This window comes from Schistocerca gregaria, chromosome 10 (genome assembly GCF_023897955.1).
Source record: "Schistocerca gregaria isolate iqSchGreg1 chromosome 10, iqSchGreg1.2, whole genome shotgun sequence".
NCBI lineage: Eukaryota > Metazoa > Arthropoda > Insecta > Orthoptera > Acrididae > Schistocerca > Schistocerca gregaria.
Genome location: NC_064929.1, coordinates 160,739,049 through 160,811,137, shown reverse-complemented (window position 1 = coordinate 160,811,137; position 72,089 = coordinate 160,739,049).

Sequence of the window (72,089 nt, the reverse complement as noted above, 5' to 3'; positions counted from 1 at the left end):
AGGGACATTGGAAGACTTATTAAAGAGAAAAGATATTATTCAGTTAGCGAAGGGAGACAAAAATTTAACAGTTATGGATGACTGGAATTCCACAGTAGGAAAAGGAAGAGAAGGAAACGTTGAAGGTGAATATGGAATGGAGATAAGGAATGAAAGAGGAAGCTGTTTGGTAGAATTTTGCACACAGCATAACTTAATCATAGCTACCACTGGGTTCAAGAATCATGAAAGAAGGTTGTATACATGGAAAAGGCCTGGAGAGACTGGAAGATTTCAGATAGATTATATAATAGTAAGACAGAGATTTAGTAACCAGATTGTAGATTGTAAGACATTTCCACGGGTAGATGTAGACTCTGATCACTGTCTATTGGTTATGAACTGTACATTAAAACTAAACAAACTGCAAAAAGGTGGGAATTTAAGGAGATGGGACCTGGATAAACTGACAGAACCAGAGGTTGTAGAGAGTTTCAGGGAGAGCATTAGGGAACGACTGACAAGAAAGAAATACGCAATTGACAAGAATGGGGGAAAGAAATAATGCAGATGAAGAATGGGTAGCTTTGAGAAATAAAATAGTAAAGCCAGCAAAGGATCGATTAGTTAAAAAGACGAGGACTAGTAGAAATCCTTGGGTGACAGAAGAAATATTGAATTTAATTGATGAATTGATGATGGGAGAAAATAAAAAAATGTAGTAAATGAAGCAGGCAAAAAGGAATACAAACGTCTCAAAAATGAAAACGACAGGAAGTGCAAAATGGTTAAGCAGGGATGGCAAGAAGACAAATGTAAGGATGTAGAGGTATATATCACCGCCTACAGGAAAATTAAAGAGACGTTTGAAGAAAAGAGAACCACTTCTATGAATATCAAGAGCTCAGATGGAAACCCAGTTCTAAGCGAAGAAGGGAAAGCAGAAAGGTGGAAGGTGTATATCGAGGGTCTATACAAGGGCGATGGAGTTGAGGACAATATTATGGAAATGGATGAGCATGTAGATGAAGATGAAATGGGAGATGTGATACTGCGTGAAAAGTTTGAAAGAGCTCTGAAAGATCTAAGTCGAAACAAATCCCTTGGAGTAGATAACAATCCATTAGAACTACTGATAGCCTTGGGAGATCCAACACTGACAAAACTCTATCATTTGATGAGCAAGATGTATGAGACAGGCGAAATGTTCTTAGACTTTAAGAAGAATATAATAATTCCAATCCCAAAGAAATGTTGACATATGCGACAATTTCCGAAATATCAGTTTAATAACCGACGGCTGCAAGATTATAACGCAAATTCTTTACAGACGAATGGAAGAACTGGTAGAAGCGGACCTCGGGGAAGATCAGTTTGGATTTCGCAGAAATTTTAGAGCACGTGAGGCAATACTGACCCTACGAGTTATCTCAGAAGACAGATTAAGCAAACCTGCGTTTCTAGCGTTTGTAGACATTGAGAAAGCTTTTGACAGTGTTGACTGGAATATTCTCTTTCAAATACTGAACGTGGCAGGAGTAAAATACAGGGAGTGAAAGGCTATTTACAATTTGTACAGAAACCAGATGGCAGTTATAAGAGTCGAGGGGCATGAAAGGGAAGCAGCGGTTGGGAAGGGAGTGAGACACGGTTGTAGCCTAACCCGATGTTATTCAACCGTATGTTGAGCAAGCAGTAGATGAAACAAAAGAAAAATCTATGGAGGAGAAATAAAAACTTCGAGGCTCCCCGATGACATTGTAATTCTGTCAGAGACAGCAAAGGACCTGGAAGAACAACTCAGTCGAATGGACAGTGTCTTGAAAGGAGGATATAAGATGAGCATCAACCAAAGCATAACAAGGATAATAGGTTGGGGTAGTTTGGTGGAAGAGACCAAACAGCGAGGTCATTGTCTCATCGCCCGTTTAAAGGAACCAATGCAGCATTTGCCAGGAGCGATTTATGGAAATCACGGAAAACCTAAATCAGGGGACTTCAGTGTGCTAACCACTGCGCCACCTCGCTCGGTGAGTATAATGGAATGTAGTCGAATTAAATCGGGTGATTCTGAGGAAATTAGATTAGGAAATAAGATACTTAAAGTAGTAAATGTGTTTCGCTGTTTGGGGAGCAAAATAACTATTAATGGTCGAAGTAGAGAGAATATAAAATGTAGACTGGCAATGGAAAGGAAAGCGTTTCTGGAGGAGAGAAATTTGATAACATCGAGTATAGATTTAAATGTAAGGAAGTCGTTTCTGAAAGTATTTGTGTGGAGTGTAGCCATGTATGCAAGTGAAACATGGACGATAAATAATTTAGACAAGAAGAGAATAGAAGCTTTCGAAATGTGGTGCTAGAGAAGAATGCTGAAGATTATATGGGTAGATTACATAACTAATGAGGAGGTATTGAATAGAATTCAGGAGAAGAGAAATTTGTGGCACAACTTGACTAGAAGAATGGATCGTTTGGCAGGACATGTTCTGAGACACCAACGGATCACCAATTTAGCACTGGAGGGCAGCGTGGAGGGTAAGAATCGTAGAGGGAGACCAAGAGATGAATACATTAAGCAGATTCAGAAGAATGTAGGTTGCAGTAGGTACTGGGAGATGAAGAAGCTTGCACAGGATAGAGTAGCATGGAGAGGTGCATCAAACCAGTCTCTGAACTGAAGACTACAACAACAACACCAGTTAAAGAGAAATAACTTCACCTTGCTTTTCAAGTTATGGTTAGGCACGCCCGAAGACAAGCAGTAGAAACTCGTCGTGTGCGGATGGGCATTATCTTGCTGAAATGCAGACGGAGGATAACTTGCCGTGAAGGGCGACAAAATGGCCCGTAGAACGTCGTCGACATTCTGCTTTCATGCAAGGGAGCCACGGATGACAACCAAAGGGGTCCTATTATGGGTTTAAATGGCCCTGAGCACTATGGGACTCAACTTCTAAGGCCATCAGTCTCTTAGAACTTAGAACTATATAAACCTAACTTACCTAAGGACATCACACACATAAATGCCCGAGGCAGGATACGTACCTGCGACCGTAGTGGTGGCGCGGTTACAGACTGTAGCGCATAGGAACCACTCGACCACCCCTGCCGGCGGTCCTATTATGAAAGGAAACAATATCGCTGATCATCGGAGGTCAGTTCGAAGCAGAGCTCATCCCTGAAGACAATTCTTCTCAGTGAAATTCCAGGCCGAAAACATGCCCAGAGACTCCCCGGACAGCGTTGGGACACCAAAATGATTATCGCCCGACAACCAGGTATCGTGTACTGAGGCGTCATTTAATTACGTTGTAGGACACCTTCGGTTGTCATCCGCGTCACCCTTGCAGCACGATCGTACGTCGTCGATATTCTACGCTCCGTTTAGTTGCCGTTCCTTTGAAAGGCCACGGCAGATTACCTTCCCCGTCCTTCCCTAATCCGCTCAGACCGATGACCTCACTGTCTGGTCTCCTCCCACAAACAACACTACCCAACCAACACATTCGGATAATTACTTCATGGTGTTCTTTTTATTTTCGTTTTTTTGTTTCCTTTTCGTTTCTTCTTTTGTCTTAGAGTGTATTACAGTCCTCTTCCCCTTTATAATTATTAGGTTTGTTTCTACAACGATTCATACCCTACTTTGGCAGAGTTCCATCTCCAATACGTTCGTGCCTAGAGAATGTTAAATAAAATATAAATCCCTGTACCAAGTTCCACTCAGAAGTGGATGTCCCCTTTTTCCAAAGGTGTTTCACAGAGGAAGACTGCACTGTAGTTCCTTCTCTAGATTGTCGCACAGATGACAAAATGGTAGATATCGAAATAGATGGCAGAGAGATAGAAAAGCAATTAAAATCGCTCTAAAGAGGAAAGGCCGCTGGACCTGATGGGATACCAGTCCGATTTTACACAGAGTACGCAAAGGAACTTGCCCCCCTTCTTGCAGTGGTGTACAATAGGTCTCTAGAAGAGCGTAGCGTTCCAAAACACTGGAAAAGGGCACAGGTCATCCCCGTTTTCAAGAAGGGACGTTGAACAGATGTGCAGAACTATTTACCTATATCTCTAACGTCGATCAGTTGTAGAATTTTGGAACACGTATTATGTTCGAGTATTATGACTTTTCTGGAGACTAGAAATCTACTCTGTAGGAATGAGCATGGGTTTCGAAAAAGACGGTCGTGCGAAACCCAGCTCGCTCTATTCGTCCACGAGATTCAGAGAGCCATAGACATGGGTTCCCAGGTAACTGCCGTAGGCCTTTGATACAGTTCCCCACAGTCGTTTAATGAACAAAGTAAGAGCATAGGGACTATCAGACCAATTGTGTGATTGGATTGAAGAGTTCCTAGATAAGAGAAAGCAGCATGTTATTCTCAATGGATAGAAGTCTTACGAAGTAACAGTGATTTCAGGTGTGCTGCAGGGCAGTGTCGCAGGACCGTTGCCATTAACCATATATATATATATATGACCATGTGGATAACGTCAAAAGTTCACTGAGGCTTTTTGCGGATGATGCTGTAGTACGTCGAGGGCTGTAACAATGGATAATTGTACTGAAATGCAGGATGATCTGCAACGAATTGACGCATGGTGCAGGGAGTGTCAATGTATACATGTGTAACGTGCTGCGAATACATAGAAAGAAAGATCCTTGATCATTTAGCTAAAATATAGCAGGTCAGCAACTGGAAGCAGTTAATTCCATAAATTATCTGGGAGTAGGCATTAGGAGTGATTTAAAATGTAATGATCATATAACATTAATCGTCGGTAAAGCAGATGCCAGACAGATTAATTGGAAGAATCCTAAAGAAATGCTATCCGGAAACAGAGGAAGTAGGTTACAGTACGCTTGAATACTGCTCAGCAGTGTGGGATCCGTACCAGATAAGGTTGATAGAAGAGAGAGAGAAGATCCAACGGAGAGAAGCGCGCTCCGTTACAGGATCATTTAGTAATCGCGAAAGCGTTACGGAGATGATAGATAAACTCCACTGGAAGACTCTGCAAGAGAGACGCTCAGTAGCTCGGTACGGGCTTTTCTTGTAGTTTCGAGAACATACCTTCACCGAGGAGTCAAGCAGTATATTGCTCCCTTCTATGTCTCGCGAAGAGGCCATGAGAAAATCAGAGAGATTAGAGCCCACACAGAGACATGCCGACAATCTTTCTTTCCACGAGACTGGAATAGAAGGAAGAACCGATAGAGGTACTCAAGGTACCCTCCGCCACACACCGTCAGGTGGCTTTCGGAATATGGATGTAGACGTAGATGAATGAATTGCTTCTGATCTCACAACCTGAATTACACATGCCTCGTTCTGTTACATTTTCTCCACAGTTATGACATGCAACATTATACCGGCTCTGAACCGTCCGGCACACCCTCGTAACAAGAAACTCATTTGAGCTGCAGTAGAGACAATATTAAGTGGTTTGGAGTATACGTGAACTAGTACGGGAAACAAATGACGACGACAACTACGGTAAATCGGACCATCTCTCGCTTCTGTAACTAGGCGATTTCTTAATCAAACCAACAGAAAACGTTCTTAAATGAGGGTGCCGGTGGGTTGTGCAGAAATAACTGGTGTGAAGGTCTTGAGCAATTGGCGTGCGCCGGCCGCTGGGACGTCTTCCAATATCTCATGCGGCCGCGCCGTGCTATAATTTAAGCCGATGAGAAACCAGGCACCGGAGAGGAGGAAGCGATAACTCGGGAGCCCGCAATCTGTCTGACGGCAGCTGCACCGGAGTCTGACACACTACACTGCGAACTTCTTAATTTTATCTTTTAGCTAAACACACAGACAAGAAAAGTACTTGCTGGGATTACAGGGACCGGTGTAGCTTTAAGACGAGTATGTTCTGTTTCGTTCCCAGCGCACGATAAATGGGCTTTTCAAGACTGTGCAGCTGCTCCGTTTCTGTAATACTCAAACCACGAAAATTGCCACGACTTAATGAAAGACAATCAGATTACCCTTGCAACCATAAAAAAATGGTTCAAACGGCTCTGAGCACTATGGGACTTAACATACGAGATCATCAGTCCCCTAGAACTTAGAACTACTTAAACCTAACTAACCAAAGAACATCACAAACATCCATGCCCGAGGCAGGATTCGAACCTGCGACTGTAGTGGTTGCGAGGTTCCAGCCTGAAGCGCCTAGAACCGCTCGGCCACTGTGACCGGCTCCCATGCGAACGACATTGCTGCACTACTGGCCAATAAAATTCCTACACCAAGAAGAAATGCAGATGATAAACTGGTATTCGCTGGAAAAATATATTATACTAGAACTGACATGTGATTATGTTTTCACGCAATTTGAGTGTTAGTTGCTGAGATAGCAGTACTCAGAACGACCACCTCTGGCCGTAATAACGGCATTGATACGCCTGGACATTCAGGCAAACACAGCTTGGATGGCGTGTACAGGTACAGCTTCCCATACAGCTTCAACACGATACCACAGTTCATCAAGAGTAGTGAATGGCGTATTGCGACGAGCCAGTTGCTCGGCCGCCATTGACCAGACGTTTTCAATTGTTGAGAGATCCGGAGAATCTGCTGGCCAGAGCAGCAGTCGAACATTTTCTATATCCAGAAAGGCCCGTACAGGACCTGCACATTGCGGTCGTGCATTATCCTGCTGAAATGTAGCGTTTCTCAGCGACCGAATGAAGGGTAGAGCCACGGGTCGTAACATGTGAAATGTAACGTTCACTGTTCAAAGGCCCGTCAATGTAAACAAGAGGTGACAGAGACGTGTAAACATTGGCACCCCATACAATCACGCCGGATGATACGCCAGTATGGCGATGACGAATAAACACTTCCAATGTGCGTTTAACGCGATGTCTCCAAACACGGATGCGACCATCATGATCCTGTAAACGGAACCTGGATTCATCCGAAAAATGACGTTTTGTCGGTAGTGCACCCAGGTTCGTCGTTGAGTACACCATCGCAGGTGCTCCTGTCTGTGATGCAGCGTCAAGGGTAACCGCAGCCATGGTCTCCGAGCTGATAGTCCGTGCTGCTGCAAACGTCGTCCAACTGTTCGTGCAGATGGTTGTTGTCTTGCAAACGTCCCCATCTGTTGACTCAGGGATCGAGACGTGTCTGCACGAACCGTTACAGCTAAGCGGATAAGATGCCTGTCATGTTGAAAGCTAGTGATACGAGGCTTTTGGGATCCAACACGGCGTTCCTTATCACCCTCCTGAACCCACCGATTCCATATTCTGCTAACAGTCACTGGATCTCGACGAACGCGAGCAGCAATGTCGCGATACGATAAACCGAAATCGCGATAGGCTACAATCCGACCTTTATCAAAGTCTGAAACGTGCAGGTACGCATATCTCCTCCTTACACGAGGCATCACAACAACGTTCCACCAGGCAACGCCGGTCAACTGCTCTTTGTGTATGAGAAATCGTTTGGAAACTTTCCTCGTGTCAGCACGTTGTAGGTATCGCCACCGGCGCCAACCTTGTGAGAGTGTTCTGTAAAGCTCATCATTTGAATATCACAGCATCTTCTTCCTGTCGGTTAAATTTCGCGTCTGCAGCACGTCATCTTCGTGGTGTAGCAATTTTAATGGCCAGTAGTGTATGTTTTCCCCAACGCATGATCGCACTTTCACTGCCCGCGGTTATTTCTGGAAAAACCATGATTGGCATAGTGGCTGTACGCCGTTTTGAAATTAATCTGCTGACTGCGAATTCCTTCACATCAGCAGTATTAAATACACACGAGCTGAGAAACGGGCGTTCCCCGGGTCATACAAGTTGAAAATTATTTAAATATATAAAAAACATAAATTATTTACAAACTAAGGGCAGAACACACTATATTCAACATGAAAAGGCCGAGCCGTTCTAGCCGCTTCAGTTCGGAACCGCGAATTCTGCCTTGGGCATGGATGTGTGTGATGTTCTTAGGTTAGTTAGTTTCAAGTAGTTCTAAGTTCTAGGGGACTGATGACCTCAGACGGTAAGTCCCAAGTGCTTAGAGCCATTTGAACCTACATGAAAACTTCACTACGGATATTCGGATTTAGGCTGTGACATGTTCGATATGCCTGCCATCACTGGCAATGATGTGGCGCAGACGAATAGCAAAATTCTGCATGACCCGCTGATGTGTCGGAAGAGCAATGCTGTCGATGACCTCCTGAATGGCTGCTTAGGGCTCTTTTCAGCCCAGCAATGGTTTTGGGGTTTTTGCTGTACATCTCGTCTCTAATATAGCCCCACTAAAAGGAGTCCTATGCGTTCCGATTTGGATCATATGGTGGCCAATCGAATCCCACGCGCCGGCCGTGGTGGCCGAGGGGTTCTAGGCGCTACAGTCTGGAGCCGCACGACCGCTACGGTCGCAGGTTTAAATCCTGCCTCGGGCATGGATGTGTGTGATGTCCTTAGGTTAGTTAGGTTTAAGTAGTTCTAATTTCTAGGGGACTGATGACCTCAGAAGTTGAGTCCGATAGTGCTCAGAGCCATTTGAACCATTTTTGAATCCCACGCCAGTGGCCTCTGGTTACCACAGAGCCATAATTCGGTCCCCAAAGTGTTCGCTCTGTATTGCATGAAGCATATCTTGTTGAAATCAGGATGACTTTGGATAATGTGGATGGAATCGTCTTCAAAAAACACTTACCGTTCGGAAGTTAACCGTTCCATCAAGGACTATCGCAGCAATTACTCCGTGACTGGATACTGCACACCACACAGGTACCCGTTGAGGGTGAAGAGACTTCTCGATCGTGAAATGAGGATTCTCAGTCCAATAAATGCGCTAAATTTGCTTATTGGCCAGCCCATCTAAATGAAAGTGGGCTAAACCAAACCACACAGCGCGTACCAATTCCCATCATACAACGCGGGGAACCATCCAGTTTGAACGAACTAACGCACACCGTTCAGAAGTTGTAACGATTTTATTTCACATAGTTCAATAACAGTCACCGTGTACATCGCATGGGAGAAAGTATGAGTGCTATTCTAAACAGGCATAGAGACACATACCTCATTAAGTATATTGTGAATGCAGTTATCCTGTTAGTTTGGTCGCGATACGTGGCAGCGGGTGTCTTTCATGGGCAAAAGTCTGCGGAATATGGAGCAATAAATACTCTTAGGTTAAGCGAAATTATATATGTTTTACGAACTTTACCGTATATGTGAGAATGTTTTCTTTCGTTTCATTCACGATGCACAGTTCTCAACGTGTCATCCACACTGTGTTAGGTGCTCAACTTACGATAGATTATGCAAAAGAAGAGTAAGGGAACTGATTGACGAAGACTCGATAAATGATGAACACGATTATACTCACAAAGAATAAGTGAAAGATTTATCCAAAATCACTGCAATGCAGCGTTCGATTATTCATTTGTGACTTACGAGTATTTTTATGTTGGAATCTGTGTTTTCTTTCTTTGTGTCTCCGTTCATCGTCCGTAAAGTGCAATTGACAAAAACACGCTGAGTGATTAAATAATAATCTATTTTATATTACACGTTGTTATTAAAGTCTGAGTGAGGAAACCGCGTAAGCATCGTATTATACCGGACAAACGAAACAATAAACGCATGTTGTTTGTTGTTGTTGTGGTCTTCAGTCCTGAGACTGGTTTTATGCAGCTCTCCATGCTACTCTATCCTGTGCAAGCTTCTTCATCTCCCAGTACTTGCTGTAACCTACATCCTTCTGAATCTGCTTAGTGTTTTCATCTCTTGGTCTCCCTCTACGATTTTTATCCTCCACGCTGCCCTCCAATGCTAAATTTGTGATCCCTTGATGCCTCAAAACATGTCCTACCAACCGGTCCCTTCTTTTTGTCAAGTTGTGCCACAAACTCCTCTTCTCCCCAATTCTATGCAATACCTCCTCATTAGTTATGTGATCTACCCATCTTATCTTCATCATTCTTCTGTAGCACCACATTTCGAAAGCTTCTATTCTCTTCTTGTCCAAACTAGTTATTGTCCATGTTTCACTTCCATACACGGCTACACTCCATACAAATACTTTCACAAACGACTTCCTGACACATCTATACTCGATGTTAACAAATTTCTCTTCTTCAGAAACGCTTTCCTTGCCATTGCCAGTCTACATTCTATGTCCTCTCTACTTCGACCATCATCAGTTATTTTACTCCCTAAATAGCAAAACTCCTTTACTACTTTAAGTGTCTCATTTCCTAATCTAATTCCCTCAGCATCACCCGATTTAATTTGACTACATTCCATTATCCTCGTTTTACTTTTGTTGATGTTCATCTTATATCCTCCTTTCAAGACACTGTCCATTCCGTTCAACTGCTCTTCCAAGTCCTTTGCTGTCTCTGACAGAATTACAGTGTCATCGGCGAACCTCAAAGTTTTTATTTATTCTCCGTGAATTTTAATACCTACTCCAAATTTTTCTTTTGTTTCCTTTACTGCTTGCTCAATATACAGATTGAATAACATCTGGGAGAGGCTACAACCCTGTCTCACTCCCTTCCAAACCACTGCTTCCCTTTCATGTCCCTCGACTCTTATAACTGCTATCTGGTTTCTGTACAAATTGTAAATAGCCTTACGCTCCCTGTATTTTACCCCTGCCACCTTTAGAATTTGAAAGAGAGTATTCCAGTCAACATTGTCAAAAGCTTTCTCAAAGTCTACAAATGCTAGAAACGTAGGTTTGCCTTTTCTTAATCTTTCTTGTAAGATAAGTCGTAAGGTTAGTATTGTCTCACGTGTTCCAACATTTCTGCGGAATCCAAACTGATCTTCCGCAAGGTCCGCTTCTACCAGTTTTTCCATTCGTCTGTAAAGAATTCGTGTTAGTATTTTGCAGCTGTGACTTATATATATATGAAAAATGCTTGACCGATTTACATCCAATTTGTAAGCAAAAATGTAAAACATTTGGACACACATACGCTACACATTTTTCAGTATACATAATGTATAAACACATATAATATATAATAAGGTAAAGTTATTAACGAGTATATCAGAATGTTATTGACCGACTTACTTGAAATTTTTGCACGACAATCTAACGAACATCCAAACGGACATGAGCTTTATTTTTTAAAATAAAAATGTACAGGTGCTCTGGTAAAACCGACTGTTAAGGAGAAAATTCTGTGCTGTGTTGTAGTATAAAAACGTGAGGTTTCCTTTTTCAGATGGGTGTACCCTGTTGCGTCATAATGCCGACCTCCCCCCCCCCCCCCCCTCCCTCCACACACACACACACACACACACCCACACCCACACACACACACACACACAGCAGTTAGTTTTACCTATGATAGCAGGGCATTTACACAATTAAACGAACTGTTTCTCCCGCGTATATTCCTTCTCCTTACATATAATTCTAAACGAATGGTGTATACACAACTGTGTGCTGTTTTGTTTTCTTCCTCGCAGGCTGTCTTAACAGGAAACAGAAAAATAGCACACTGAGGTGAGAAGTTATGTCGGATCTCCAGCCCGGCGTAGTGCGGTAAATAGACTTGAAACGAACTAAACAAGACATTGGAATTCCTCTCCAGAAATACTGAGCCGTGATGCATCTGTTGCCGTCCATAATTGCGAAAGTGTTGCCGGTGTAGGAGTTTGTGCACGAACTGATATCTTGATTGTATCTCAGAAAAGTTCGGTGGGATTCATGTCGGACGATCTGGGTGGCCAAATAATTCACTCTAACTGTTCAGAATGTTCTTCAAAACAATTGGGAACAACTGTGTCCCAGTGACACGAAACATGGTCATCCATAAAAATCCCATCCTTGAATGGTTGCAAATGGTCTCCAAGTGGACGAATATAACGTTTTCGCGTCAGTGATCGGTTCAGTTGGACCAGAGGACCCACCCCATTCCATGCAAACACAGTCCACACTATTACGGAGCCACCAACAGCTTGCACAGTACCTTGTTGAAAACCTTTGTCTGTGTCTTTGTAGGGTCTGCGTCACGCTCGAATCCTACCATCAGCTCTTACCAACTCCAAATCGGGACTCGTCCGACCAGGCCACGGTTTTACAGTAGCCCGGGGTCTGACCGATACAGTCACGAGCCCAGGAGAGGCGCTGCAGGCGATGTCGTGCTGTTAGAAAAGGCACTCGGATCGGTGGTTTATTGCCACAGCCTATTAACGCCAAATTTCGCCGCAGTGTCCTAACGGAGACTACCGCGTACGTCCCACACTGCTTTCTGCGGTTAAAATGGTTAAAATGGCTCTGAGCACAATGGGACTCAACATCTGAGGTCATCAGTCCCCTAGATCTCAGAACTACTTAAAGCTAACTAACCTAAGGACATCACACACATCCAAGCCCGAGTCAGGATTCGAACCTGCGACCGTAGCGGTCGCGCTGTTCCAAACTGAAGCGCCTAGAACCGTTCGTCCACTCTGGCCTGCTTCTGTGGTTATTTCTCGCGGTGTTGCGTGTCTGTAAGCACTGACAACTCTACGCCGCTGCTCTCGGTGGTTAAGTGACGGCCCTCGGCCGCTGCGTTGTCTGTGGCTCAAATTTGTTATCCTCGCCTCACTTTTGGCACTGTGGATGTCGGGATTTGAATACTCTTACGACTTCTGAAATGGAGTGTCCCATGTGTCTAGCATCAACTACCACTCCACGATCAAAGTCTGTTAAATCCCGCTGTGCGGTCATAATCACCTCGCAAACCTTTTTAATGAATCACCTGAGTACATACAACAGCTCCTCTAGTGCACTGCCTTTTACACCTCGTGTATTTGTGGCTGTGTGCTTACGATTAGAATACTACCACGGAAACTGAATCGTGTGAAACGATTATGAGCCATACTGTCATTGATGTTAATAACTCGCTAGGTTAGCCGAGAGCGCTAATTCACTGCTTCCTGGACTCGTGTAGGCGCGCCGGCCCTGAATTGAATCCGCCCGTCGCATTACCGACGTCGGGCAGTGTGTCGGCCAGCCTGTATGTGGTTTTTAGGTGGTTCTCCACATCCCGCTAGGTGAATACCGGGCTGGTCCCCGCGTTCCGCCTCAGTTACACGACTCGCAGACATCTGAACATGTTCGCACTATTCCATGGATCCAAATAGACAGATGGGGTACACTAATTCCGTCCCTGGGGATGGGGGGGGGGGGGGTACAGGGTGGCGGCAGAAAGGGTATCCGGCCACCCCTTATAACTAACCGAGCCCACCCTGTGAAACCGCGGGACAAGGCACCAGCAAAAGAAAGAAAGACTGTCATTGAAATTAATATCCTCATAGAGCCAGCAGCAGGAGAGGTCACACATATGCCCTATACCAGTGATCCCAACCGATTTACACAACTACTTTAACTCGTAATCAAGATTTCTTTGGCTATAGTAATAAATATGGCTTAAGGTCGACGAGAGGGGGGAAAGAGGAAATTGAGAGAGAGGAGCAGGGGACAAGGGGGGGGGGGGGGGCAGGGAGGTTGGTAAATGGACACAGAGAAAGGGAAGGGGTAGATGGGTGGAGACATGTAGGAGGAGATGGTCAGAGAGTGGGGGGGGAGGAGGAGGTTATGGCCAAAGAGAGGGGGGAGGGGGAGAAGGAGGTTATGGCCAAAGAGAGGGGGGAGGGGGAGAAGGAGGTTATGGCCAAAGGGAGGGGAGGAGGAGTAAAGAATCAAAGAGAAGGAGAGGAGGAGATACATACGATGGTTGCATTTGCTACTCGTTCTGGTGGTTCGGTTCTAATGTCAGCAGTGGATTATCAGAATGAAACTCTTGAGACTGTCCTTTTCAACAGTGGGTGCCTCTTCGTTGACAATTATAGACGCGATGAGGTACGTTTGTTTCATAAAATCCTGCTGCGGTCTGTGACGACTCGCATCTCCTGTTCTCGTAGCTACAACTGCATTTCACGGAAGTTTGACAACCAGCACCTTCTTGAGAGTGCAGTACGTTACTACGCGGCGCAGAAACTCAGCCCATGTCCTCGGGACCCAAAAGAAACATCTCGTCCCGGTGTTAAGAGGTCCTAGAGCTCGCCACGTTACAGTCACGAACAAGATAAATGTCCCTCTGCTCGGTATAGCCCGCGCGGGGGTGCAGTGCGGAAAGGCTATTTCCAGCGGGCATCTCCTATGCTGCAAAGAGCTCTGTGTGTGTGTGTGTGTGTGTGTGTGTGTGTGTGTGTGTGTGTGTCACTATCTCCTGGAGGGAGTGGGTGGTAGTGGGCGGAGGGGAGGGGGTGGGAGGTGGCAGACATGAAGAGCCTGGGTCCCGAGGAACACGACTCTTAGCGCGGCTCGCCCATAAATCAGGAGGCTAGCACTTTAATAACAAGTGTGAGGTGGTTCTTGTCAGAGAGCTCTCGCTGGAGGAACGTCGGACTGGGCGCGAGACAGCCAGGAAGGCAAGAGACGGCCTCACAGAGCAGAGGTAGGAAATAAGAGAAGAGTTCGCTGGCACAGTAATTATTATGTATCCGGAGAAAGCAATGCTGGATACGCGAGAAGGTTATCGTTCGCGCACGTATATCTGCAGCGCTGGACTGTTTAGTTACATCTGTGTCGGAGGTTAGCACAGGTTAAAGTTTTTGGTGTGACACTGCAGCCTGAAAAGTCACAGTAAATCAGAGAGGGCAAGACGGGGATAAATACATGTAAAAGACCCAGAGACACGGGAAGACTGTTGCTGACTTACATCGTTGCCAGACATGGATTCCACAATCAGATACATATCTGACTGTAAGGCATACTGAGGAGCATATATATAAGGGGTGGTAAAATGAAAACGTAGCACGCGTTACAACCTAACAAGGGACTGGTTCCATTCAAAAGTAATCACAGTAAGCTTTTGTAAAGCCTCGTCGCCAGTTTTGTAAAGGCCTCTGAAATCCTGGTTTCGCACGACAGAGCGGATCAGGTTGTGGAAAGGCGCCAAGGTTAATTACCGTTAGTTATACAAGGACACACACAACTTTATTCCTCAAACCAATGCACAATTTTCTCTTTAAAACAAAAAAAAGATCAATTCACGGCCGAGGGCCCAAGTAACTTCTCCAGAACAAGTTTGAATGATTTCTTTTAAAACACCAGGATTTAGAGTAACGGCTGAAGGCCTTACTTAAGTTACATTATCTATCGGCTAAAGGCTGAAATAATATTTCACGTCAGCTAAGAAAATTCTTTAAAAGCCAAAAACAACAGAAAAACATCTTAGAAAACTTGAAGTATCTTGTCGGCTGAAGGCTCAAACAATTACTCAAGAATAATTAAAGACAACCTTAAGGTAAACATTTACAGAACACGGCTGAAGACCGTTTCAAGAAAAATGAAAAAGAAACCTTACAGACAAGGATTTACGTATTAAAGCCACAGATTCTGAAACAAACGCGGCTGAAGGCCTATATACAGAGCAACAAGAATTTTAAATGAAACACAGCTGAAGGCTTAATCTAAGTTGTTATGAAGTTCGGCTGAAGGCCATATATTAACATAAACAAACAAAAGTGTTCCAAGGGTCGGCCTGTGGAGGAAACTCTAATACAGTTTTAAAAATGCTTCAAATGACTTTGAGCACTATGGTACTTAACATCTGGAGGCACGAGTCTCCTTGAAATTAAAACTACTTAAACCTAACTAACCTAAGGGCATCACACATATCCATACCAGAGGCAGGATTCGAACCTACGACCTTAGCGGTTGCGCGATTCCAGACTGAAGCGCCTAGAACCGCTCGGTCACACAGGGCAGCAACATCAGTTTAGATGAGACAGGTAGCCTAGCGTAACACTTAAAAAAAAACGGGTTCCAGTACGATCTAGGGACGGCTGAAGAACCAAACGACAACCTAATCCTTTCCCTCTGTCGCAACCGACCAACTACCTACTCCAGTATGCAGACAGCATCCATCTGCTCATTGGAAATCACAGAAGCTACACACAGTTCCATGTAAACACACTTGCACAGCAACTCGAACAATCGTAAAAACAATCACTGTGTTGCAATAAGGACGAATCAATTCGACACACAGAGAGTCTCCACAAGCGGTCGGCCACCAGATACAGGTATCCCGATGAGACTACCGATCGAACGACCAAACCAGGTCGTTCCCACTCAAGTTACGTGTGTCGGCAACGCTCGGGCGAGTCTCGACTGCCCGAAGCTGACTGCAGCTCAAACCCGACTCAACTCCATGTCCACTCGGAACTCGGAGACACGACGACCCGGACACACTGGCTCGGACCCAACCATACGGAGGTAACTCTTGCCCATTGGCCACGACATCTCTGCACAACGAAGGAACCGACCCACGTCCGGCCAGATGACCAACTGACGAGGCCCAGAAACTGTCAAAGGACTAAATACACGTCGTCCGATTGGACGATTAACCAACGGACGTCCCGCTCCAGTCTTCTTCAGTCGGACAGTACATGAGCGTCGCCAGCGGTCGGCGAGCACTGGCTGTCCGCACCTCACTGGTGCTCCGTCCCCGACTGAACTCCAGACACCCGACGACCCGGAAATACTAGCTGTCGCTCCAGAGATGGTACGACAGTGCACCTATCGATAAGCGCTGCTGCTACCACTCACGGGCAAGCAAACCTGAAGCCTAGTGACGCTAGTAAATCGAATTAAAAGAAAAAAACTAGGCGACCTAACCACGAAAATAAGATGACCAATAAACGGGATGACCGCTAGCCTCATCGCTACTGCTGTTGACGCCAAGTTGCCACTGTTGTTACGGCAGGTCGATTTGTGACTTCGTGAAACGGTTTCTGGCGCAGTACACTACTAAGACAATTGCTCCCTGCCATTTTTCCACAGCTATGCCCCAAGCGTCAGGTAACAGTATAGGGGAACGAAGGTTCTACAACACTCCAATAAATTAGTAACAAACTCACACAAAAGAGTGACTTGTAGAATAATGAAGTCTCGAACACTGCATGCAATACGACACAAATAAGGTCTCAATGGCTGAGTGCAAATAATCGTAGGCAAATTTCACAGTACATGGCGAATGCTATTCACAACAACTGTCTATTCTAAGAGTTCACTAAACGACGTTCCCTGCCTGAGTCAGCCCTGGACGATGACTTATAACCAAGTCCGCCCCAACAGCTGAATGGTCAGCGTGACGGACTGCCGTCGTAAGCGGCCCGGGTTAGATTCCTGGCTGGGTCGTGTATTTTCTCCGCTGATTGACTGGGTGTTGTGTTGTCTTCATCATTTCATGCCCATCCGGCGCGCAGGTCGCCCAATGTGGCGTCGAATGTAATAAGACCTCCACCAAGGGGTCCGGACCTGCCCCGTAAGGGGCCTATCGACCAATGACGCCAAACGCTCATTTCCATTACCTATAACCAAGTGGCGAGCACCGCTATTATGTCTTCCGAGTAGGTTTCCGTCCGATCATTGAGGGATTGTAAGCTGGCGGCAATTGGCCGAGGCGAAGTCGATATCTACTACCTCAGCGCCGCCCGTGGCGCTAAGTGGCGAGTCCCGATGGCAATGGCGCCAGCTCGCACCTTCACGGCTGTCGTGCTTTTTCCCTGGCTGTGTCATGTTTGGACGACACAGCACAAGCGTCAAGACGTTTATCACACTGGGAGACAGGACGACCAAATACTGATTTGTAGAAAGAGGTCGATCACTTACACATCCTGAAGACGATGTCCACAAACGTTGTTATCGCCAAATATGTGAAAATCATAGAGTGAAAGATCCAGGCTGAGAGGATGATGTTGCAGTGTTTCCCAGTCAAATGACTGCAGCATTTCCTCTGTCCTATTGGCAGTGTAGGGGTGGGTGCTGTCCTGCAACAGGATGATTTCTCGGAGAGCATTCCGACAGCGCAAGGTCGAACGGCAATGCCAACAGTGGAAACAACCCACACCTCCCTCGCCAGTGTAATCCAAAGCAGTTCACACAGTTTCCTGTAATGTGAGGATGGCCTCCTCCTTCGATTGCAGGGTCTCTCTGCTCGTCGAGTTCTTCGAATGTAGAGTCACAATTAGTCCACAGAACTATGAAGACAACAGTTTTCCACGAAGACAGGTTGCAGAAACTATAGCTGCCATAAAGTTAAAACGTCAACGAATGAAGTCGGCCTCGTCCGAATCAAAACCGACTTCTCTGCATGTCTTTCTTCAGATCGCCTAAGATATGAAAATAACGCTGTGAAATATCTGGATTGTTCGGAGGATGTTGCAGAGTGTCCCCCCCCCCCCCCCCCCAAAAAAAAAGGCTCCGAGCACTATGGGACTTAAGTTCTGAGGTCATCAGTCCCCTAGACTTAGTACCACTTAAACCTAACTAATCTAAGGACATCACACATATCCATGCCCGAGGTAGGATTCGAACCTGCGACCGTAGAGGTCACGCGGCTCCTGCGGCTGAAGCGCCTCGAACCGCTCGGCCAATCCGGCCGGCGTTTCCCAACCAAATCTCCGTAGCGTTGCCTTCGTCCGATTGCCACTGTGGGGGTGAGTGTTAGTGGGGTGAGTGTTATTGTGCAACAGGATGATTTCGCCTGACAACATTCCCAGGTGTTTTGTCTTTGCGACGCATCGAAATTTTATGTAAAGTGTCTTCACAGTGCTACGGGCTGATTGCGGTTTTATGCTCGAGGGACATGACGAGCAGGGGGACCCTACAGTCGAAGAAGAATTGTTATCGTGAGCTTACCAGAACTTGTATTGAGCAAGCAGTAAAGGAAACAAAGGAAAAATTTGGAGTAGGTATTAAAATACATGGAGAAGAAATAAAAACTTTGAGGTTCGCCGATGACATCGTAATTCTGTCAGAGACGGCAAAGGACTTGGAAGAGCAGTTGAACGGAATGGATAGTGTCTTGAAAGGAGGATATAAAATGAACATCAACAAAAGCAAAACGAGGATAATGGAATGTAGTCGAAATAAGTCGGGTGATGTTGAGAGTATTAGATTAGGAAATGACACACTTAAAGTAGTAAAGGAGTTTTGCTATTTGGGGAGCAAAATAACTGATGATGGTCGAAGTAGAGAAGATATAAAATGCAGGCTGGCAATGGCAAGGAAAGAGTTTCTGAAAAAGAGAAATTTGTTAACATCGAGTATAGATTTAAGTGTCAGGAAGGCGTTTGTGAAAGTATTTGTATGGAGTGTAGCCATGTATGGAGGTTAAACATGGACGATAAATAGTTTGGACAAGAAGAGAATAGAAGCTTTCGAAATGTGGTGCTACAGAAGAATGCTGAAGATTAAAAGGGTAGATCACATAACTAATGAGGAAGTATTGAATAGGATTGGGGAGAAGAGAAGTTTGTGGCACAACTTGACCAGAAGAAGGGATCGGTTGGTAGGACATGTTCTGAGGCATCAAGGGATCAACAATTTAGTATTGGAGGGTACCGTGGAGGGTAAAAATCGTAGAGGGAGACCAAGAGATGAATACAGTAAGCAGATTCAGAAGGACGTAGGTTGCAGTAGGTACTGGGAGATGAAGAAGCTTGCACAGGATAGAGTAGCATGGAGAGCTGCATCAAACCAGTCTCAGGACGGAAAACCACAACAACAACAACCAGAACTTGTGATACAGCTTTGGAATTCTTTGGGCGCGGCGCCTTCGGCTTCTTCGTCGGAACCTTGGCGGCCTTCTTCGCCTTCGACGAAGAACCCACCCCTCACACTGCCCATTGGACAAAGGGTATTCTTCAGCAGTATGGTTAGGAAACAGTGTAACATCCTCCATACAGCCCGTGTCACGTTTGCATCTTTGGCGACATCGGTTCCAGTGGTGCCACGGCGGTTTAATTCTGGTTTTCAATTATGCACCCATGTCCATAGAAACTTACTACACGAATGTTTTCCAACGTACTCTCAAATATCTTGCCCTTATTCGTCTACTAATCGTGTGGTGAATGAATGAAAATTAAAAAAGACAATAAATGGGTAGAATAATTATTTGAAATCGTTCCCGTTGAAATTCCTGTGGTGTGTCTTGCTTCATAGTCAATTTTAAACGCGAGTTTTCGGAAAAGTGATTCGTTACGCGTGGTTTGCAGAAAAAGAATTCCAAACGCTTGAAACCTTCAGCAATGCTGACGACGTTTCTTTTCCGAGACATTCATACAAAGAAACACTCCTTTACGCGATGCTTGTAGTGTTAACAATTATTATGTTTCCGACGTTAGTAGTATCGGTATCATCCAAGGGAAATGCACCAAACCTTAATGAAGAATAAACACCGGAATAAAATATAACAATTAGGAACTGATATAAGAATGAAACATAAGAATATGAGAATTTAGAAAGACTGTATTCACAGAAAACACTATTACGCATATTCGGGGTGTTCAAAAAGTCTCTCCGCAGTGCCGCCATGATTGTTAGCCACGCTTGCCGTATGCCGCAGTGAATATGCCGAAATGAAACTCAGTGTTATTAATTATGATTATTTTCGATTATTCCCATTTAAGAGAGCGTTTGAACTTGAATTCCTTTATAATGAATGTTTATGTTTTTTTTCTGAGCCCAAACTTTCTTCATGTGTTCACTGTGTTGTTTCTTTCGCTCCGCTATCCATTTGCATCTTGGTCTCTTATGTGTTGTGGTGTCAAATTTATGTTTTTTGATGATGTTCCTGAATTCAGTTCTATTTTCTGCACAGTTTGCTGTTATGTGTGCTTGTCTGAGGTCCTCTTCAACTTCTTTCATCCATTTTGTTTTTCCCCTGTCTGAGTTGATGACTTTAAGAATTCGCTTTGAAATTCTGTTTTCATTCATCCTGCGGGTATGTCCGTAGAACTGCATTCTTCTTTTCCTTATTGTATCGGTAATCTTGTCTGTGTATTTTTATAATTCTGATGTTGGTCTCTTCTTCCAGATTCCTTGCTCTTGTATCGGGCCAAAAATTTTCCTGAGAATTTTCCATTCTTGTTTCTCTGTTTCTTTGATTTTAGTTCGCCCACCTATTTGTGTTGTTTCGATGCATACAGGGCCTCCGGAAGTATGACAGTGTTGTAGTCCCTCAGTTTTGCGTTAGTGGATATGGACTTTTTGTTATAATAGTTCCACGTGAGTTTATGTGCTTTCTATAGTTTTTTTATTCTTTCCTCATTGGCCTTTAGGTTGATCCCCGATGACTGGATGATTTCTCCCAAGTACTTATAATGTGGTACTTGTACGATTTCCCCATGGGTTGTCACAATACGCAATTTGTCTTGTGGCACTCTTTCTATATTTGTTTTCGGATTACTAGAAACTGTTGCCATTTTTCAGATATTTTGTGACTATTGAAGTTTTTCCAGGCATTGGTCCTTTCTTCTATTGCTTGGTCACATATTATATTCACTGTTATTAATTATTATTAAGTTATTAATTTATTGAATATTCATTTTTAACTTACAAATTTCACATTAAATGTCAAAACTGTTCCCCCCTGTTGTTGAATACACAATTCAATTCGTCTAATCATGTTTCCAAACACTAGCTGTAACATTTCTTTTGAAACAGAAGCAATGAAAATGGATATCGCAGTTTTCAATTCATCGACGGATTTTGGATGGTTTTTATAGACAGTTGCTTTCGCTGCACCCCAGAAGAAATAGTCAGGTGGGATTAGGTTACGCGATCGTGGAGGCCAAAGTCCCTGTGAAATTGTGCGATCACCAAAATCACTAAGCAATGACACTGAAACGCGAGCTGTATGCGCGGTTGCACCATCTTGTTAAAAATAACCATTCAGTATTTCACTTAACTCAAGTTCTCCTATGAATGGGTACAGAATGTTACTGCAGGAACGTTGTGCGTTTATTGTTTCGTTGTAAAATATGGGACCCACAATCCGACCTCTAGAAATTACAATCCAAACTCCAATTTTCAAAGAGTGACGTGGTTCCTCATGAATACACAAGAGATTTGCAGTACTCCACATGCAAGAATTTGGCGAGTTATGTACCAGGATAAATGAAACCACGCCTCATCAGTGAAAAATGTTTCATTAAGAATATTCCTTCCATTTCGCTGAACGAAATGTTTGAACCATTGACAATAATGCTGTCTCTTGCCATGATCAGTATTTTTCAGTTCTTGCACGACTGTCACTTTGTATGGTAAAAGTTCTAATTATTTCCTTACAGCTGTGTGGACCGTTCCGACATCAACATCGATTAAAAAAAAAAAAAAGGTTCAAATGGCTCTGAGCACTATGGGACTTAACATCTGAGGTCATCAGTCCACTAGAACTTAGAACTAATTAAACCTAACTAACCTAAGGACATCACACACATCCATGCCCGCGGCAGGATTCGAACATGCGACCGTAGAGGCTGCGCAGTTCCAGACTGAAGCGCCTAGAACCGCATGGCCACTATGACCGGCTAACATCGATTTCCTGGGCGAGTCTTCTTACTGACTTGTTCGGACCCATGGACATTTTATCGGAAATATCGAGTAGTTTATCCTCAGACAAAAACGCTAGGACCACCATTTCTGATGCATCTGTCACTGAACCTGTACTTCGAAAATTGTTAATCACATCTCGCACAGCATTGCGATGTGAGAGTGCTGTCTCCGGGAAAACTGAATTAAATGTTTGATAAACTGAAACCGCCAGCTTTGAACACTTGTTCCACTAAAAACACACATTCTTCTGTGGTTAGCGTTTTAACAGTGACAAAAACGAAACAAACGAACAAAGGAACTAATTTAGACGTTCACACCAACACGTAACGACACACACCAACGATACTACAGACGCTGCCTGAGATAAACGAAATAGTGGAGTGCTGGGAGAGTCCAAGTGAAGGGAAGTAACTCAGGCAGGCGAACAATCATACGGCACACGCCGCTAACAAACATACGGCACTGCGGAGAGACTTTTTGAATAGCCCGTATTATATAATGAAAGTATGACAGGTGTAAGGTGTCAGGAAAATCCAACACCATCCATGAATACCCTGACATGATAAGCAAATCCGGCAGTATGTCACATAGCTCCGAATAAATCGTGGCATTAAATTAACCAAAGAAATACGAGTAACGAGTGAGCAAATGGAATACCACAGACTAACACAAGAATGCCTAAATGCATGTCATACCTTCCCACAGTGAGACAGACGCTGTTCCGAGGGGAGAAACGAGAACAGAAGCCGAGAGCAGAACCGTGTCAAGCTTGAAGGCCCTACGATAAGGGACGGACACCCACGTCGCTAGCTAATCACCAGGACCACCCCCCCACCCCCCCAGCCCATGTTAAAAGTTAGAGCCCTCCAGAAGAACAGTATAGATCTCACGATAACGCTAAAAGGACCACACCAGCTGCAGGTTTTAGCGTGAGACTTTTTGGCGTCTCTTTTATGTTGCAAACTTTAAAAACATTTCCCCACCACGAAAAGTATAACGTTTTTCATTGGATAGACAGATTTTTTGTAGGCGGAGCTTAAGGTTAACATTGAGGCCCTAATTGGTCAGATGAAATCACAGCCAGATAGTTTTTTTTAAACCAACTTCGGTAAATGGTAGTACGGAGAAGTTAGAAAGGAGCTGCTTCGGAAACGGCGAGCTGTATGGAGCTGCGCCGGCCGCCGCCCCCTGACGAACACCGACAAGGTAATGAACGCACGCGATGCCGCATTTTTGAGCGCATAAGGCTTCACTCAGAACTGAAGAAGTCTCATCTGTTACATCCCCTTTTTACGTAATACTAGTGTAGATCGTCAATTAGATCTCATGGTATTCACATTTGCTACGTAAGTTAAAATCTGAAACGCGATGATTTCTCTGTTATATAGTTATTGAGAAGCCACATCAGCCACTCTAATTTACGACAAGTTAGATAAGTAATTAAAGATAATTGAGGGTCACTGTAGGCCATTTTTATAGTTTTCTCTTTTAGAAACTTAATTTAAACCTAGATTATAGATGTGATATGGCATAGGTCATCCTTCGATCCATTGTAGAACCTGGAAACCAATTAACGGATATTTGTTCACATTTTTGATGAACGCAATTGGTTTTTATCATCCTGTATTAAAACATTTCCTTTTATCAATAGTGCAATTTATAAACACTGTTTTGTGAGTAGAATAAAATTTCCAACGGTAAACTTAACTGATTTTTCGACGTTATTTTACCAGCTAACTAAAAATAGGAAAGCCTTGAACCCCTTCCACAAAATTTAGTTAGTATTAAGATTCTTTTACAGGGAGTTCAGTGGAACTGACGCTGAAATCATTAAGTTTTTGGTTATATCATCGCTAGTCTCACTGAACTCTTCTGAATTCTACATGTCATGTGTGGTCTGGCGTCTCCTTACCAGCAACAGGTCCCAGGTTCAAACTAGTCAATTCCCTAAAAAAACGCTCAGAGCGTCGTTGCGCGAAAGTGGTAGGGGGACACGATATAGAAAAACAGACACCACGCAGAATGTTAGACAGGTATCGTGATACCTAGCTATAATTTTACAGTTAATTAACGTCCTTATATCCCCAAATATGGTAAGAAACATTCGTGTAGTAACTTTCTAAGGACATGAGGAGATGAATGGAAAAATAAGAAAATAAATACACATAATAATTGGGTTTCGAGAGACCACAGAGCTAGCCACTTTGCCACCATAAGGGTTGAGATTTTCACGGGCAAAAAGACGTCTAAATCACATCGAAAGCACTGACTGTCGTTTTGTCAGTAACGGTCGCCAAGACACGTGTTCGCTTATTTGGGCTCTCTTCAGCTGAGCGAAGCTTCTGGGAAATCGGAATATGGCACTTGCCGTGTTCTGCTCTTTAGTGTGCGCAGCGCATGCGAGACGAGTGCTTCGCGGAGTAACTTTCCGAAATGGAATGTAGCAGGACGGATGCCGGCGCCGATGCTGCGGAATTCCCGCGACTCTACCACTACCACTACCACAGCGCCCTGGCGCCTCTTACCGTTTATTTACGACTTGCGCCGCGGCCAGCTGTAGCCTGCAGGCCCGGCTCATTAGCAGAGACGCCGCAGTCTGGCCCATGGCGCTGCTGGCGCCGTCCACCCATCACACTTGTAATCACGTCTTCTCTCGCTGGCCGCGTCTTTGACTCTAGCTCCCAAGTAACCTGCACGAAAACACTTCTGCGTTACATTCATGACCTGCATACCTAGTTTTCTTCTCTTATTTTTAACCAACACCTCTTTCTCAGGAAATCGATATGTACAGTGTAGCATTTCTGGTTCTCTGAGGCTTTTACTTTACATCTACATACTAGCTGAGTACAACGCATTGTCAGGGTATACAGATTCCACTCTTCTCCTCATTCACCCTTCATCTCTTTCCATCTTCTCCTCTCCTTTTCTGTCAATTTTTCCTACCCCTATCTCTGTCTGTCTCTCATACTACCACTCTCTCTTACCCTCTCAACTCGCACCTCTCTCTGTCCACCACCTCCATCTGTAGATCTCCACCACCCTCCTCTTTGTCCACATCTTCCTATTTGTTGATGTCCTCCACCCCATCTCTCTGTCAATCTCCCCCTTCCCCCATCTCTATCTCCTCCTCCTTGCTGATCTCCCCCCCCCCTCTCTATGTTTATCATCTCCTCTCCTCACTCCATCGATCGTCTCCTTCCTCTCTGTCCATCTCTTCCTCCTCCTTCCATCCACTTTCTCGTTCACTTCTTTATAGTCCATCTCCTCACTCTCCCTGTCCACCTCATGTGGCCTCCTATTTTTTCCAGTTTCCTCCTTCCTCCTCTCCATCTCCTCGTCCCTCTTCCTTCCCTGTCCATATCCCAACAGCAATAGGAGGATGGTGCTTTGTACACACTCAGTATTTCTTTTTAAATACCCTACTGGCCATTAAAATTGCTACACCAAGAATAAATGCAGATGATAATCGGGTATTCATTGGACAAACATATTATACTAGAAATGACATGAGATTTCATTTTCACGCAATTTGGATGTATAGATGCAGAGAAATCAGTACCCAGAACAACCACCTCTGGCCGTAATAACGGCCTTGATATACATGGGCATTGAGTCAAACAGAGCTTGGATGGCGTGTATAGATACAGCTGGCCATGCAGCTTCAACACGATACCACAGTTCATCAAGAATAGTGACTGTCAAATTGTGACGAGCCAGTTGCTCGGCCACCATTGACCAGACGTTTTCAGTTGGTGAGAGGTCTGGAGAATGTGCTGGCCAGGGCAGCAGTCGAATAATTTCTGTATCCAGAAAGGACTGTACACTAACTGCACCACGCGGTCGTTCATTATCCTGCTGAAATATAGGGTATCGCTGGGATAGAATGAAGGGTAGAGCCACGGGTCGTAACACATCTGAAATATATCGTCCACTGCTCAAAGTGCCGTCAGTGCGAAGAAGAGGTGACCGTGACGTGTAACCAATGGCACCCCATACCATCACGCCGGGTGATACGCCAGTATGGCGATGACGAATACACGCTTCCAATGTCCGTTCACCGCGATGTCGCCAAACATGGATGCGACCATCATGATGATGTAAATAAGACCTGGATTCATTAGAAAAAATGATGTTTTGCCATTCGTGCGCCCAGGTTCTTCGTTGAGTACACCATCGCAGGCGCTCCTGTCAGTGATGCAGCGTCAAGGGTAACCGCAACCATGGTCTCGGAGCTGATAGTGCATGCTGTTGCAAACGTCGTCGAACTGTTCGTGCAGATGGTTGTTGTCTTGCAAACGTCTCCGTCTGTTGACTCAGGGATCGAGACGTGGCTGCACGATCCGTTACAGCCATGAGGATAAGATGCCTGTCATCTTGACTGCTAGAGATACGAGGCCTTTGGGATCCAGCACGGCGTTCCGTATTACCCTCCTGAACCCACCGATTCCATATTCTGCTAACACTTATTGGATCTCGAACAACGCCAGAAGCAATGTCGCGATACGATAAACCGCTATCACGATAGGCTACAATCCGACGTTTATCAAAGTCGGAAACGTGATGGTACGCATTTCTCCTCGTTACACGAGGCATCACAACAACTTTTCACCAGGCAGCACCGGTTAACTGCTCTATGTGTATGAGAAATCGGTTGGAAACTTCCCTCATCTCAGCACGTTGTAGGTGTCGCCACCGGCGCCAACATTGTGTGAATGCTCTGAAAAGCTAATCATTTGCACATCACAGTATCTTTTTACTGTCAGTTAAATTTCGCGTCTTCGTCGTGTAGCAATTTTAATGGCCAGTAGTGTAGTAAGCGCACAGTAAATAAAATTTAAAAAAGCGAGGCATTACGAAGGAATTATCAGAACACGACGGAAGTCGCTAGATGTGATGTACATGTAGAGACGAAAAAATCATGACAGTTTAAGAAAAATTTAATGATATATAAGAAAGTATCAGCCTCCACTGCTTTAATGAAACCACCCTCAGTTCGATGCGGGATTCATCACAGAAGACAATTCTGCTCCAGTCAATCACATTCCAGACCGAAGACGTGTCTGGAGACGCCCCGGACAGTGGTACCAAACAAACTGTCGGCCGCCATACGGCTCGACAACCATTAGTGATGACCTGGGGTGCCAACTCTTTTCACAGGAGGACATCTATGGCTGTCATCCGGTCCAAGACAGTGCTACGTCGACGATGTTCTACGCCCCGCTTTATTGCCCTTCACGTCAAGCCATCATGGGCTTACATTTAAGCTAGATAATGCCCCCCCCCACACTAAGAGAGTTTCTACTGGTTGTCTTAGCGCTTGACGATCCGTGTCGGTACTTCCCAACACTGCAGGAGTCACAGCTGTGTGCGGCCAAACGGCATGCGGGCGATCAGATAGGTCTGCTCCACCATGTTGTGATGACGACAGACGCCTCACCCAACGACTCACCGTGCTTTTATTCACTGCCAGGTGTCCGTAGACATGCTGCAGTCGCCTATGAATATTTGTGATGCTCTGATTTTCCGCCAAAGGAAGCTCAGTGACAGTTCTATGCTTGGAACTCACGTCCGTTGCAGAAGCCACTTTGGAGGCAACGTATAGTGCCGCCTGTTATCTGAGATTCATGAAACTATAGGAGCTGAAGCGGGAATATTTCACTATGTCCCACAAAAAAATCTGCTTTTTAACTGAAATGTGCCGAGAAACAGGATGTTGCGTTACTTATTAAATACCCCTATTATAATTGATTCATAACGAGTATTATACTCGCTCTTCTGTCATGCTACTGCTGATATATAATGGATACCACTTGTACGAGACGGAAGTAAACAACACATACGTTTTAAGATATACTGGCCTTACGTGTGACCAAACCTTAGCGTACTTACGTGCCACTCTGAAATGAATGAAGCGAGAAAGAGAAGTGTAGAAGCACAGGGAGTACCCTCGGCCAACGTTCCGCAGTGTAGCTCGCGCTGTGTAAACGTGGATGTACAGGGGATAGGCAAAATAATGTGAACACCTTTACTTACTAGGGAAAGGTTTGTTAATAAGGGGCTGGACACCCATTTGCCCGTAATACTGCTGCGAGTCTTCTTGGAATACTGGCATATAATGATTGTACAATGTCCGGTGTAATGTTATGCCACTCTTGGATCAGAACCTCTTCTAACTTCTGTAACGAAGAGGGAGCCAGAAATCTACTCTGGAGTCTGCGCTTCAATACTGTCCACAAGGCTTCCATAATGTTCAAGTCCGGAGACTGTGCTTTCTGGAGAAGACGCTGTTCAGTTGCGTGCTCCTCATTGTACTGTCCTGTGTAAACGGGTGCACTGTTGTTGTTGTGGTCTTCAGTCCAGAGACTGGTTTGACGCAGCTCTCCATGCTACTCTGTCCTGAGCAAGCTTCTTCATCTCCCAGTACCTACTGCAGCCTACATCCTTCTGAATCTGCTTAGTATATTCATCTCTTGGTCGCCCTCTACGAGTTTTACCCTCCACGCTACCCTCCAACACTAAATTGGTGATAACTTGATGCCTCAGAATATGTACTACCAACCGATCGCTTCTTCTAGTCAAGTTGTGCCACAAATTTCTCTTCTCCCCAATTCTGTTCAATACCTCTTCATTAGTTATGTGATCTACCCAACTAATCTTCAGCATTCTTCTGTAGCACCACATTTCGAAAGCTTCTATTCCCTTCTTGTCTAAAATATTTATCGTCTACGTTTCACTTCCATACATGGCTACACTCCATACACATACTTTCAGAAACGACTTCCTTATATTTAAATCTATGCTCGATGTTAACAAATTTCTCTTCTTCTGAAACGCTTTCCATTCCATTGCCAGTCTACATTTTATATCCCCTCTACTTAGAACATTATCAGTTATTTTGCTCCCCAAATAGCTAAACTCATTTACTACTCTAAGCCTCTCATTTCCTAACCTAATTCCCCCAGCATCACCCGACGTAATTCGACTACATTCCATTATCCTCGTTTTGCTTTTGTTGATGTTCATCTTATATCCTCCTTTCATGATACTGTCCATTCCGTTCAACTGTCTTCCAGGTCCTTTGCTGTCTCTGACAAAATTACAATGTCATCGGCGAACGTCAAAGTTTTTATTTCACCATGGATTTCAGTACCTACTCCGAACTTTTCTTTTGTTTCCTTTACTGCTTGAATAACATCTAGCATAGGCTACAACCCTGTCTCACTCCCTTCCCAACCAATTCCCCTCGACTCTTAGAACTGCCATCTGGTCTCTGTACAAATTGTAAATAGCCTTTCGCTCCCTGTATTTTACCCCTGCCACCTTCAGAATTTGAATGAGAGTATTCCAGTCAACATTGTCAAAAGGTTTCTCTAAGTGTACAAATGCTAGAAACGTAGGTTTGACTTTCCTTAATCTATCTTCTAAGGTAAGTCGCAAGGTCAGTATTGCCTCACGTGTTCCAACATTTCTACGGAATCCAAACTGATCGTGCCTGAAGTCGGCTTCTACCAGTTTTCCCATTCGTCTGTAAAGAATTCGTGTTAGTATTTTGTAGCCGTGGCTAATTAAACTGATGCTTCGGTGATTTTCACATCTGTCAGCACCTGGTTTGCTTGGGATTCGATTATTATATTCTTCTTGAAGTCTGGGTGCACTATCGTCCTGAAATATGGCATTGCTGTTGGGGATCAACATTTGAATTATGGGGTGCATGTTCACATGACCGTTGGCTGTAACACGGCCTTTGAGAGCAATGATGGGACTAGCAGAATACCATGTTATGGCTACCCAAACCATTATACTTCCACTTCCATGCTTAACTGCTGGAATCAAGCTTCCTTTGGCGCTCTCCATAATTAAACTTGGCCCGATGTTGGAAATAACGGATATGTAAGCTCGGCGGACCGTATGACGTGTTCCCACTGATCATCTGTCCAGGACGTATGCTCCTGACACCATGTTTTACCCTTCTTTGCGCTAATGGTTTCGGTATAGCAGCTCGTCTATGACTATTTCCTTTGTGGAGTCCTCGACCAACAGTGTCGATAGACACGGTGTCTCGAAGATGGCTATTCAGCCCTGGAGTCACTTTATACGGCGCATTTTTATGTTGTTTTGAGACAATTCTTGTCAGCGTACGACGATCTGTGTCATTTGGTTTTGATTAGCGCCTGCTATTACATTTAAACGATAACGTCTTTCATGTTTTGCATAGGCTGTCACGACTATGGAAACAGTTGCTCTTGAATCATTCTGTAAGTTGGCTGTCTTGATTACTGATGCTCCAGCTAATCAGCCACCCACAGTCTGCACTCTTTGGATTATCTTCACATATTTCATGAAATATTAAAAAACAGCAACTAACTGCGCTGTGATATAACAACAAAGTGTTAGCCGGCCGCTGTGGTCTCGCGGTTCTAGGCGTGCAGTCCGGAACCACGCGACTGCTACGGTCGCAGGTTCGAATCCTGCCTCCGGCATGGATGTGTGTGATGTCCTTAGGTTACTTAGGTTTAAGTAGTTCTAAGTTCTAGCGGACTGATGACCACAGCTGTTAAGTCCCATAGTGCTCAATGCCATTTGAACCATTTGAACAAAGTGTTATTCTATGGAAATTCTGTGTAGCAGTCATAGAACAGTCCAAGTGTCATTATCGTAATTTGTCTAAGCTCCTTGGCCACAGTCCACATGTTTGTATGTAAACATAGTCTATTTGACAAATGCACATCGTAATAGTGAAATATGCAGCTAAACTTGATAAAACTGAAATATGGACGTGAAAATGATAAGTGTGTAACTAAGTGGCAAAACTATTGCCACAGAGTATCTATAAAAATGGTTCTAGAATGAGATTTTCTCTATGCAGCGGAATGTGCGCTGATATGAAATTTCCTGGCAGATTAAAACTGTGTGCCGGACCGAGACTCGAACTCGAGACATTTGTCTGAAAATCTCATTCTGGAAAGCTCCCCCAGGCTTTGGCTAAGCCATGTCTCCGCAATATCCTTTCTTTCAGGAGTGCTAGTTCTGCAACGTTCGCAGGAGAGCTTCTGTAAAGTTTGGAAGGTAGGAGACGAGATACTGGCTGAAGTAAAGCTGTGAGGACGGGGCGTTAGTCGTGCTTGGGTAGCTCAGTCGGTAGAGCACTTTCCCACGAAAGACAAAGGTCCTGATTTAGAGTCTCGGTCCGGCACACTGTTTCAGTCTGCCAGGAAGTTTTATAATGATGGTGCTTCATCTTTATGTAAGTACAGATATATTTTCGTCAAATGCTGCATTGCCACTTACAATTGTCCCACTTGTATCTGTTTAGTCAACAGCAAATATTTTTTTGTATTTATACGGTGATCACCAGCAGTATGAATATATACATGAATGTATAAACATCTGAGGATGGGCGCAATCCCGAAACCGGTCGTGTGACAAATAAATAACCTTTTATTGTGACACCCTATAAAGGAACAGTCACGGAGTTGACAGCATCCACTATGGGTAAAATTCATATCCTGTAAGGTCTTTAATTGTACGTCGGCCTCAACCTCTGAATGCAAATACAATATGTTTACTAGTCCTAACCAACCTCCACTGATGGCTAGTCCGTACTGAACACGCACAGTCCAGAGCGACGCGTGCCTCACGTGCGTGGTTGACCGCCAAAGACAACCATCCCATTACTACCACCGTCCACACTATTTTGCCTATCCCTTGAAAGTGCAGAAGGGCAAGGACGTTCGCAGCCACGTTCGCGGACGAGTTTCGACGCCCCGTTACGTCCGCCAGCGAGTAAGAAAGAAAGACTCCCTGGCCAGCCACTATGGGGAGAGGAAGACTGGAGTACTACGCAGCCATCAGAGGCTGGTTTCTTGCAGGGCTGCCGTCGCCCCGGCAGATGGAGCACGACTCACTCCCACACCCCCTACCCACCCGTACCACCCCCGCAGATTTCCCTCCTTTCCTTTTTCCCCGGCTTTTCCCGCCGCCCGTGTTGCCGCCGCCGGCGTGTCGGACGCCTTGATGGCGCCGGGGATGCGAGATCGATCACGGCAGGGGGTGGGAATCCATTAAAACCGCCCCCGCTGCGCTGGGCCTGCGACCGCCCTCGCCCCTAATCACTTTCCTATGGCCACCGGAAGAAGACGGGGCCAGAGCGGCGGGCGAGCGAAACCACCCCTGATATCGCCTCGCCGTGTCCTAGAGCGTGTAGCTAACCCTCGGCTACCCAAGACGTGTTCTGAATCTCTTCCCTACAAACTGGATATTTCCGCCCTACATCCTCTTCCAACTTATTGTGTGACACTGTAATTATATGGCCCAGCCAGTGGAGGGTATACCTAGGTCACATTGACAGAGAAGAAATCTAAACAACAAGAACGAGTTGTGTAACAAAGTTATTAGAGTTGATAGACGTGTTGCTTCGCATGAAGGATGACATCTATTCAAATTTCGCTACTAATGGCCCTATGAGGATGCAAGTCAAGTTTGCTTTAAATACTCACTGTAACGGTCACGAGGTTTAGTTACCTTTTAGATTGGACGTGGTGGAAATATGTTGGTCAACAGTGCCTTTAAGGTGACAAAGGCTACATTATTAGCGTCACGCTAAATACTCTACTGGCCAGTAAAATTTCTACACCACGAAGATGACATGATACAGACGCGAAATTTAACCTACAGGAAGACGATGCTGTGATACGCCAATGATTAGTTTTTCAGAGCATCCACACAAGGTGGCACCGGTGGCGACACCTATAACGTGCTGACATGAGGGAAGTTTCCAACCGATTTCTCGTACACAAACAGCAGTTGACCGGCGTTGCCTGGTGAAACGTTGTTGAGATGCCTCGTGTAAGGAGGAGAAATGCGTACCATCGCGTTTCCGACTTTGATAAAGGTTGGATTGTAGCCTATAGCGATTGCGGTTTATCGTATCGCGACATTGCTGCTCGCGTTGGTCGAGATCCAATTACTGTTAGCAGAATATGGAATCGGTGGGTTCAGGAGGGTAATACGGAACGCCGTGCCGGATCCCAATGGCCTCGTATCACTAGCAGTCGAGATGACAGGCATCTTATCCACATGGCTGCAACGGATCGTGCAGCCACGTCTCGATCCCTGAATCAACAGATAGGGACGTTTGCAAGACAACAACCATCTGCACGAACACTTCGACGACGTTTGCAGCAGAATGGACTATCACCTCGGAGACCATGGGTGCAGTTACCCTTGACGCTGCATCACAGACAGGAGCGCCTGCGATGGTGTACTCAATGACGAACCTGGGTGCACGAATGGCAAAACGTCATTTTTACGAATGAATTCACGATCTGTTTACAGAATCTTGATGGTCGCATCCGTGTTTGGCGACATCGCGGTTGAACGCACATTGGAAGCGTGTATTCGTCATCGCCATACTGGCGTATCACCCGGCGTGATGGTATGGGGTGGCATTAGTTACACGTCTGGGTCACGTTGACGGCACTTTGAACAATGGACGTTACATTTCAGATGTGTTACGTCCCGTGTCTTTACCCTTCATTCGATCCCTGCGAAACGCTACATTTCAGCAGGATAACGCACGGCCACGTGGCACTACCGAGAGCGAAGACTATCGTGTTCACCGTATGCGTATGGCGCATCTGCAGCAAGAATTTGAGTAGAAGTTGGCACCACAGCGACACAACGACCTGTTAGAAATTAGTCACTAGAAGGACAGCTCCGAGCCAGACGATCTTTAGTGTGCATTCCAATGACCATAATGCACCACAATTTGCTACTTCAGTGGTGCCGAGTGACAGCTCATTGTAGGGTCAGGTGGAGGTCTGTAGTGTTTTCTGATGAAAGCTGGTTCAACCTCGGTGCCAGTGATGGTTGTGTGTTGATTATGACGACGCCAGATGGGGGCCTGCCACCACGTGCCTGAGCAAGACTCATTGGACCTACACCTGGAGCTGTGGTCTGGCGTGCGATTTGTATGACGGCAAGAGCACTCTCGTGGTTATCCCATGCGCCCTGGCTGAAAATGTGTACGCCCGTCTGGTGATTGGATCTCCTGAACTGCCATGCATGCACAGTAATTCTGGGGTGTTTTCCAACAGGTTAACGCACAGCCAAGTACCGCTGTTGTAACCCAACAGAGTTTCGAAATGTTGCCTGAGCCTACTCGATCATCAGATCTGTATCCAGTCGAGCACATATGGGGCTTATCGGATGAAGACTACTGCGTCATCGACAAACAGCATTAATCGTCCCTGTATTGACCGAGGAGGTGCAACTGGCATGGAGCTCCATCCCACAAACTATACAGTGCATGCACGTTTGCAACATTCAGGCGGTTACATTGGTTATTCATGTAGGAGCCTTTCGAATTTGCAATGGCTTGTCTCGCCTTTACGTTAACCAATGATCTTGCAACGTTAATCACTTAGATATGTTACTTACACAAATACACTCAAAAATGATTCAAATGGCTCTGAGCACTATGGGACTTAACTTATGAGCCGATCAGTCCCCTAGAACTGAGAACTACTTAAACCTAACTAACCTAAGGACATCACGCACATCCATGCCCGAGCAGGATTCGAACCTGCAACCGTAGCGGTCGCGATGCTCCAGACTGTAGCGCCTAGAACCGCTCGGCCACTCCTGCCGTCAAATACATAAATGAAGGATAATGCTGATACGTGCTGAAACAACGCTCTGGTAGGCGGTTGGTGGGTTTAAATCACCTCGTGGTATGACCATGCGGTGAATTTCACCTGCGATCGACGCAAGATGGCGCTGACAGCAGTCCACATAAGAGGTTTGTTGGTGCATGTCAAAGTACGGTGCAGTGAGTAAGTGTGCAGACGTTTTCAGACGTGCTAATGGTGAATGTGTGTTGCAAATGACTCAAAGAACACATATTGATGACGTTATGTGGGGTAGAATACTAGGGAGACTGGAGGCTGGTCAAACACCAAAGATCGTAGCACGGGCCATCTGTGTGCCACAAAGTGTGATCTCAGGATTATGGCAACGATTCCAGCAGAGAGGAAACGTGTCCAGGCGCTACAGTACGGGACGCCCACAGTGTACAACACCACAAGAAGACCGATAGCTCACTATCAGTGCCCGCAGACGGTCACGGAGTACTGCAGGCAGCCTTGCTCGGGACCTTACTGCAGCCACTGGAACAGTTGTCTCCAGACACACCGTCTAGAGACGACTGAACAGACACTCGCCCGGAGACCTGAAAAAAAAAAAAAAAAAAAAAAAAAAAAATGCAGTGAACGGTCGAAGGCAAAGAAGTGCAATATGGAGCAGCTTAAAGCAACAACGACTTCAGGGCAAGCCCTGTTCATGTCTCTTTTGTTCTTTACTTATATATACACTCCTGCAAATTGAAATAAAAACACTGTGAATTCATTGTCCCAGGAACGGGAAACTTTATTGACACATTCCTGGGGTCAGATACATCACATGATCACACTGACAGAACCACAGGCACATAGACACAGGCAACAGAGCATGCACAATGTCGGCACTAGTAAAGTGTATATCCACCTTTCGCAGCAATGCAGGCTGCTATTCTCCCATGGAGAAAATCGTAGAGATGCTGCATGTAGTCCTGTGGAACGGCTTGGCATGCCATTTCCACCTGGCGCCTCAGTTGGACCAGCGTTCGTGCTGGACGTGCAGACCGCGTGAGACGGCTCTTCATCCAGTCCCAAACATGCTCAATGGGGGACAGATCCGGAGATCTTGCTGGCCAGGGTAGTTGACTTACACCTTCTAGAGCACGTTGGGTGGCACGGGATACATGCAGACGTGCATTGTCCTGTGGGAACAGCAAGTTCCCTTGCCTGTCTAGGAATGGTAGAACGATGGGTTCGATGACGGTTTGGATGTACCGTGCACTATTCAGTGTCCCCTCGACGATCACCAGAGGTGTACGGCCAGTGTAGGAGATCACTCCCCACACCATGATGCCGGGTGTTAGCCCTGTGTGTCTCGGTCGTATGCAGTCCTGATTGTGGGGCTCACCTGCACGGCGCCAAACACGCATACGACCATCATTGGCACCAAGGCAGAAGCGACTCTCATCGCTGAAGACGACACGTCTCCATTCGTCCCTCCATTCACGCCTGTCGCGACACCACTGGAGGAGGGCTGCACGATGTTGGGGCGTGAGCGGAAGACGGCCTAACGGTGTGCGGGACCGTAGCCCAGCTTCATGGAGACGGTTGCGAATGGTCCTCGCCGATACCCCAGGAGCAACAGCGTCCCTAATTTGCTGGGAAGTGGCGGTGCGGTCCCCTACGGCACTGCGTAGGATCCTACGGTCTTGGCGTGCATCCGTGCGTCGCTGCGGTCCGGTCCCAGGTCGACGGGCACGTGCACCTTCCGCCGACCACTGGCGACAACATCGATGTACTGTGGAGACCTCACGCCCCACGTGTTGAGCAATTCGGCGGTACGTCCACCCGACCTCCCGCATGCCCACTATACGCCCACGATCAAAGTCCGTCAACTGCACATACGGTTCACGTCCACGCTGTCGCGGCATGCTACCAGTGTTAAAGACTTTTTTTTTTTTTTTCACTTGCTGCTTTATATTTAATGACCCACTGCCTAATTTCTTATGGTGGGTCTTATATAGCCTCTTGGCCGCTGTGGCTGGGTCCGGGGTCCGGAGTGGCTGATTGTGCCATCACCCCGGCTCCCGTCCCCACCCACACCGTTGCCCGTGTCCCGCCACGTGGAGGCGGGCTTTGTATGGTTCTTATCTTTTTTTTTTTTGTTATTGTGCAGCATATTAAAATCTTAAAACTAATATAAAATATAAAATAAGTAGGATACAGACAGACAGACAAGTATACGAAAGAATTAAGAAAATAATAATACAAAAACTTAATAATTAATGGATGTTTGGAAGAAGTAGAGAAAAGGGAAAGGAATAGGGAAAGGAATGGTGTAGTATGGGCCCGTCACCTGGTTGTGGGCGGCGTCCAGGGTCTTGGAATGATCCTCAAGTCGCTGGACGTCGCTCACCATTCCTTCTAATGTCTGCCATTCTAAGTACTTACTTAACTATGGAAGGTTGAGGTACATTAGCCAACTAACCCTCCATGTCTAGTCTGCAAAGTTACCTTGTGATGAATAACAAATAATGCCCAGCTTTATGATCTGGCTCAGAAGTTATTGGTGGAAAGTTGTTATGGTAATGGTAATAGAGGTGAGATGGAATGTGGCTGTTTATTTCGGGCTTGCATGGCTCCTAATAAAGACTGTTCGGTTGTTAGCACCTCCCGGCCCCGCCGACAACACGGCCTGAACGGTGGTTTTCCCCGATCTACAAGATGTATCTGTCGGGTTGGGCTCAGTCAAGAGGAACTATAATTAAGATCCTTCCATCCAGGCCGTGTGCCGCCTCTTACCAGGAGGCGTAGGTCCCTTGAGGAGGTGCCTACCTTTAAGCTTTGGCTTCGATGGTATTGGTAAAATAGTGGTTATGGTAGCGGTTGTACAGGTGCATTAAAACTGACAATTTGTGTTGAAGCAATAAGGCTTATGATACTGCATAATGCGTTAGTTAGCACCTCCCGGCCCCGCCAGCAACACAGCCTGAAAGGTGGTTTTCCCCGATCTACAATATGTATCCGTCGGGTTGGGCTCAGTCAAGAGGGACCACAATTAAGATCCTTCCATCCAGGCCGTGCGCTGCCTCTTACCAGAAGGCGTAGGTCCCTTGAAGAGGTGCCTAGCTTTAAGCTCATGTTAGACATGGAGGTACTATTAACTATATACATATTTACATTTAGGTGCAATCAGTTTTCCAGAATTTATGTGACATATGCACCATTTGTCGGTCTTTCGGGAAAAGTCTTTGAGGCCACTTTAGTTGACACTATGGGTCATACGCGCTGGACGCCTCAATATCTGTGTTGGTGCCTTGGTCTGCATCTGTGTCTTCTTCTTCTTCACTCGATGTATCAGTAATGTCTGTGATCCCCTGGGCATCCTGTTGTCTGGTTGTGCCGACTTGCCTTCTGTATGGTCTGTTGCGTAAATATTCAGCATGTTGAATCTTTGAGATTTCGTCAGTCAGTGTATTAAGTTCAGTCCACCTTTCAGGATCGCGTACTATGGCATGTAGTTCATTTTGTGTGTTCAAGTGGTCTACGTGTACTGTGTGTCTTGTGATCGTGCGTTGTCCGCAGAAAAAGACGATGTGTTCAGGGGAACCTTCTTCCCCGCATGTGCATCTATTAGTCTGCTGCAGACTCACGCGGTTCAGGTGCGTGGGATAGGGGCCGTGTCCTGTGATGAAGTGTACCATACCGCGGCTGGGATCGATATGTTTCAGTTTTAGTCTTTCCCGGATGTCAGGGAAGAAGTTGTATACTCGGCGGCCCTTATCGCTGTTGTCCCACTCGCTCTGCCAGGTATCCACTCGCCATGTTTTAAGTTGGCGTGTTGACTCAATCGGTACACCAGTGATCTGCCGAACCTGGTCTATTCTCCCCATCCTAAGCCAGTACATTGCTGCACGGTACCTGATTGTGATGTCTATTGGGAAGATTCCCATGACCACACATAGTGCATCAATTGACGTTGTGTTGAAGGCCCCAGTTAATCGAAGTAAAACACTTCTTTGTCCTCTACGTACGATGGTTCTGTTGGTTGAGACACTCAATCTGTGGGCCCATGTACTGGCAGCAAAGCATAGTACTGACTCGAAGAGAGCACAATGGTATGTTCGTGTGACTGACAGGGGTAGTCTAAATTGTTCCGAATTTAGCCTTGCCAGTTTGTGTAGTAGCTTTTCTGCTTTGTTTGTGCATATTCGCATGTGTTCGTGGAAGTTCAAACGTTCGTCAATGTATACTCCTAGATAGCGTGTAACCGCGAGTCTTTTTATGTTTGTGTCCCCTATTTTGACTGTTGGGTTCCTGCGTAGGATGCCCTTTAACAGTGTGTATGTTGTTTTGGTTTCTGCCATCTTTAGTTTGTTCTTAGCACACCATTTGGTTATTGTATGAAGTGTTCCATTGGCTCTTTCTTCTAGCTGGGCCCGGTTATTTGCTGATACAACCACGAGTAGATCGTCAGCATAGGCGACAACTCCATCTGTCAAAGTGTGCTCCTCTAGTAACTGTAGGAGCGGTTCAATCACTATGTCCCAGAAGATGGGGCCGCAGATCGACCCTTGTGGACAGCCTTTTGTAATACGTTTGATTACTTTCTGATTGTCCATGTGCCAAACGACTGTCCTGTCTTTGCAATAGTCGATGAAGCTATTGTACAGGGATTCCGGCACCTGCAGGTGTCTGAGCCTCTTGAACAAGGCCGGCCACCACAGGTTATCGAAAGCACCTGATATATCTATCATAATGGCAAGTGTGTATTTGTTAGGTGTGTTATGTACTATTTGGAGTGCTCTGTTTATTGCGTCGTCTATAGATTTCCCTTCCCTGAAGCCGTATTGGTGTGGTGTTAGTCCCCGTAGTGTTCTATGTGCTCGTAATCGTTTACAAAGTAGTTTCTCTTGTATTTTACCCAGTGTGTTGATGAGGCATATCGGTCTGTATGACTTGGGATCTGAGGGGTCTTTGTCTGGGGCTTTTTTGATGATGACCGCCTTCGAGGACTTCCACACTGCAGGCACTCGACCCAGCCTTAATGCGTCGTTTAGCAATGTTGTGAGATATGGGGTGATCTGCGGTGCAATTTGTTTTAGTACCTCAGAGTGGATACCGTCTGGTCCTGGCGCCTTTTTGTTTTTTTTAGTTCTGAAATCGCTATCGCGACTTCTTCCTGTGCAAAAGGACAGACGACAGTTGGTGTAATGTATGCTGTGTCGAGTTCGCGTCTCAGTGCTGCTTGTTCTGGTGTGTCAGTGTCAGCGATGTCATCAGGCAGGAGTTTGCTTAGCAGGAACTCCGCTGTGCGTCTCCAGCCCTTAGTCATCGCGCCGTCTTCCTGTCGCAACGTTCCCAGAACCAGTGGGCTCTTTACTTTTTCTGTCACTATTTTGTATGGTTCCCCCCAAATGTTTAGTTGTGTTTGTGCTGCTACATGGCTGTTCCAGTGGTCTTTCCTGGTCTTATTCAGCTCGAGTTTGTACCTGTCCTTGGCAAGCCGGTAGTCGTGTAGTCGTATTTGTCTTTCTCTGTCTGAGATTGCTCGTTGATAAAGCTTACGCTTACGTTTTGAGTCCTGTTTGAGTCGCGTTAATTGTGTGGTCCATGGAATGTTTTAGTGTTTTATCTTGCTTTGTGTAGGTATGCAGGTGTTCTGTATTTTTGTGATGATGTCCGTCAGCATGTGTGCTCGGAAGTCAACGCTACCGGTGATGTCGTGCAATGTGTGCTCATGTATTGTTCGTCTGACCCTATTCCAATCCGTTTTGTTAAATAACAGTCTTTTGGGTTGTGTGACTGAGTTGATGTTGGATGTACCATTTAAGGTTAGTGTGATGATGTTGTGGTCGCTAGCTGTGATCTGATCATGTACAGTCCAGTCTCGTACATGGTTAATGGCAGCATTGTTGGCGATGGTAATGTCTATGTTTGATGTGTAGCCGTTGTGTCCGGTGTAAGTCGGGTGGTGTCCTTCTTCGTTGAGTATGTGGAGTCCATTTTCATTAATGATGTCGTTTATGATTCTGCCTCTGTCGTCAGTTCTGTCTGAATGCCACAGGGTGGATCTGGCATTTATGTCTGCACAGATAAGTAGTTTCTTGTTGCCAGCATAATTTGCAAGATCTCTAATGAGGTCTGCATATGGTATAATGCTGTGACAGAATTGGGCGTACAGCGACGCGATGATCCACGTATCCCCCTTGTGCGTGACTTCGACTGTAGCTAGGTGTTCAGAACAGAGTTCTGTGATTTTCACCGGGTATATTTCTTTGTTTAGAATTGTGACGGATGCCTTGCAGCCCGCCCCCTCCGCAACTGTCACCGCGCCTGGAGGGAGATTAGGGATTTGACCTATTCTGGTATATGGCTCCTGTAAACAGAGAATATCACTTCTTAGTTCACGTAGGGCTTGTGGGAGCTCCGAGTTGACGAGTATACTCCGCATAGCATTAAGCTGTGCTAATAGCAGTTCTGGTGTTTAACAGTGGCGTAGCACTTGCTGCCAGTTTGACTATAATCGAAGTATGTTCTCCCATGAGCCCTAACGTGATCCTTATATAGCTTATCTAGGTCGAATGGCTCCTCCCTGCGCGCGCACACCTGCATGAGCAGATTAAGCAGGCTGTCAGGATCCGTCGGAATGTTTTCTGTTTTGAGAATGAGTCTGTCGGTTTGCTCCGATGTACGAAAACAGACCGAATCTCCATATGGATGTAGGGTGCGAATAAGCATCCGTTGTGCCGTCTCTAATATGTCCCTCTTTTCTAGCCTACTTAATTTTACATTTAGGTCTAACTTATCGTATTTAAAACTAGTGGTGGTGGTGGCGTGTGTTGACGTGCCCGCTGCCGTGTCGTGCCGTGGTGGTGTAGTGGAGTCGTTGTGCGCCTCTGCGAGAAGCGCTGGATGGGTGCCCATGTTGGTCGTTGCGGGGGATTCCAATGGCGTTGACGTTGCGGTTGTTGATTTGGGAACTGAGGGTGTGTTTACACCACTGGGGGGAATCACTATTTTGACACAAGGTGTTGGAACAGCCGGCAATTGCCGCGGTTGGTCGTCACACGCTTTCACTTTTTTAACTCTCTTAGGCTGTTTAGGTTTATTACGTGGGTTTAGTTTCTTGAAGGCTGTGATTATTTTTGTGTGTTTTTTGTGTGTTTCATTTGTGCTATCTTGTTGTGTTTTAGATGTGTTGGGTGAGTGTACCTTAGTTCTAATTCGCTCTGACACGAGTTGGTTCTCACAGGTCTGCTCTTCGTCATTATTTGCATCGGTCGTATCAGCTTTGAGTATGATATGCGCACTGTCAGCTTTAGTTGCGGTTGTTGCCCCGCCTTTATGCGTGTCATTTGCGGTGTCGGTCAGTGCTGTGGCCTGTTCAAGATTGGCATTGGGATTTGGTGGATCATTTTTGTGTACGCTACAATCTCTGGCGTAGGGGCAGTGATAGACGTCATCTTCTTCCTCTGCCGATGAGTAAGTGTGAGTTATTATTCGTTTGGATTGAATGCAGCCTGGGGTGTCTGATTTGTCTGTGTCTTTCGTTTGAGTTCCAGTTTCGCTGGCTTGCATAACGGTAGGGTTCAAAGTCTCACCTAAAACGAACTTAACTGGTTTGATATATCCTTCGCATTTCGTGGTATCGTATGTGCGTCGTTGTGTTGGAGTAGAAGGGCCTCGTTGGGTCGTTGGTGGTGTTGTTTTGCATGGTTGCTCTGGTTGGTCATATGTGTTGTAGCATCCTGATCTGTCAGTGTCGGAGTATGGGGTTACCATGTCTAATCTTAGTAGTTCGTCTTCAAGTTCGTCTATCCTGTTAATGAGGGTCGTCTGAAACGTCATCCAGTACCTTATCTGTCTTTTAATTAGTTTGGCGGGTTCTGGTACTATTTGTCCTGTCAATGTGAGATCGTCAATGTATTCGGTAACTGCGTGAAGGCTGTCTTCCAGGTTTGTACTGTTCATCAAGCCTGGGATGTATCCATTGTTGGGGTAGTCGTCTGGTAACAGTTTTTGCCTCTTACGCCAGAGTATTGCACGTAGGTGGTTTCGGTTTTTTGTCGAAGGTGACTTGTATGACTTCGTTTTAGCAGGGTGTGATTTGTGGAGCAGGTCAGTTGACGCAGGGGGGTGTTCAGTTGCCATAGTCAGTGCTGTCAATTAGTCTGTCAAGCAGTTGTTTGTAGGTCTGGCAGACCCCACCCCTACTCTTATTGCAAATTCTGTTTCTATTCCTACAGGGAATACAATCGATGGGTTCTGATGCACGGCACTCTGCGCGTTTGTGACCCTTCTTGCCACACCTTGAACAGGTCGCACTTGTGTCTGCGCAAGCTTTGGTTGTGTGGCCTAGGTCACAACAATTGTAACACTGGCTTACGGAGGTAAAGTCTTTGACGGTTAATGATTGAAAGTCTATGTACACCCTTCCTTTTTTAGTGAGATACCAATAAATTCTGGGTGTAACCTCCAACACCTGATGGTTATATCCCTTTCCTTTTGGACCTGTGCGGAATCTGATTTTGACGTCTCTGTCAAATTCGTCTTTTGTGAGATCGTCGCTGAGGTTCTGCTCGTACAGACACTCCAGAAATTCTCTATCTGAGATAGTGTCTGTAACTCGGTGGACTATCACCAGAGGTTGCCGTTTTCTAGGCCCTTCACACGCAATGTTCTCTATGTCTTTCGTCTTTTCTATGATTTTACGGCAGTCCTCCTGTGTTGCTGCTTCGACAATGACGGCTGTCTTCGTGTTTCTTATCGATTTTATATGTAAGTTATCACGTCTTGGGTTTATTTTTTGTGTCAGTGTTTGTTGTACTGTTTTTGTGTCTTGATTGTTTGTTGATTTTATGAACAATGTTGTTGTCTGTTTGGCTTTGGCCGCCTCAATGCGTTTATGTTCTTTGGGTGCGGTGGATAGAGCTGCAGCATATGTTAATGTTTTGGCCTGTTGCTGCGCTTGTTCAGTGACTTTCCCTGTCAGTTCCCTGATCTGGTCTCTAAGTTCCTGATTTATTTCAACAAGCTTGGAGTTGTCCTCCTCTAGTTTATTAACCTGTTCGGTGAGTGTCTCAATGCGTAGGTCCTTTACTGGATCTGCTGAGTATTGCAATTCTCGCAGTAGATCTTTATTCTGTTCTTGCAGCAGTTCGACCTTGGCTTCTGCTGACGTAAGTTGAAATGCCAACGGGAATATTTTATTCCGTATTGTGTTCAGTACACTACTAGACACGTGTTTAGCCTTCAGTTCCGCTGCAATGTCATTCAGTAGCTCGTCAATTGCAGCGATCTTTTGGCTCGGCGACATGACGGCATATTCGTGAATACCAGACGCCATGCCTATTTGCGACACTTTGTTACTGATGTTTGCCCTGCCACGTGGCCCTCTTGTCGATGTCGGTGTGGTGCTTGCACCACTAAGTTGTCGTACTCGATCCAGGGTTGCTTGTTTATGTGGTGACTACTCGGTTGCCGAAAGGGCGCTACGCTGTTACATGGCCGGCGGTGGAAAAAAAAAAAAAAAAAAAAAAAAAAAGACTGCGATGGAGCTGCGTATGCCACGGCAAACTGGCTGACACTGACGGCGGCGGTGCACAAATGCTGCGCAGCTAGCGCCATTCGACGGCCAACACCGTGGTTCCTGGTGTGTCCGCTGTGCCGTGCGTGTGATCATTGCTTGTACAGCCGTCTCGCAGTGTCCGGAGCAAGTATGGTGGGTCTGACACACCGGTGTCAATGTGTTCTTTTTTCCATTTCCAGCAGTGTATGTATATATTTTTCGCAACATTATGAACTGTCCCTCCCGTCATTGAAATGTTTGTCCTCTTTCTGTAGTCTTGATAGTTTTTATACTATACACTGGTTATAGAATGTAAGTCATAGTGTAAGGATACGTTACTTTTTTAGGACGAGGAGACCCTATAGAGCTTAACATTTTACTTTTATATAGTTTTTTGTTTGTCTTTCTAACTGTCGCTAGTAAACATGATGAATAGTGAGAGCAGGCGAAATACCACGAAGAAGTCTCACAGAAATGGAGACGACAAATAGACGGGTATGACCTGTGTTACAACGAAAGAATTCCACAGTCAAAACTTCAAAAACGTTGAAAACATACGTCCTGACAGCACAGAGAAACTATGTGATTGTGAAACTATTACGTTCATTTGTTGCAGCTTATGTGACAAACTATTATGTTTCCTATCATTTCGTTGAGAGTGCTCACATTCACATTCATACAAACACCTAAATCAGGCAAGGAGGCATATCTCGCTCACTCACCAATGGTACAAATTAGGTGCGTCGATAAGAGATTCCCACCATATGACATACATGCTGTCACTAATGTCGCGTATGACATACCAGATGTGTTTTCCGGTGGAGGACTTGTTTTACTTGTCATGAAACGTTTGGTTCGCATTCGAAACCCATTTTCTTTCAGCTGCTAATAGAGTAGTTGCGCAGAATCAACTGCGGTTAAAGGTTTCTTTCTTACAACTCGCTGTGGCAAACGGACTTTACCATAACACACACACAAATCTGAGCACAGATAAGAAAAAAAAAAAAAGAGCAGCATGATGGAGGTCTGAACACAGCTCGCCCGCATGGCAACCCAATACCGTGACCATATATATATATATATATATATATATATATATATATATATATATATATATATATATATATATATATATATATTATTGCGTTTTTGTCTAGGCGGACGTCACATGACATCATTTTAAGGTGACCATTGCTTTCGTTATTAGTTTTTCTATTACAGAGAACAATCAGCCTTCTGACCGAACACGCTGAGCTACTGTGCCGGCTTCTCCTCTACGTCCTTGCTTGTTTACAAATTGCTTCAAATGGCTCTGAGGACTATGGGACTTAACATCTGTGGTCATCAGTCCCCTAGAACTTAAAACTACTTAAACTTAACTAACTGAAGGACATCACTCGCATCCATGCCCGAGGGAGGATTCGAACCTGCGACCGTAGCAGTGGCGCGGTTCCGGACTGAAGCGCCTAGAACCGCTCAGCCACCGTGGCCGGTTTTATTTATTTACTTGCTGTGTGTTGCACTTCGTGTACTCTGACCACTGTATCTATTTTGCCTTCTTTTTACAGTTAATTACCTCTTTTTCCTCTTTTCGTGCTTGATCTTTCAGTTTTTGACGGACTGTCCACTGAACCACCTTACCACTAAACCCGAGGGGGCTGTGATGGGGAGTTTCTCTTTTGAAGTTTCCTAACTCCAACTCAAAATGTGGTTCAAAACAATGGTTCTAAGCACTATGGGACTTAACATCTGAGGTCAGCAGTCCCATAGACATAGAACAACTTAAACCTAACTAACCTCAGGACATCACACACATCAATGCCCGAGGCAGGGTTCGAACCTGCGACCGTAGCAGTCGCGCGGTTCCGGACTGAAGCGCCTAGAACCGCTCGGCCACCCGGACCGGCTTTGCTTGTTTACTTGCTGTGTTTTTCACTTCTTCTCCTTTGACCGTTCACTGTATCTCCTTTTTTTTTTTACAGTTCAGTACATCTTTTTCCCATTTTCATGCTTGATCTGGGTTCAGTTTTTGACGGACTGTCCACTAAGCCATCATACCACTAAATCTGAGGGGGCTGCGATGGGGAGTTTTTGTGTTGTAAGGTTTCCTCACTCCAACTCAAAATGTGGTTTTCGGTACGCCGTAATAGTCATGAATCGTGACGCGAACCCTTAACATACAAGATGACGGCGACCATGCAACGTAGTATGCATAAGACAAAAGGAATGATTTCGTTTGCATCGAAATAGTTTCGGAAGAAGTTGGTGGCGAAGCTTATATTTTATTAGCAAACACAATAAAAAAGAGCAGACATAAAAGTCGGTTTCACAATAAGTAATCAGAATACTCGTTCCAATAAACAAAGAAATAATTCGTTAGTAAGTTAGGAGAGGATAATGGCAATGAATCTACAGCAATGGGCAATTATTCAAAAAGACAGTCACAATCGCATTATTTAATTTGCCGCCAACTATGCATAGCTATCAACCGTGCACAGGTCGGGTGACGACTCCAGACGAGCGACGAAATGGTGTAAATTGCCCTGAAGACGACCCCATCGCGGTTTGAAACCGGTTGGCGGCAAACTAAATAATGCGATTGTGACTGTCTTTTTGAATAATTGATTATAGTAAATTAATCGCTGCTTATCTCCATACAACTATGTTGTCTAAAAATTTACAACAATGGGAATTTGAAATGTGAAAATACGACCTCTTAATTTGTAGAGGAAGTAAAACGAGGAAGGATTAGACCGATGGGTTTTTGGCACAGTTCATGCATTAGTACAACATACAAAGTTATTCTGCATAAACTGAATTACATTAATCTCAATTAAGAATGTAATTAAACGCAAGATTTTTTTCTATGGATTGGAAGGAGGCTTCGAAGAGAACTTCAGCAAAGTAGCACGCGTGGAAATTTCCTTTGCGTGTCCACGCTCAAGGTGCATATTTTTTGAATGAAACCTTACAGATCGCTTAATAAATTTCTGTATTTATTACGTCGTCGCGGCTGCTGGCATCCTGAGGTATCTACATTTAAGATTAAAGGAATGTAAAGAGTGACAAGCGTATGTTATGCCACATCAGGCAGGAAAAGACAAAAAATTGAATAGTGAAACAAACATTTTAAAAAAGTACCCACACCAAAAACTTAGAACTTGCAAAAACTATGGGGAGGGTAAGTAGCAAAATCCTATGGCTAATCTGGGAGTCACCTGACTTCTTGCCTTAAAAAAAGTCCAAAGTTTTTGTTAGTTGACTCCCTCCTAAGCAATTTTTTTTTCTAATTTTGACACTGGAACTTGTATTGCAAGTTATAAGTTTTGATGAGAGAACGTTCTAAAAATATTGTAATATTTTTCAGTTAATGTAGATTGATGGTGAATAACAACGACTCTCGGTCTTTATGTTCCTTTCATGTTAATTGCAGATATCTGTCAATTACAGTAGGAGAGACGGGTTAATAAATAAAGAAATTTATTAAGCAAAATAGACGGTTTTAGTCGCAAAGCAAGCTACTGTCCCGCTGTCAGGAGAGTAAGTATCACAAACTTCTGTCCTGTATAACGTACTTGTTTCTACAGGCGTTGGACGAAAACAGGGAGACACCAAAAACACAAGAAGCTACAATGCCTTATAAGGCGCAGGAAAGCAGTTTACTTTGAAAACAGCTTCCAGTAGCCTCGGAATGTATAAATACAGGTTCTGAGTGGTTTTCAGGATAATCTTATATTATTAGTCGTGAAAAAGAATGGCACGTTCAGGCAATGATGACAGAGGTGGATCTTTGGGCTGGCCGCTGTGGCCGAGCGCTTCTAGGAGCTTCAGTCCCGAACCGCGCTGCTGCTGAGGTCGCACGTTCGAACCCTGCCTCGGACATGGATGTGTGTGATGTCCTTAGGTTGGTTAGGTTTAGGTAGTTCTAGGGGACTGATGACCTCAGAAGCTAAATCCCATAGTGCTGACAGCCATTTGAACCAATGGCTCTGTGGTGTGCGTACACACCATCAGATTATTTAACTTGTCTCTCTAATGAGGTAGGCGAGTGTCAGCAATATGTCTCGTCGTCTTATCGTGGCGTGTTTATCTTCTGCCGTTAGGTCAGACGATAGAAATGCCACTTGCACGCTTAGAGTAGCAGATTGACGGTGACCAACTTTTAACAGAACTTGACTAATTTTCACACACATTTATTAAAATAATAACAAGCATAGCTTGATTCTGGATGCTATTTACAATTGACAATCTGAAGTTCCTTTGGTCTTGGTTCGTTAATCTTATTCTCACGTATCTCTGATACTTGACAAAGTGTATATACATTTATCTTCATGGTTATGTACAGGAATATGGTATTCTTATTAGGCGCAGACTGAAACTTGACTATAGACTGGTACAGACAAATGCAGACTGACTAATCGGAGGTCTGTACACTTGTTTAATATCTCGCGCGTTCAGGTATCACTGCGCGAGTGTGATCCGCGAGGAGAAAAGGTTCTACGTTAGCAGCAATCTCATTGGCTGCGTTACATATTAATACGCGGATCGGCGGAAGCAGAATTTGGTCCGTCTCTAAGGCAGCACCATCTCGTAGTGCGGAGACGGACGAGCGCTGCGCCTGCGCTGTTGTGCTTAGCGGGGCGCGCTCTAGTAGGAAAGTTGTGTACGCGCTGACTACGCGGAACTATGTACACAACAGGCTCTAAGCACTATGGGACTTAACATCTGAGATCATCAGTTCCCTAGACTTAGATCTACTTAAACCTAACTAACCTAAGGACATCTCACACATCTTGCCCGAGGCAGGATTCGAACCTGCGACCGTACCAGCAGCGCGGCTCCGGACTGAAGCGCGTAGAACCGCTCGGCCACTACGGGCGGCGCCTTCAGTTTAGACGCTCTGTACAATTATTACTCGATTTACAATTGACAATGTGGTACGAAGTCGAACGCCTTTCGGTAACCTGACAAGACAGAATATGCCCGTTCACCAGTATCTATTGTCTGCGACATGTCGTATATGGATACAGCAAGGCGTGTTTCACAGGGAGGGATACTGGAGGTGCTGCACAATTGCCACAGAAGCTCGGAGGAGCCCGGTTATTACAGAATGTACTGGAAATTAGTGAAACAAAAACACGAGGAGACGAATGAAAAAAAAAATGTCAAAATTTGCCCCGTCGATTCGTTGCTCTCGTCTAGTGCGTGACTAAAGGATACGGGTGCGGGGATGACCGCTAGGTACGGGTAGTACTGCAGCCTTATGAGGCCCGGCTTTGATAAATACGGGCTAGCCCCTGTGGCGTGTTCGTTACCCCGCGTGCAAATTGTACTGCGGCACCGCGGCTTGTCTGTCGTTAAGCGCGCGTAGCGGACCACCGAAGTCGCCTGCTGATGGGAGTTTATGCAAAGTGGCCGCGGAACACAGGGTACAGCCGCGAACCCCGAATTTTGTGGGAGGCGCGCACTGTGCCGTAATGCCGGGCTCTGGAGAGACGGTGTCTCTGCGAGGGGCGTCCCGTCCGGTAGGTTGGTAAGCCGGCGGTGACCCCGGGACCCAGAGGTCACTGCGTGCCTCGCACAGGCCGGCCACGCCGACCTCGTTACCCGGGAATGCCGCCGCCGGTCCGCGCACTTTCTCCTTACTGAGATGCCGATGCCGATGTTATTATACTACTGGCGATTAAAATTGGTACACCACGAAGATGACGCGCTACAGGCGCGAAATTTAACCAACATGGAGAAGATGCTGCGATATGCAGATGATTAGCTTTTCAGAGCATTCACACAAGGTTGGCACCAGTGGCGACACCTACAACTTGCTGACATGAGGAAAGTTTCCGACCGATTTCTGGTACCCAAACAGCAGTCGACCGGGGTTGCCTGGTGAAACGCTGTTGTGATGCCTCGTGTAAGGAGGAGAAATGCGTGCCATCACGTTTCCGACTTTGATAAAGGTCGGATTGTAGCCTATCACGATTGCGGTTTATCGTTTCGCGACATTGCTGCTCGCGTTGGTCGAGATCCATTGACTGTTAGCAGAAAATGGAACCGGTGGGTTCAGGAGGGTAATACGGAACGCCGTGATTGATCACGATGGCCTCGTATCACTAGCAGTCGAGATGACAGGCATCTTATCCGCATGGCTGTAACGGATCGTGCATCCACGTCTCGATCCCTGAGTCAACAGATGGGGATGTTTACAAGACAACAACCATCTGCACGAACAGTTCGACGACGTTTGCAGCAGCATGGACTATCAGCTAGGAGACCGTGGCTGCGGTTACCCTTGACGCTGCATCACAGGCAGGAGCACCTGCGATGCTGTACTCAATGACGAACCTGGGTGCACGAATGGCAAACCGTCATTTTTCGGATGAATCCAGGTTCTGTTTACAGTATCATGATGGTCGCATCCGTGTTTGGCTACATCGCGGAGAACGCACATTGGAAGCGTGTATTCGTCATCGCCATACTGGCGTATCACCCGGCGTGATGGTATGGGGTGCCATTGGTTACACATCTCTTGTTCGCATTGACAGCACTCTGAACAGTGGACGTTCCATTTCAGATGTATTACGACCCGTGACTGTACCCTTCATTCGATTCCTGCGAAACCCTACATTTCAGCAGGATAATGCACGACCGCATGTTGCAGGTCCTGTACGGGTCTTTGTGGATACAGAAAATGTTCTATTGCTGCCCTGGCCAGCACATTCTCCAAATCTGTCACCACCTGAAAACGTCTGGTCAATGGTGGCGGAGCAACTGGCTCGTCACAATACGCCGGTCACTACTCTTGATGAACTGTGGTATCGTGTTGAAGCCACATGGGCAGCTGTACCTGTACACCCCATCCAAGCTTTGTTTGACTCAATGCCCAGCCGTATCAAGCTGGGTACTGATTTCTCTATGCACCCAAATTGCGTGAAAATGTAATAACATGTCAGTTCTAGTATAATATATTTGTCCAATGAATACCCATTTATCATCTGCATTTTTATTGGTGTAGAAATTTTAATGGCCAGTAGTGAAGTTCCGTACCCCACTCGGTAAAAACGGAACCCATACAGGATCACTTTGTAGTCTGTCTCCCTCTCTGTTTGTCTGTCCTCCCATTTAGACCTCTTTTTCTAAAAAACAGGTAGAAATATCAAATTCAAATTTACACTGAACTATTCTAGTGGCTGCGGAGGGACCCTCAAAATTGCACACCAATATCCCTAACTTTCATACCAGTGCACACTCCGCTGCAGAGTGAAAGTTTCATCCCGGAAACATCTCCTGGGCTGTTGGTAAGCCGTATCTCCGCAGGAGTCCTACTTCTGCAAGGTTCGCAGGAGTGCTTCTGTGAAGTCTGGAAGGTAGGAGACTGGTGGAAGCTGTAGGTGTGAGGAGGGGTCGTGTGTCGTGCTTGGGTAGCGTAGACACTACTTAACCTAAATTATCCTAACGACAAACACACACACACTCATGCCCGAGGGAGGACTCGAACATCCTCCGGTACCAGCCGCACAGTCTATGAGTACAGCGTCCTAGAAAGCTCGGCTAATCCAGCGCGGCCACAGTTTTAACGGGCCGGGATGTTTCATATCAGCGCACACTCCGATGCAGCGTGAAATGCTATTGACCCTCACGATGTGGTGAAGAAACAATACGATACGTCACCTTACAGGCTGCAGTACAAAATGAACTACCGAAAAATTTCCTTGGTGACTTTTGTTATACAGGGCGTTTCCGTAATAGCGTGCAGAAATTCAGCAGGATGTAGAGGACGTTAAGTCTTGGTGGTGACTTAGTACCTATGTACCGCATGTTTAAAATGTGACTACGGCTGTTCAGGCTGTTTTAGTTTTATTTCTAGACCATGCCCTCGTAGACATATTATACAGGGTGATTCAAAAATGCATGTAAATATTTTAAGGGTGTATTTGTGAGGTAAATATAAGACAAAAATGTTCTATACAATTTTTGCTATACTTGGCTTATTACAGAGTTATGAACAAAACATGATAATACATTCAATACAACGTAAAGTATTTACTTCCCAGAGTTCACAGTTTAGTTACAGTGCATTTGGACTAAAAACGCAAACTGGTAAATAAACGTGACGTAACAAACTGAAACAATTCCTCGCGAATACTGTATTACTTTAGTTCCTGTTGATTGAACTAAATCAATGCAAAATAACTAAGGAAAATACGTGAAGAATTTACAGACTGTACTGTACTGTATTTGCACAAATCTTAATGCAATGCATGTTCAAAATGCTGTCCCTGAACTTGCAGACAGACCCGTGCTCGTCGCCGCAATGATCTCTGCACATTACACAGTCTGTTCAACTCTCCACGAATAATTTCACAACCACCTTCAAATCTTTGTTGTAGCACTTCTCTGTTCGGTACTGCAGAAGAATACACCAATGTCTTTAGTCGGCCCCATAAATAAAAGTCTAAAGGGTTCAGGTCAGGTGATCTGGCTGGCCAAGCAATTGGTCCTCCGCGAGCTATCCATCGATGTGGATACGCATCATTGAGGTACGCCCTTACGTTGCGGCTGTAATGGGCAGGAGCACCATCGTGCATAAACCACAAGGTGGCTCGTGTTGCAAGAGGGACATCCTGTAACAATCCAGGCAATTCCCCCTCCAAAAATTCGCGGTAAGCGTGCCCAGTCAGCCTCGGAGGTAGAACATGAGGTCCGAGTAAGTCATTCCCCACAATACCACACCAAATGTTTATGGAGAATTGATGTTGATATCCACGCACAATTCTCGCGCCAGGATTCTCGACAGCCCACAGGTGCATATTATGCGAATTGATTACACCCGCACGAGTAAACCTGGCCTCATCTGTGAATAATATCCGCCGAATGAACATTGGATCATTCAAATGACGCTCTTGTAACCACTGGCAGAATTGCTGACGGCGAGGATAGTCTGCAGGTGTCAATTCGTGCACTTTGTGCAGGTGAAATGGATGCAACTGTTGTCTCCGAAGCAGCCGCCATACAGTAGATTGTGGAAGTCGTACAGCTGCGTTTCCATCTGCTGCACCATACACAAGGTGCATATCAGCATACTCACTGTTTGAGTACATCATGTGCACGAAACCTGTAGCCTTCCGACGATGAATGAACGACAGGAAGTACGTTTCCGTTACCAACAACATCAGCGCCATCTTCTGTACAGTAGGAGTAAACAGCAATTGCAAACACAAACAAACACTATTCATGCAGTTTCGAATCAACTGTTGGGAGATACGTATGTGCATTACGTACCAGAATATGGCATCCTGCTGCTTGCACTGACGTCGTTTTGATACGGACATGACTTTCGTATTTTAACGATAACTCTGGAATTAAACGTTTATGGGAAAACATTTATAGAACATTTTTGTCTTATATTTACCTCACAAATACACCCTTAAAATATTTACATGCATTTCTGAATCACCCTGTAGAATCACGTTTATCTTCTGAAGGGGGAACAATTACTTGGGCTGAAACTTAGGTAAAGGTTGGTTTCATTACCGCAATCAATCTCTTCAGAGAATTTTTCCCATTTGGTTTTTTGGAAGTTCCATCGTGGCTTTGGTATAGACTTCACAACTGGAATTTCGAGTCCAATTTTCACCAGAACAGGTCGGTGTTGTCTTCTAGGGAAATCACTGAGGACCTTCCTGCTGCTTTGCAAGGGTAATCCTTTGTTGTTAGTGGTAACGAAACAGAGATCGGGAGTGTAGTCCTGAGACCATCTAGCTGAGGATAAAACAGAAATAAAACTGAATCCTCTACCTTCCATCTGAGTAATAGGCATGCTTGCTATAAACCAGAAATTTCCTTTAGAAATCAGTTGCTGTTATATAACCCATTCCCAAAATATCTCGGCGTGACCTTGGATCGTTCGCTAATATATAGAAAACACCTAACTGAAACAGCTTTAAAAATGAGAACCAGAAAAAATATATTACACAAACTCTCCGGAACAAGCTGGAGAGCTAAGGCATCAGTACTCAAAACAACTGCCCTCTTACTTGTATACTCTGTTGGGGAATATTGCAGCCCAGTATGGCTGAACAGCGCTCATACAGCCAAGGTAGACACGCAGCTGAATGTAGCCATGAGAAGCGTATCCGGGATACTAAAATCCACACCCACAGAATGGCTACCTGTTCTGTCTAATATTGCACCACCGAAGTTACGATGTCAAGCAGCGTTGAAAAGGGAATGGGAGAAACGCTCCAATAAACCCGAGTTACCGCTACACCAGGACTGTGATGCCACTCAAAAGTAACGTCTTAAGTCCAGGCAACCCTCCTGGAGACTTGCAAAAGGCTTACTTCTGAAGGATTCCATCCAGAAACAGCATGGCGGGAAGAATGGTTCGCAGCCAATCCCGACTCTGCAGGTCTCATTGCTGATCCTACACGAGTTCCTCCTGGATTCCACTTACCCAGGAGGTCGTGGACCACCTTAAATCGCATACGCACCAAGCACGGAAGATGCCAGGACTTGAACCGTAAGTGGGGAATCGCTGAAAGTGCCAAGTGTGACTGCGGACACCACGACAAACAATACACCACATAGTCACAGAGTGTCCCCTACGGAAATATGCCGGAACTCTGACCAGCATACATGAGGTCTCTGAGGAAGCAATCTCCTGGCTGGATACTTTAGATATTAACCTATAATTTTTATTACAACTTGAAGCTCTGTTTGTCAATATTACTGTCTATAAAAACCACATTTGCTCTTGTACATGTAACTCATCCTAGTGTTTTTATCCATACGTATATTATTGATCTATCGATCTAATCTAAGACTTTTATTACCATAATTGAATGTAATGATAATTAAATGGACACCCTAGCTGCAAACAGGCGTTTATGTACTTCATTGGGGACATGTTCATAATGTGTGCCCCGACCGGGACTCGAAACCGGGATCTCCTGCTTACATGGCAGACGCTCTACCCATTTTATTTATTTTTATTTATTTATTTATTTTAAATCTAATTTTGTTCGCTTGTGTTCGTTTCATCTGCTCGGGGCGGACGACGTAAGACGTCCGGTTAAGTTCGTTGTTGACCGATTAACTCGGTTTTTTTTATTACAGATAGCAGCTAACCCTCTGGCCGAACACGCTGAGGTATCGTGCTGGCATGATAATTAAATGGAGTTTTTTTTATTTAGTTTGGTTTCGTTCGTTGCATCTGTTCGGGGCGGACGTCGTAAGACATCTGTTTAAGTTCGTTGTTGACCGATTAACTCAGTATTTTTATTACAGAGGGCAGCTAACCCTCTGACCGAACACGCTGAGCTACTGTGCCGGCGCACACAGTATGCCCGAACTCGTACGGGACGTAGTAGATTAATCTGCCACGAGTAATGAGTATGATGGGCAAACAATTCTTAGGCGCACTACGAATGTAGTGGTATGGACATGTTGGAATGTGGGTCTCACGGGGAGCGTGCAAGGGATAAGTCACTGCAGGGGCACTATCCTCTGTGACCTCGGTGGCTCAGATGGAAGCCGGCACGGTAGCTCAGCGTGTTCGGTCAGAGAGCCGGTTGGCCTCTGTAATAAAAAACTGAGTGGAAGGATCAACCACCGAACCTGGACAGGATGTCTTGCGACGTCCGCAACGACCAAATCTCAACGATCAATAACGAACTGCCGGCACGGTAGCTCAGCGTGTTCGGTCAGAGGGTTAGCTGCCCTCTGTAATTAAAAAAGCTGAGTCAATTGATCAAGAACGAACGTAAATGGATGTCTTACGACGTCCGCCCCGAGCAGATGCAACGAACAAAAGCGACTAGCCGGCACGGTAGCTCAGCGTGTTCGGTCAGAGGGCTGCGTGCTCTCTGTACTAAAAAAACTGAGTCAAAGAATCAACGATGAACTTGAACAGGATGTCTTGTGATGCCCGCACAGACCAAACGCAACGAACAATATCGAACGCCGGCGCGGTAGCGCAGCGTCTTCGGCCAGAGGGCTGCTCGCCCTCTGTAGTAAAAAAAAAAAAAAAAAACACTGAGTAAAGGAATCTACAATAAACTTCAACGGATGACTTGTGACGTCCGCCCAGACCGAACGCAACGAAAAAAAAGGAAGATGGATAGAGCGTCTGCCATGTAAGCAGGAGATCCCAGGTTCGAGTCCCGGTCGGGGCACACATTTTCAACATGTTCCCAATGAATTACATCGACGCCTGTTTCCAGCTAGGGTGTCCATTTAATTATCTTTTCATTTCTAGCAGAGCTGCATGGTCATGTATGGTAACTGTTCTTTCGGGAACAGATACTATCTTCATGTATAATAAATGAATGTAATCTATTTTATTTGTAGTATATGCATATTGTGTTACCAGCAACATCATTGCTGTTCAATGCAAGTAATGTATCCTTGATGCCAAACGAAATAATAATAAAAAATTACCGCAATCGACGCTGATAGTTCCTTATGTAACAGATATTTATCTTCTACGAGTGACCGACAATGACGATTTTTGTCTTTTGAAGTCGCCCGTTTCAGCACTTACAAAGCACGAAATTGTGAATATATGGACCTTCGGACCTTTCGTTTGGGAACTACGATGTCACACATAGATACACACGTCAAACCTCGGTTCCTCACCCATCCACAAAGTTACTCCTCACGTCACCGGTACGGTATGTGGCGGAGCTTGCCCTGTACCACTGATAGTCATTTCCACGCTTGCTCCACTCGCAAACAGGGCGAGGAAAAAACGACTATCTGTATGTCTCCGTATAAGCTCTAATTTCTCGTATCTTCGCGGTCCTTAGGCGGAATGTATGTTTGCGGCAGTAGAATCGTTCGGCAGTCAGCTTCAAATGGCGAGTCTGAATATTCTCAGTAGTATTCCTCGAAAAGAACGTCATCTACCCTACAGGGATTCCCGTTCGATTTCCCGAAGCATCTCCGTATCACTTTCGTTTTGTTCGAACCTGCCGGTGATATATGTATCAACCGTCTCTGAATTTCAGTACTGAAGAATAGGCCGTACCAGCGTCATAAATGCGGTCTTCTTTGGCGGTGAACCAATCTTTCCTAAAATTCTCCCAATAAACCGAAGTCGCCCATTCACCTTCCCTACCGCAGTTCTCACATGCTCGTTCCATATTGCTTTTCAGCGTTACTCCCAGATATTTAAATGACTTGACTCTTTCGAGTAATACAATACTATTACAGGTTTGATCTTCCTACCCATCTGCATTAACTTAGACTTTTCCACATTTAGAGCTAGCCGCCATTCATCACACCAACTGGAAATTTTGTCTAACTTGTATGTTACTACAGTAACTCGACTTCGACACCTTACCGAACACCATGAAATAATTAGCTAACAACCGCGAATTGTTGGCCCCACTTTCAGCCAAATTATTTACGTATATAGAGAACAAGAGCGCTCCCATCACATTTCCCTGGGGCACTGCTGACGATACCCTTGTCTCTGATGAACATTCGCCGTCGAGGAAAACGCGCTGAGTTCTACTATTCAAGAAGACTTTCACCCACTCACATACAAAGGGCGTTCAAAAAGTTTTGCACAGTCGCGTCCAATTTTTTTTATTTTATGCAGGAGGAGAATGAAATTTTTTGTGAACATGCTTGGAACATTTAACTACACATTGAGCGTACTCAGCGTAGCCTCCATTAGCTGTGAAGCATCTGGCCCAACATTCTTTCCATGATGTAAATGCACTTTGGTAAAATTCTGGCGATTGATTTTTACACCATAGCTTGACACAGGAAATAAGGTCTTTCTCACTATCAAATGTTTTACCGTGCAGTTGGGCCTTCAGACGACCAAAGAGGTAAAAATCAGACGGAGCCAAATCCCGACTGTAGGGAGGATGAGGAACAATTTTCCAACCCATTTTCCTGATTTTCTCCAGCGTCGTAAGGACCGTATAGGGTTTGGCATTGTCATGGTGTATTGTGATGAGCTGACCCTGCAGTTGTGGTCTGTGGGTCTTGGATGGCACGTTACAGCTTGCCCAGTGACGAACAGTTATGGAGCCAGGCTACAAAAAGTCAATGAAAATGACACTACACTGATCCCAGAAAAAGGAGGCCATCTCCTTTCGCCGTGGTGTTCGTGAAAGTTTGGTTTCCTCTTCCGAGGGGAACCTGAGTGATGCCACTCCATGAATTGAGTTTTGGTCTGAGGTTCGGACAAAAACAACCATGTTTCCTCATGGGTAATGACGCCGTCAAAACAATGTTTCCACTGTTCAGTAAAGGTCTTCATGAGACCCTCGCAAGCCGGCCGCTGTGGCCGAGCGGTTCTGGACACTTCAGTCCGGAACCACGCGACAGCTATGGTTGCAGGTTCGAATCCTTCCTCGGGCATGGATGTGTGTGCTGTCCTTAGGTTCGTTATGTTTAAGTAGTTCTAGAAGATTGATGACCTCAGATGTTAAGTCCCATAGTGCTCGGGGCCATTTGAACCATTTTTGAGACCCTCGCACACATTATTCCTCATCGTTTTCATTTCTCTTGTCAATAATCCAAGCACCCAACGTGCACAGATTTTTCTGTACCCAAGTGACTGTACCAGTGATACCACACAACTCAATGGCAAACGAGTCATTTCAGCAAGCTGTCCTGTCGCCACACATCTGTCATTTTGGATAATTTGATCAATGGTCTCCTTATTCACTTTGCTCACTGCCGCCTATGGTCTACCGCATAGTGGATTTTCCAGTAGAGAGAAATCACCTTTAAACGTTAGAAACCACCGCTGGATACTGCTGCGATCCACTGTGTCCTCCCCAGATACAGGGAGCAACTTCCTGTGAATCCATTTGGCAGAGTCATCGCCGGTCTTGAAGAGGAACTCCATAAACGACCGTTGTCGCAACTTGACATCTACTTTGCGGTCCATTATGGCTCGCCGGTGAATTAAAGAAAATACTTTTAAATGTTAACTTACAGCTAAATGAAAGTAGAATTATATTAATACCTTCAGCTGCTGACGGGCGTTGATATATATATATGAGCGGGGACAGGTGAAAATGTGTGCCCCGACCGGGACTCGAACCCGGGATCTCCTGCATACATGGCAAACGCTCTATCCATCTTTTTTTTTTAATCTCGTTTTGTTCGCTTTTGTTCGTCGCATCTGCTCGGGGAGGACGTCTTAAGAGACCCTTTTAAGTTCGTTGTTTATCGATTAACTCAGTTTTTTTGTTACAGAGTGCAGCTACCCCTCTGGCCGAAATCCATCTGAGCCACGGAGGGTATAGATGATAGCTGTTCTGCAGGGAATACCTCGTGCACGCCTCCCGCGAGACCCACATTCTCACCTTGTATGTCCACACACTGCATTTGTAGTGTACTATCCGAGCACACTCATTTCTCGTCGAAGACATTACCAAGTCCCGTAAGAGTTCGGGTAATATGTGTGCATCCACAGAGAAGAAGGAGGTCATGGCCGGTATTAGCAGAACTATATACTTAAATGGATATGGTGTCTGTTCTTTCGGACACGTCCGAAACAACAGACACCATATCTATATAAGTATATAGCTAAATGTTCCAAGTATGTTCACAAAAAGTATCAGTCTCCCCCGGAAAAAAATTAAAAAATTAGAGACGCCTGTGCGGCAGTTAATTTTGTACTGCAGCCTATAAGGTGACGTATCGTATCGTTTCTTCACCACATCGTGAGGGTCAATGGCCTGTGGGCTGCCCTCACAAAGCGGCAATGGAGTTGTCCAACTTGTGGGTTGGAAAGGGGTGGTACAGGGGGTTTAAATTGATACTTTCCCTCCACGAGAGAGCTTAACAGCCGGGGTCATAAATACCGAAAACTGTACACAGAGTCGGCACGTCGAGACTCCGTGACAAATAAGAGCAGTTAATCACTGAGGTCACAACGTCCAGAGAGGTAGACGCCACGGGGACCGCTCCGTATCCGCTTACACACATATATATATATATCCTCAGTGGTCCGCAACCTCAGGACAGCCGAAGAGTGTTTTTATTTTATTTTATTTTTTATTTTCCTGCCCCGCCATTTACTCTACTCTCGAGAAGAGAGCGCTGTTTCTGGGTGGGTCCTCGGTGGCTGGAGCAACAGCAAGTGGTAGAGGGGTTGCCGCCCGGATTTTTGGGCTAAGGAGCCGACCGCTAACCCCCTGCTGGACAGAGAGGACGGGACGCGACAGAAAAACCGTGACGCGGGTGATTTACGCTCGCAGCGCCGCCACCGGCCGAAAACATCGTCTCGGGGGTTCCCCGCTCGCCGCACTCCGACACGTGTAGGGCCTACAGGCGAACCGCTCCGTCCGCGCTCCGATGAGCCCGCATAGCCACTTCATCGCGGTCCGCGCCTCTTATTTTTCACTTTTTCATCCTCCTCCTCCTCCTTCTCCTCCTCTCATTCCTCTACCTAAATCTCTCTCTCTCTCTTCTTTGTCTATCCTCTCCCCTCCGCCTTAACCCCTCTCCCCTTCCCACCACCCTCCGCTCCATCCTTAACTACCATTATTATTATTTTTGATTTATCGCCGGTAGCTTAATTTATTTCTCTTTAAGCTGCCAGGCCAACTCCTGTTTGTTGTAGTAGCGGCGGCGGCGGTGGCGTCGTCGTCGGCCGGCGTTTGCGCTCCGCTCAGCTCTCTTCTTTTTGTTGCGTCCGTTTTGTCTTGCGTGCCGACGCGAGCGGCGAATATCTTATAGCCGCGAGAACCGGGCATCCACCCACGAACTCTCTCACGCAAGTACAGGCGCAGACCCAAGGGCAGGAAATGAGGGGGGGGGGGGGGGGAGGAGGGAAAGAGTGATGTGGTTCATTGGCTCACGACACCGACACCACGGAAAAAAAAGAAAAAAAAAACAATACAAAGGGGTCGAAAAAATTTTTTCCTCTGTTCAAAAGTCCATAACTTTCAAACTAATTGACGCTGTTGTCTAATTTTTGGTGAAAGTGTAGGTAGCTTAAAGTCCAACTTAAAGATATCACTGTGGGTGTTTTGAAATTATCACCATTAATATCCACATACAAACGATGGCGCACGAACTACTGGCTGCAACGTGTTCAGTTGGATATTTGCACGCGAATGTACGATGGATTCTCGAAGTTCATCGAATGTGCGTGGCTTTTGTCGATAAACGACGTCCATTAGTGTTCCCCACAGGTAAAAGTCCAGAGGAGTTAGGTAGGTCTGGGGAACGTGGTGGGTACTCCACAGCACCTCCACGGCCTATTCATCTTCCTGATAGATTTTCGTCGACATACGCCCTAACACGATTTTGGTAGTGCGCTGGGGAAACATCTTGTTGAAAGTAAGCTCTTCCATCTCCATACAAGTCTCGGGTGGCAGGTAAAATGGATGTTTGAAGCGTCTGTAGGTACACGTCACCGGTAAGTGTGCCGTTAAAGAAGAATGGCCGAATCAAGCCCCGGTAAGACAACCCACTAGTCTTGTGTAATTCGCGAACGAACTAGTTCGGAATAGCACTCCCACAGGCGAACTACGCGATCTAGTACACGGATAACCTCGCTACTTCGTTCGTTCACTATTTTCCGAAGACCGACGGACAATAGCAAGAGGGAGCGAGAGCCAGCAGTAACCTTTAAAAAAATCACGTATTTAGATCGAAAAAAAGATCCGCTTGAGTGGTGGCAAGAGCGTCGTCAGTTATATCCTCACGTCCTCATGTATATTCATATGTGTTAAGGAGATTTTGCATAGTGGCGACATCAGTACCCTGCGAACGCGTTTTTTCGGCTACGGGTCAAATCCTTAATGAACGAAGAACACTTATCAACGAACAAAATTTCCAAATTAATGGTTTTACATAATAATATGCAAATTTTTGTAATATTTCACTTGAAAATTACAAGACTGATTATTTAAAGAATGATAATACAAAGCACAAAAAGTATGCTTTAGAATACGATCTCACTCAGGAGTCATAGTTATTTTTCTATGTCTAATTGTTTGGTAACAAATTACAAGTGTTAGTGTTTCTTCTGTTAATGATGAAGATATTACTGTTTGTGCCATACAGTACTTAACCTGTACCTAAAGCAGAAATATTCTTTTGTTAGTTATTTCAAAAACTTTTAAAAAGTTGATTACTTATGAAAGCTTATTTTTATTCACAAAAAACGCTTTTAGCATATTCTGTGAGTAATATTCCTACAATGAACTAACAAATAAATAAATATATTTTAAAATAAAAATACTGGGAGTCCACTGTATGTAAAGTAGTTGACTACCCCATTTTACCCATTTGTGTAAATTACTCGACATAAGACTATTAATACAGGCATTGGCAATACTGTTCATTACTTAAAAGACTAGCATAATGAATAAAAGAGCTTGTGCAGTAGCGGTAGCAAAGCGAGCGAACTGCCTTTCTGGAAATCGAAATGGGAGCTAACGAACTAAAAGAGCGGCCTAGTTAGCGGCGGAACCGCCAACTAAACTGAACGTTGCCAGTCCCGGACTAGTATCCGCAAGGCTACAGCCCACACCACACATTTACTCCTGGCAAATTCACGGCTTTGTCAATATAAACGTTCGGATTTTCGGCGGCCCAGTAGATGAAATTGTGGCGATTTACTGTACTACTGAGTTTGTACTGTGCCTCATCAGACCACATAGTCACTCTGCAAACTCTTCATCGTTGCGCACCATGTTAGTAAACCACTCGCAGTACTCCATTCTGCGATTTGGGTCGTCCTCGTTCATTGCGTGTAGCAATCGTGGGATACAGCACTTCCACTTTGCTGGCTTCAAAATTAGCCGAACACTTGAGCGACTCACTCCAGTTTCACGGGCACATTGCCTCACAGATTTCTGTGGTGAGCGAGTGAATTGTTGTAACACACGACGGGAGTTAGCTGGACTTGTTACTGTTACAGGTCGTCCAGATCGTTGTTTGTGTACAATTTTAACATAGCACTCTGCTTCAAATTTGTCTGGAATGCGAGGAATCGTTTAACGTGTCGGTGGCTCTGTTTGACACTCATTTCGCCATTGCCGTTGAACCTGATTAATGTTTTTGTACTTAAAATACGACTTCCAAACTGACTTCCTTTCATCGAATGTAAGCCTTGAGCCAGCCATGTTTACTCGAGTAACTAGGTGCAACGAAGAACAAAACACTGACCATCTGGCGACTGTCATCTGACAAAACAAAACGACGCAATACAACGCTTGTGTGGCGATTGCCGGAACTACAAACGTTTACACTACCAAAGATAAGACAACTCCGTCAGTTAGATTGCCAGTTATGGACTTTTGAACAGTGGATGCATTTTTTTGGACCCTCTGTATTTGTAAAGGCATTTCTATTTTTGTACATAGACGGGTGGCTATAATAACGGCACTGACGGTGCCACAGAAGAAGTACTCATACGCCAAAGGTGAATAACCAATAGCTATGAAGCGGGAAGCCTTGTCAGTCAAATGTGGCATTCCTAGTGATTGCAAGCAAATCAGCGTGGCCCTGGCCTTCGTCTGTGTAAGAGCTGTTATCCTGTTTTGCCTGAAAATTGATAAGTGCAATAACACAGCGACACACTGTCGTGAACTTCCAAATGAAACTTTAAGAAACTGTTACTGAAACCTATTTCTTACTAAAACAAGTGTATGGTAAAGTATGTTTACCACGTACGCCAGTTTGTGAGTGCTTCGAGCATTTCCAAGATAGCCGAGGAGGCACTGAAGATCATGAAACGTCCCCTTTGAAAAGGCTGTGCTGGTAAGCTTCTGCGTTCTTTGATTTTCCAACAGCTGAGCAAACCTCAACGTACCCAAACAGTTTTCTCTTTACTTAGTCTGATCATCACTACAGTGACACACAATATTTTTAGCGCAACGCAATCTGACTTTCAATAATCGCTACAAAAGAATGGCCCTGACGAACAATAACCTATACATTTCATGAATCACTTGCCTCACAAAAATCTTCGTTACTCAAGCTACTGCAATACAGCGAGCACCACTACTGCCAGCTAAATAAAAGATTCAAACTACGGAAGGCACTAACTACTGATAGGCACAGTTAGCAAATGAAAGATTTTGGTAGAGAACAAACAATGCATTTACCTTAATAATGTTCATCATATACAGATATATCAATTCATGAGATCTATCTTTACAAATTTCTTTTTTCTGGCGGACACACGTCCAGATCAAAACTCTGGTATCTCTCACCCCACATCCACCACAGCTCGCGGCTCACCTCCAACTGCGCAACGCTACGCGCTGTTCACATCCAACTGCCCAACACTACACAAGCGCATATTCCAACAATGAGTCGAACCAGCCACCGACTCCACACAGCGCAGTCAGCGTTTTTCATACAGAGCAATACGTGGCGTTACCAACATAAAAACCTAAACAGTCTACTTACAATGACACACGCGAGACACGCCCCACAGCATCAAAAATGGGTGAAAGTATCGAGAAAGTAGGTAATACGATTCAATATTACTGTCGGTTGAGTATTAGATCAAATACTGAAAATGTAGGAATTGGCAAAGAGTTGGTGAGGCAAAAATTACACAACTAATTTAATTTGATAAAAGTGTGTGCGAAACTGATGCTGCAAATTCTCACCATCAAACAAAAAGATGCTCCTGAAAATATTACTATCGGCACATTCACTACTAATGAAGATGATCCTAATTTGTTGGAAAAGTGATAACATGTGACATCTTGGTTTTTACTTGTGATCTAGTAACTGAGCGACAGGTCATGCAGTGGAAGGACCCATCTCGCATGGGCAAAAGAAGATTTAAACCAATGATGATTGTTTTTTCCACGTGCATGGATTTCTGTATCTCCACCGGATTCCTCAAGGTCAAAGTACTAATCAACATTACTATTTGGAGCTTCTTGCTCATCTCCGTTAGAAAATCAGAAAGAAAGACCCGAATTGTGGAAGAAGAAGTCATAGGCTCTGCATCAAGACCTCGTGCCGCATTGGCTGTTCATTTACATCTGCATATACATCTACATCTACGCAGACACACCGCATTCAATCGAACGGAGCGTGGTGGAGGGTACCCCGTACCACACTAGTAATTTCCTTTCTGTTCCACTCCAAATAGAGCGAGGGAAAGACGACTGTCTATATAAGTCTGTATGAACGCTGATTCCTCGTATCTTACCTTCGTGTTCCTTAAGTGCTATGGGTATTGGAGATACTTGACTGGATCTACAGTCAGTTTCTCTAAATTTTGTCAATAGTGTTCCCAGAAAAGCCGGCCGGGGTGGCCGATCGGTTCTAGGCGCTACAGTCAGGAACCGCGCAACCACTACGGTCGCAGGTTCGAATCCTGCCTCGGGCATGGATGTGTGTGATGTCCTTAGGTTAGTTAGGTTTAAGTAGTTCTAAGTTCTAGGGGACTGATGACCACTGCTGTTAAGTCCCATAGTGCTCAGAGCCATTTGAACCATTTTTGATGCTGTGTCCCATCGCTCGCGTCCAGACTATAGCACCACGTTCAAACTCACTTACATCTTGATAAAGTGCCGTTATAGCAGCTGTAATTGATCCTACAATTGCGCGAGCGACTTGTTTACATATATAAGAGTTGCCGACCGCAGCGCCGTGTTCTGCCTGTTTACATATCTCTGTATTTGAATACGGATGAGTATACCACGTTCTTTGGCGCTTCAGAGCACATAAAAGTCAGCTGCTCTGTTTTCCAGCCACGGGAAAGGGATTCGCAATAAATGCAAGGCAGGTAACGGGTCAGTGCTGCAGAGTAGTCTCTGTAAAATCGAGCTGGGATTCCATCAGGACCTGGCGATTTAGTTGTTTTCAACTTTTTCAGTTGTTTCTCTACGCCAAGGATAGTTATTACTATGTCGTCCATATGGAACGTTTCTAGTGATAGTACAGCATCCCACAAAATACCTACATTATCCGCCTAATTTACACCGAGTGACTTATCTACTCTCGGATGTCAAATCTGCATTAAAAGGAACAATATTTCAATCTGCTGACGTAGTGAAAGAAAGAAGAGGCACTCTTTATCAACTATCTCATAGAGATAGACTTCCAGCATTGTTTTCATCAATCGAAAATTCGCATGGGGCTTCGTTGGGATAAAGGAGAGGAGAATATTGAGGGTGGCATTAAATATGTGTGGTTTTGAAAGAAAACATTTTACAATAGCAGTCCCGTTATTTCATAGCCATATCTCGAATGTGCATTTCTAAATACCTATGCCACATTCCGTAGAAGGAAGTAGTGTGAAAGGTAAATGTCACGCAAATGGCAAGGAATTATAGAAAATGAAAACCACAGCATACTTTTCACTTGCTTGCTCACGTCGATGAACTTGCGGCCTGATTGCCACATAAACGATTCGCAGAAGCACTGTAATTGCTGCCTACAGCAAATACGATACAGTTTGTGAGTCAGCAGTTATAACCGATAAACCGCTAGGAGTTGAGGAAGCCAAGACAGATATGAAAGATCTTTCACTAAGAAACAAGTAAAATATATATAACTTTTCAGAAGACTGGCTTGAACGACTGAAATGACCAGCATCTCCCCCATAACAAAAACCTGTGCATTCTCCTGGCTGGCGTTTGTTTTTCGGAAGCAAAGGTACTATCAGGAGTGCGCCAGAGAAGTGTTCTGTAAAGACATATACGCTCTGACGCATGGCGTGAGCGGTAATCTCCTACTGCTCGCTAATAACGCCGCAGCGTACGGAAAGATATCGTCTCTGAGTGGCTGTAGGATAGATGAAGTGATTAGAGTCTCGGCCTGCATAATGAACTGCAGCTTGCTCTGAAGTAGGGAAAAATGAAAGCTCGGTGAGTAGCAAAAATAACACCGTAATGTTCGAACACAGTAGCTATTAGTAGCGGCTGCTTGTTACATTCACGGCCATTAAATGCCTGGGCACAACGTTGTTAGAGCGACTTGAAGTGGAACAAAAAATAATATGTCAAAAATCCGCCTCAGTTGTGAAAAGTTGCTGCTCTTTAGCCAGGTTTCAGCCAGAGTAACCTAGCCTTCTTCAGAAGTATAAAATAAACTAATACATGCCAGAATTAGGCACGGTCAAACAAAAAAAGCTACAGTACCGTGGTACCGTGTCAAGCTACGTTACTTAACTGAGGAACAGCCCCGGCCCTATTAATTAAAACTTCCGGGTTGAATTGCCGTGGTCCATATATAGATCCTCCTTCCTGACGTTTCGTTGCCTACTGCGGGCTACATCTTGTGAGGAGAGTCGGCGACTGGCTGCTAGGCGCTGGTGATCCCGCTTATATAGAGCGCTTAGATGGCGCCACCACTAGTCACGTGCTTTCGACTTTAAAACTATCTCTGGCTAGTGCCATCTCTCTCGATTACAGATAATCGATTGTCACATTGTTGGTATAAAATCGACAGCCACACTAGTTTTAATCCTTCATCTTTTCTATTAAAATTATTTCCGTGCGTGTAGATCTCTATAGCTTCTCTATACATGCGAGTATGATAACGTATACAGGGTCTTACAAAAAGGTACGGCCAAACTTTCAGGAAACATTCCTCACACACAAAGAAGGAAAATATGTTATGTGGACATGTGTTTGGAAACGCTTACTTTCCATGTTAGAGCTCATTTCATTACTACTCTCCAAATCACATTAATCATGCAATGGAAACACACAGCAACAGAACGTACCAGCGTGACTTCAAACACTTTGTTACAGGAAATGTTGAAAATGTCCTTCGTTATCGAGGATACATGCATCCACCCTCCATCTCATGGAATCCCTGATGCGCTCGGTTGAGGTCAGGAGAGCGTGGAGGCCATGGAATTGGTCCGCCTCTACCAATCCATCGGTCACCGAATCTGTTGTTGAGAAGCGTACGAACACTTCGACTGAAATGTGCAGGAGCTCCATCGTGCATAAACCGCATGTTGTGTCGTACTTGTAAAGGCACATGTTCTAGCAGTACAGGTAGAGTATCCCGTACGAAATCATGATAACGTGCTCCATTGAGCGTAGGTGAAAGAACATGGGGCCCAACCAAGACATCACCAACAATGCCTGCCCAAACGTTCACAGAAAATCTGTATTTATGACGTTATTGCACAATTGCGTGCGGATTCTCGTCAGCCCGCACATGTTGATTGTGAAAATTTACAATTTGATCACGTTCGAATGAAGCATCATCCGTAAAGAGAACATTTGCACTGAAATGAGGATTGACACATTATTGGATGAACCATTAGCAGAAGTGTATCCATGGAGGCCAATCAGCTGCTGATAGTGCCTGCACACGCTGTACATGGTACGGAAACAACTGGTTCTCCCGTAACACTCTCCGTACAGTGACGTGGTCAATGTTACCTTGTACAGCAGCAACTTCTCTGACACTTACATTAGGGTTATCGTCAACTGCACGAAGAGTTGCCTCGTCCATTGCAGGTGTTCTCGTCGTTCTTGGTCTTCCCCAGTCGCGAGTCATAGGCTGGAATGTTCCGTGCTCCCTAAGACGCAGATCAATTGCTTCGAACGTCTTCCTGTCGGGACACCTTCGTGCTGGAAATCTGTCTCGATACAAACGTACCGCGCCACGGCTATTGTCCCGTGCTAATCCATACATCAAATGGGCATCTGCCAACTCGGCATTTGTAAACATTGCACTGACTGCAAAACCACGTTCGTGATGAACAGTAACCTGTTGATGCTACGTACTGATGTGCTTGATTCTAGTACTGTAGAGCAATGAGTCGCATGTCAACACAAGCACCGAAGTCAACATTACCTTCCTTCAACTGGGCCAACTGGCGGTGAATCGAGGAAGTACAGTACATACTGACGAAACTAAAATGAGGTCTAACATGGAAATTATGCATTTCCGGACACATGTCCACATACTATCTTCTCTTTATTTGTGTGTGAGGAATGTTTCCTGAAAGTTTGCCCGTACCTTTTTGTAAAACCCTGTATAAAATATATAAAATTGGAAGTTTTAATTAATGAAGACGCCTGCAGTGGAAGCTTACATGTTTTGATTAGCCCCGGCCCCCTTTGTTAAAAGCGGTTGGTTAGCCGCAAACGCTGCGTTGGAGTACTAATGACGTGGGATGTGTGCATTTGCAGTGATATGGGACCCCTGATACGTCTAGGTACGACTCTGACAGGTGACAGTACGTAAGCGTCCTGTCTGATCACCTGCATCCATTCATGTCCATTGTTCACTGCGATGGACATAGGCAATTCCAGCAGGACAATGCGATACATCAGACATCCACAATTGCTGCAGAGTGGGTCCAGGAACACTCGTCTGATTTTAAACACTTCCGCTGTCCATGAAACACCCCAGACACGAACATTATTAACCATATCTGGGATACCTTGCAACGTGCTGTTCAGAAGAGATCTGCACCCCTTCGTACTCTTACACATTTGTGTACAGCCCTGCAAGGATTCATGCTGTCAATTTCCTCCAGCAATACCTTAGACATTAGTCCAGTCCATGCCACGACGTGTTGCGGCACTTCCGCTTACTCGCGGGGGCCGTATACGACATTTGAAGATGTAACAGTTTTTTTTGGCCTTTCAGAGCAGTATCATCGTCTACTGAGAGACATACCAAGTAAATTAATGAAAGATGGTACTGATCCCCCATACTGCATTGAACATTGTTGCAAAAGCAACGGAGAAAGGGCACCAAATTTATAAGGACGCTTGAACAGTCACCTGCTGAAATTCAGGGTCCATGAATTTATGAGGTTGTCTCCATACTCGTACATGGCTATCCGCTCGGTACAATTTGAAACGGGACTCGTCCGACCTGACAACATGTTTCCAGTCATCAACAGTCCATTGTCGGTGTCGATAGGCCCTGCTGAGGCGTAAAGCTTTGTGGTGCAGTCATCAGGGGTACACGAGTGGGTCTTCGGCTCCGATAGCACATACAGAAAACGTTTCGTTGAATGGTTCGCACGCTGACACTTGTTGATGGCACAGCACTGATATCTGCAGCAGTTTGTGGAAGGGTTGCACTTCTGTCGCGTTGAACGATTTTCAGTCGTCATTGGTTCCGCTCTTGCAGGATCTTCTCCCGGCCGCAGCGATGTCGGAGATTTGATTTTTTAGCGGATTCCTGATATCCGCGGTACACTCATGGAATGGTCGTGCGGGAAAAACCGCTCTTCATCTCTGTGCCGACTGCAACACCCCGTTCAGACGCACTTAAATCTTGACAACCTGCCATTGCAGCAGCAGTAACCGATCTAACAACTGCACCAGATAATAGTCTTATGCAGGCGTTGTCGACCGCAGCGCCCTATTCAGCCTGTTGTAAGTAGGCTGTTTAGGTTTTTATGTTGGTAACGCCTTTACTGTCTCTGATCGACACACGTCCGGATCATCCGCTCTCAAAACTCTGCCATCTCACTCCCCACATCCGCCACTGCTGGCGGCTCACCTCCAACTGTGCAACGCTACGCGCTATTAACATCCAACTGCCCAACACTACAATGATGATGATGATGATGAGTCCCATACTCCGTTTACCGAGCGTAGGGGAGCGACGCGGGAGACCCGCGCCGCCATACTAGGCAAGGTCCTAGTGGAGGTGGTTTGCCATTGCCTTCCTCCGACCGTAATGGGGATGATTGATGATGATGATGAAGACGACACAAACACCCAGTCATCACGAGGCAGGTGAAAAATCCCTGACCCCGCCGGGAATCGAACCCGGGACCCCGTGCTCGGGAAGCGAGAACGCTACCGCGAGACCACGAGCTGCGGACGACACTACAATAGCGGAAAAAAAAAAAAATAAAACAATGCAAACCAGCCACAGACTGCGCACAACATAGTTAGTGATTTTCATATAGAGCGCTACATGGCGTTACCAACATAAAAACCTAAACAGCCTACTTACACTGTTAACATATCTCTGTATTTGAATAAGCATGTCTTTACCAGTTTCTTTGGCGTTTCAGTGTATTACTTTTAATTTAAAGCACACGTGGTCTACTCTTACGTATTTAAAATGGAATGAATGGAGACTACTTCTGTTGCCTCCAAGTAGCGATGCGCGACAAAAAAATAAAATTAAGTACAGCCATCCCTAAGATTTTATTTTATTTTGTCGCTACCAGTTTCAACGCTTCAGTGCGTCATCTTCAGGCTGCATCGCATTAAAAACAGCCTGCAGATGACACACTCAAGGGTTGAAACTGGTAGCGACAAAATAAACGGATGACCTCAGCAGTTTGGTCCCTTAGGAATTCACACACACACACACACACACACACACACACACACACACACACACACACACAACAAAATAAAATCATAAGGACGGCTAAAATCATATGGACGGCTAAAATCATAAGGACGGCTGGAGGTGGTTATCTTCTTCTTCTTTCGAATAACCCATTTAGAGGGTACGATGAAACAACTTTGGCTACTCTTCATTGTATTAGATTTCCTCAGTTTCCAAATTTCCTTCATCCTTTTAGAGTGTTGTTCCCTTTCTTCCTGAGTCCACTTTCGTCTAGTTATTTTC